At 49.0% G+C, this 72,089-nt stretch overlaps 1 protein-coding gene across 1 annotated transcript; it reads right to left on the bottom strand.

Annotated features, from left to right (window-relative positions):
* Positions 1-3,691: 3,691 nt before the first annotated feature.
* On the bottom strand, positions 3,692-41,204 carry LOC144175564 (uncharacterized). Its single transcript, XM_077704629.1, has 5 exons — positions 41,053-41,204; positions 40,857-40,982; positions 40,006-40,222; positions 12,270-12,351; positions 3,692-3,759 (listed from the first exon to the last, which is right to left on the bottom strand). Exons 1-5 carry the CDS (start codon positions 41,202-41,204, stop codon positions 3,692-3,694), a joined length of 645 nt encoding a protein of 214 aa, XP_077560755.1.
* Positions 41,205-72,089: the final 30,885 nt, after the last annotated feature.

Here is a 72,089-nt window from a genome sequence, read left to right on the forward strand (position 1 = left end):
ACATACATACATACATACATACATACATACATACATACATACATACATACATACATACATACATACATACATACATACATTTATACATACATACATACATACATACAGGGAGTAGTAGAACTTTGAAGATGGTAGAGAACACAAGAGAAGAAAAACTTCGAACAAGGTAAAAGCACGATTGTGGCCTACGTTTCAGCAAAGAGAACTTTTCTCTTTGCTGAAACGTAGGCCACAATCGTGCTTTTACCTTGTTCGAAGTTTTTCTTCTCTTACATACATACATACATACATACATACATACATACATACATACATACATACATACATACATACATACATACATACATACATACATACATACAAATGTACAGACAGGCATGAAAATTTTCGCATTTAAAAAGGGCCAGAAAGACTATCGTCTATGATTATGTGTCTAAAGAACGTTTCAGCATGCTTTAAACGAACGACTGAAAACAATCTTTGATGGATGAATCGTCGAAAACGGCTTCAGGCATTAGTGGCCGTCAAATTAGTGCGGCACTGAGAATTTCGTGGAGAGAATAGAATAGAGAAAAGTAAAGAAAAGGTTAGAAATGGTTGACAATATAGCTGTTTGCCATAACATTGGCAGCTACCACGCACAATAAACACCACAAACATTTATGAAACGCCGCGCTGCGTCCGGGTTTGAGTTTTGGTGGTATTGGTGAAGTGACAAGCCGCGCTTTCGAAGTGCTGAGCGTTCCTCGGTAATTCCGAACATCTAAGATCGCTGTGCTACAACTCAAGCAGACAAACGGAACTGGCTAGAACGATCTGGCGCTCGACGGCCTCACGCAGCAGGAACAACAATTCAGAACCACGGGCTCTGTACTACCCGCTTGCGGCAGGTTGTGCGTAAAAGGTGACAATAGGGGTGATACTGCGAATCCCGAACTCATGGTGATTAACTTGAGCAATGCATTTTAAGGTGAAAGATATAAGACTCTTACGGGGGCCATCGGAGCCCTGGTGAAGCTCCGGCCGATGGGCACCGTATCTGTCGGCCAGGCAGGGAGCTCCGTGACCTTCCTGATCGTCTGGGTAAATTTAGTGAAGAAGTTACTCCTGTTGCCTGCTTTTTATACGCCTTACGGTTCCAGAGGTTTCTCCATCCAGTCCCCCAAACAAGGGCCGTTCTGAAGTGACCTTTTAGCCAGTACCTGAGCTAGCATTTGAGAAATCCAACGATTTACTCGTTTTGTCATGACCGACACGACAGAATTGTGTAACCCTGTTACCTGAAGGTTAGTTTCTGCCGTCGCTAAATTTATCGAGAGTGTGGTGGACAAAAACTGTAACGCAAGAAAACTGAGCTCTGGTAAATTCTTTGGGGAAATCATTACCCAGGCACAATAAAACAGACACAATAATAGCAGACCTTGATGATTAATTTCAAAATCAGAGTAACTCAGAAGTATGAACACTTGTTAAGGCGTCATATCTGAGTTTAATCCCAAATAAAACTGACTCTTACTTGCTCCAGCGCGTAGGAGATGAAGAAGTTACTGATGTCAGAATGATTACAATGCGAAGACATTTTTAGATGCGACTGCATCTCATTCACTCGCCTTGTCAATGCAGCGTCGGCGTTTTTGCCGTCCGCCCCTCCCCCATTCTCCTCGCCGCGCGAGCTGCGCTCTCTGCCGCTCACCCCCTCTCCTCCCCGATGCCCCTCTCTCGTCCACACCCCTCCCCCTACACTACAAAAAAATAATAATTAGCGGCGCCCGGTTTCGATCCCGCGACCCTGTGGGCGGAACGCGAGGTACATGGTGCTCTTCCCACTGCGCCACAAAACCGAGACAGAATCAAATGCCACAAACTCGCCTTATATCCTTGATCCATTCAAACTACGTCAAATAGCTAATGATACAACGCATGATGGGGCAATGATTAACACTTGCAATAAAAGAAAAGAACCTCCCACTTACAGCAACAATGATGGAGTAAAGGTCGTTGCGATAGCGAAGCCCCAAGCATACCACTTTCAGTTCAGAATCAATCCAACGGAAACACCAAGTGAACCCCACGATACGTCGCATCTACACAGGGTTCCCCTCGCGGGGAAATGGGCGCAATTGTTTTTCGATGTGACCTCTCTGCCGAACAGGTCTGTACACTGAGAGGAGTTCTCCGGGTCTGTATCTAACTTTCTTGTGTCCCGCATTATACTGCCGCGCATTGCTTGCCTGCTGATATCGAATGCGGTAGCGTGCAAGTTGCCGGGCGCCTTTATACAAGCTCTGCGATTTCTTCAGCATGTGTATGGGCGGCTGAGCACTCCTCGAGCAAAAGTATGGAGTCCAACATAGTCAGGACGTTTCGAACATCAATCAAGCGAAAATGGGTGAACCGTGTGGCTTTCTGCTCAGTGGTATTGTAAGCGAAGGTTAAGTATGGAAATATCTAATCACAGTTCCACTGGTCAACATCAAAATACATGGACAGCATGTAGACAATGGCCAGAAGTCGCATCGTAGTTTAGTTTCCTTGCGAATGGTAGGCTGTTGTCCTCTTGTGGCTGGTGCATCGGAGGTTTAGAGCTTCTTGATTGAATTTCGCGATGAACTCGCCAACGCTGTCGGCGATAGGTACATTCAGCGACCGTGATGAAGTTAATTGTTGTCGATAAAGAACTTGGCGACTTCCGCAGCTTTTCTGCAAGGTTTCACAGTAAGCCGTTAGTAGTGCGTAACCACCACGATCCGTCTGTTGCCAGCGGATCATAAAGGAAAAGGCCACAGATGGTCTACACCGACCTGCTGAAATGGCATACTTGGAGGGTTAATCGGTTTTAGTAAAGGACCGGGCTTTCCGGGAGGCTTTTTTGCCACTGCCTGTTGCGTTATGTTTGCACGTTTGTTTCACTTAAACGGCAAGCGTCGGCTAGTTAAACAGAACTTGTTTGTGGGCGAAGGTACGGGCACAGCTACACGGCCGGAATATGATTCATCACGACAGACATGTAGAATTTCTTCATGCCGGGCTTTCGGTGAAATAAGCAGAAATCTTGTTTCAGTGGCAACAAACTTTTGTTATACAGGACGTTTTCGAACACACAAAATGAGGTACTGGTGCATCCTGTTGCAAATGAAGAATAGGGGAAAGCCTTCAGGGGCACGCGGAGCATTACCATCATTAGGATAAGTACTTCGAGAACATGGAATAAAGAAGCACGGGTCGCTCTGTCTAGCGCTCTCGGCCGTGACTCGCGGTAGCTTCCGCAACATCTTTTGTTCCGAAACCCGGAAAATCGCCCTTCGTAGCATCACCCGCATGGCTTCGTCTATCGACCGCCTTCGGAAGACTCGTGGCGTCGTCAGGAGCGGCATCACGCGAGTTCTCAAGCAACTTAATGACCTGCTGCAGCAGCCCTCTCCCGATGCGGCGACCCTTAGTTCCCACGTCGACTACAACGTGCAGCAAAACACTGAGCTCAAGGCACTCAACGATAAGATCGCCGAGGCAACAAATGATGACGCGCTGGAGCAAGAGCTCGAGGAAGCGGCAGAATACAACCACAACTTTTCGTAGGCCGTCTCTAGGGCACGGTTTTTTCTGAGAAATGCCCAGCTGAACGCTCCCGTAGCCAGCAAAAACAGGACAGCAGCTGCTTCAGCCCATGATCCAATGGATACGTCATCACGCATCACGCCTGCGTCACCGTATCGGACAGTCGCCCTTCCAAAACTTCAGATTCCAGCATTTTCGGGAATTCTGCACGAGAGGCAAGCATTTTTGGATCACTACAGCGTAACCATTGATGACAACGTCGAGCTGACAAAAATCGAGAAATTCAAGTAACTTCTGACGTATTTGATCGGTGACGCCAGGCGAGCCATCGAGGGTATCCGGCTCTCGGAAGCAAAGTACGACGTTGCGGTGAGCGCCCTCGTTCAAGGCTTTGGCCGTCCAGAGTTGCTCATTACGAGGATATCGATTAACTGCTGACATTCACACCGATACGTAGCTGGACGGATATTGACAGGGTCCGCGAGTTGTATGACAAGGTACATTTCCGCGTCAGTGCCCTGGAAGCCCTGTGAGTTCCGCAAGAGCAGTATGCTGTAGTTGTCAACCGTGTGCTCCTACGATGCCTGCCCGATGACGTAACCTTGATGTAGCGGCAGAGGGGTAAGGAATTGGGCCAAAGACCGACTACTGGATCCGCGGTGGAATCCGCGATGAGTCAAGGACAAGGTTGCCAGGAGAAGAAACTACTGTAATTCTTGAGGATCGAAATTGAGATTCGCGAGGAAGGAAAGCAAGGGCAGCTTCTATCAACCGGATCTCGTCGGTCCGTCCAGAACGGCGACTTGAACTCCCAAGGACACTCGGAGACACCTGTTTCCTCAGCGTTGGCATTCACCGCGGAGACCGAGTCCTCAGCCACACCGGCCTGTCCGTTATGTGACGGCCACGGTCACAAGGTGGTGGATTGTCGGGTCAACATGTCGTCGGCCGAGAAGAGGACACGGTTGCGCAACGCTGGCTGCTTTTTGCGATGCGGCAAACAAACATGTGGCTCGTCAGTGCAGAGCTTCCCGCAACCTGACATGCAGTACCTGCAACGGGCGTCACCTCACCGTGCTGTGCGACATGCTCTCGCCGGCTGACCACACCACGCCCAGATCACCGCCACGGGTACGAGCTGGACAAGGAGCACTGCCAACTGTGGTGACGGCTTAGAGCGGCCACTCCGGAGCAACGTCAGTACTACTGCCGACGGCTCAAGCCTGGGCAGAGAGAGCTCGACGACGTTTAGTGCGACTACTGCTGGATACCGGAAGCCAGCGGACGTTCGTTGGTGAGGATCTGTCTAAAGCCCTTAAATGCACTCTTCTCGACACAGAAGAGCTAACGTTGGTACCGTTCGACAGGACAAAGGCTCAGAAGATATTACGCTGCCGGCGAGTAGAGGGGACGCTATGTGGACAGGTTCGTGGAGATCGGGTCACTTTGGAAGCCTTGGAGATCCCTGAGATTTGCTCCGTGACCAGTCCGCAGCTAGACAGCGTGTCTACAACCATCCGGGCTGAAAGGCGGCAAGACATCGCTGACGCCTTCCAGCTTGGACATTGAAAGCAGAAAAGATCAGCATTCTTGTTGGATCGGACGCCTACTGGAAGGTGGCCACAAGCAAAATAGGCCGAATCAATGCAGATCTCAAAGCTGCAGAAACACCTCTAGGTTGGACTATTCAAGGAACACTGGGATCTACGGCTCGTAGGTTTACTAGCGCCATGGTCCTCTGGGGTTGCACACGACTGCATTTAGAATTTGGCCCACGCACTGTGTGGCGCTGGCGGAACTGCTGTTCCAGTTCATCGCTTGAACCCCAGTCGCCTAATGCCTACCCGAGCACTTGTAAGCGATTCAGCACCAAACAAAAAGTAGTTGAAGACGTGATAATGGAGAAAGGGGCGGAAGGAACGTATAGCTCCAGCGAGCAGACACCGAAGCAAGAACCTGCCCAGAAGATACACATTTATAAATCCACACATGGACGCAAGAAAAATCTATCCCCCGAAATGGCCCCGAACGAATATGCACCTGAGGATACGACGTCGAACTCGAGCGCGGTATCGAAAGCAGGCACCGTAAAGGCATGCACGAGACAGGTCAGTTCTGGAAGTCCAGCAAAGGGCAGACGAAGACAAACCGTACGCCCAACGCGTGTTCAGCCAATCGTAAAAGTGCGCATGTGGAGAAACGCGAGAAACGTAGTTTGAGCAGCGCCAGCGAAGAGACCAACAGGCACAGCGTAGAGCGCATCAGCCGTTTCTCAAAGCAAACCGAGGTCAACCAACAGCGCGCACAGCCATTTGTGTCTGCGAAGCCGAAACGTGAGGCTTCGGGAGGCTGCAGGAAACCTCATACGCTGGCCTGTAACCGGAAGGTTTACAAACTGTTGACTACATCCCCAAGCGAAGGAAGGCAGACGTCAAACACCGACTGTGGTGTTGGATGCCCTCGCGATCGTGATCCCGGGCGACAAGGCAATGTTATTTCAATGGGGAGTTGGCCAAGTGTCACTGCCACATGAGAAGTTTCATGTGCAATCTTCCTGTGTAAAAACTGCGCGTTTTTGAACTCGCCGACTGACATTCTTGTGCCCGAGGGAAGATGTTGCAAATGAAGAAAAGGGGAAAGCCGGCAGGGGCACGCGGCGCATTATAATTTTAGGATAAGAGTTTCGAGCACATGGAATAACGAAGCATAGGTCGCTCTGTCTAGGGCTCTGGGCCGTCACTCGCGGTAGCTTCCGCGGCACATCCTACAAGATAATCAATCACAAGGTAAAGCTCCTGATCATTTCCTCTATCTTGAACAGGGTCAGAAGGAGTTATGACTCCAAGAAAGCTGAGTCATTGCCTTTAAAGGAAGAAATGTAATCAATCGGTCGCGGAAGAGGAAGTCTGCGTCGCTGTGCTTACGGCCAGATTTTAAACGACACTATCATCAAACTCCTGTGCCCTGGGACTCCAGCGGGCGAGTTGTCCAGATGGGTCTTTTTGGTTGCCGACCAGCATAGAGAGTGATATTCAGTAGCCACTAGGAAATGTCGCCTATATAGACACAATCAAATTTGGTAGTTCAGTAGCCACCAGGAAATGTCGCCTATACGATATAGTGAAATGTTAATGGCGTCTCGCACAACATCCCTGCATTCTTCTGTGGGGGAGTAGTTGCTTCGGCGTGTGGCATTGCATGGCTGGTGTAACCTATGACCCGCTGCACACGATCTTATCACTTAAAAACGTTTACCCAATCTGCTGTTGCTCGCCCCCGTATGCGGTTCAGTGTCAGCGTCCTCGTCAAAATGGCCGAGTATATATGGTCTCTGCAAGCGACTTTTGAATTTGTGGAAGTCTGCAGCATCTTTTGGGCACCAATACAACTGTGCAGACTGCACAGTTGAACGCAAAGAATGCTTTCCGCCCTGGGCGAACAGAGTAGAACCGTGGCCTGAATATAATATGCAGAAAACTAAAGTAATGATCAATAACCTCGGGACAGCACAGCAGTTTGAGATAGGTGGCGAGGCAATGGAAGTGGTAAGCGAATATATATACTTAGGCCAAGTTGTGACCCCAGATCCCAACCATGAGGCAGAGATAATTAGAAGGATCAGAATGGGGTGGGGTGCATATGGCAGACATTCTGCGTTAATGAATAGCAGCCTTCCATTGTCGCTGAAGAAGAAAGTGTATGACAGCTGCATCTTACCGGTACTCACCTACGGGGCAGAAACTTGGAGGCTCACTAAGAGGGTTCAACTTAAATTGAGAACGACTCAGCGGGCAATGGAGCGGAAAATGATAGGTGTAACATTAAGGGACAAGAAGAGAACGGAGTGGGTCAGGGAGCAAACTGGTGTTAAAGACATATTAGTAGAAATTAAGAAGAAGAAATGGGCGTGGGCAGGGCATGTAATGCGAAGGCAAGATAACCGCTGGTCATTAAGGGTAACAGAGTGGATCCCTAGAGAAGGCAAGCGCTGCAGGGGGCGGCAGAAAGTTAGATGGGCAGATGAGGTCAAGAAGTTTGCGGGGATAAATTGGTCACAGTTGGCACAGGACCGAGGTAATTAGAGAATAATGGGAGAGGCATTTGCCCTGCAATGGGCGTAGATAGGCTGGTGATGATGATGATGATGATGACAACTGTACAACATCCTTTGTTGGGAGAGGTACCGGCTCCGCTACTTTGCAAACGTTTTCCACAACGCAACGATAGTATGCTCATAGGGCGAGAACGCAGCGTTCGGCGCTTTTATTGTACGGCGCTGGAAAAGGGGCGACCGCACCCAAGTTGTCGGTGCCGGGCTAACACCGTGAAAGCTGACCACTAAGGTCGGAAAATATTAGCTCTTCCTTCCCAATGTAGCATTTGCCAAGCTTCAATGACATTTGGGCGGAGCAGATATCTTCATGAAATGCACATTGACGCACTAGGTGTTCTTCAACAGTTTTTAAAAATACCACCCCGGCATTAAATTTTACAAGGCACGTCTGCCACTGTAGCCCAGGTAGAAGAGCGCCCATGATTCGTTAGAAGGATGCGAGGGCTGAGCAATCCAAACGGGATGATATTTTATACCCTAACAGAAACTACCAAAGCTGTTTATTGGCGGTCTGATTCATTCACCTCAATTTGCCAATAACCGCTGTGTAAATCAATAAATGGGAAAAATCAGCCAGCATGGCGAACCGATCCAACGACGTATAGATATGTGGCAATAGATAGACGTTTTTCCACTATGTTGACCTCCCGGTAGCCGGCGCCATAACGCAGAGTGCGGTGTTTATTCTCAGATAGACGACCGGAGAAGCCAATGGAATTGTCGCCGGCTAGATGACGAAGCCTCGGAGAATGCTTCCACTTGGCAATGAATAACATCTCGTTGTTCTTGGAAACTCTGCAAGGATGTTTGGTAGAGTGTAGCTCGTCCCTGTGGGTCATTATGCCAGGCATAAACGCATAACAGTAAAGCAGTCCCTGAACGAGTAGATTAGTCTGCGAAGCTGTTTCTGTTGTGACACCATACGCGACTGTTTATGTCAATTTTATAAACCCTCTCCAAATAATTCTGAGCGGACAAGACTTCTGGGCTGTGTGGCATGTTCTGGGCACTTACTGCTTCAAGGTATTCGACTGCTGGTCATGCTTGTGCTCATCTTCTGGTAAGCTGGTCTTCCGTGCTACAGTTAGTGACTATTTCTGTTCGTCGGTTACGGACGTTGACTAGGGTCCGGGCTGCGTAGACTTTTCGGTCGTGCAGCAGTGGAACGTTTTGTTCAGCAATACTCCCGCTGACCGGTGATCGCCCGCCCTCGACAGTAACGAACATGCTGGCTCGGGAAGGCAATGTAATGCCCTCTTTGCTAATCCGATAATACAATGCACAGGTCTGGATGGCTTCTCCTTCTTGTCTACTGGCCGAGGCCTCGCAGATGTACGCAAAATATTGCGCAAGTGTATCCCGCCACCAAATCCCCGCATTGAAATCCAAACGGTGTGTTAGATATTTTGAGCATTCTCGTAGCACACAAGCCAGAAACAGCCGGGGAAAGTTGAATCTGGGACTCGAATCAGGGTGGTGCACAGGGCGGTCCGTTCCAAAGGGTGTCAGTCGGCAGCACGGATTTCCGGCCCACATTACCGTGTAGTGAATTTACGGAACGTTGACAACACTGAACCCGTAGTCTCAGGACACGCAACGGCGATCAGTCCTCAGAAGCTTATGCCGCCGTTTGATGACAGGAGAGACGATCGCGACGCCGTTCTTGTCAGGTTCGAAAGAATCGCGCTTTTGCAGAATTGACCGAAAAGTGAATGGGTAGTAGCTCTGAGTGTGTGCCTCGTGGGTGAAGTGCTGGCAGTGATATAGAGAATAACCCTAGACAAACACAGGGCGAGCTTTACAAAAAAGTGAAGTTCGCCCTGCTTCAACGATTCAACTTCAGTTCGCAGGGGTACAATGAAACGTTCAGGCACGCGAAAGCCGAAGGCGGTGAAACCGGCGTACAATTCGTTTCCCGCCTTGCTGGCTATTGTGACAGGTGGCTAGAGACGTCCCACGTCGCGAAAACATTCGAACAACTACGGGACAACATGACTGTAGAAGAATTCATGAAGTGCTGCCGCACGCAACTAGCAGTCTTTATCAAGAAAAGAAACTGCAAGAAAACTAGAGGGGTGGCAGAAGCTTGCCGCCACTTCATGGATGCACAGGCCATCAAAAACTTGGGGAAGTCCTGAGACGAACCGATAGGGGTCCAGAGTACAAATCAGGCCCAAAAATAAAGACCCAAGGTTGCTCTATTTGCGCCAAACTAGGCCACCGCGTTAGTGACTGTCGCATGGCAGGCATGGTAGCTGCGGCAAGTGCAGAAAACCTTGAGAACTGTTGAGGCAAGGACGGTGACGCAAAACAGGCTTCGGCTGCAGCGTAGCAAAGCGCTGACGTCTACAGAAGAGGACCCCCAACCAGCTAGAAAAGAGCACGGTTGAAGAGCCAACCAAAACGAGCGATTCAAAAATCAAGTTCTTAGTTCAAAAACTACCTGCCGTGACTGGAAAAATGTATGGGAAGCCGATATCGGTGTTTCGTGATTCATATAGTAATACCATAATCCTGCGCCGTGATCTTGTGCTAGACTTGTTTGACGGCAGAACCTTCGAGTGTGGTATTCGTGGACAAAACTGCGCAGCAACTTCAAGAAGCGTTGTTCAAGGTCAACACGCCCTACTTTCTAGGGATGCTTCTGGCAAAATGCATGCAGGATACACTATGATTTACTACTGCGGACCATACCAGGAGGCAGACCGGCAAGCGACCCTGACTAACATGGCATCAACACGGTCATAAGGCCAAGACAACCCCAGAAAAATATCAACAACCAGCTCAAAGGCCAAGCAGCTCAAATACTGCGATGGAAGCTCAGAAGCTTGTGGCTGTCGCCTAAACCAATAAGGCTGCCTTCAGGTAGCTTTACCATAAGTGAGGTCACGCGAGACCAGCTCAGGAAAAAACAGGAGCAAGATGACAGCTTCAAAGACTGTTTTTGGGAAGCGAGAGACAACATTCACATCCACGTGTACCAACCACAACAAACACATCTTAGACAAAGGTTTGCTTTATCGGAAATATCACCTTTCGTCTGGGCGATGATTTATTCAGGTGGTGGTGCCCCAAAGTTGCGCAACGCGGTTCTACAGATATCACACAAAGGCATCATGGCCTGACACCAAGGCATCCGCACAACAACGGACAGGATCCTTGACAAATTTTACTAGCCGAGCATGCATGCCGACGTGAAGCGGTTCTTCAAGTCCTCTGACATCTGCCAAAGGACTGCACCGAAAGGAAGAGTAAGCGTCGCACCTATACAAAGCATGCCGCCAATCGACACTCCATTCCGATGAGTAGCAGTCGATGTAATTGACCCGATCAGACCCGCGTCCGAGAACGGAAACACATTCATCGTCACTATCATAGGCTTTACGACACGCTACTCCGAAGCCGTCGCGCTACCCAGCATTGACAGCGCTCACGTCGCAGAAGGGTTTCTCGAACTGTTTTCCAGAGTGGGACTTCCAAAAGAAATCGTCACACACCGAGGGACAAGCTTCACATAAGGGCTCATTCAAGAAGTCAACCCACTCTCGTCCATCAAGTCCCTCCATACGACGCCTTATCATACCATGAGAAATCGACAGGTAGAAAGGTACAAGGGTACTCTGAAGCCGATGCCTAGATGGATGCTCCAAGAAAAAACTCCCACCTCCCCTCGCGGAAACCCCTGTGTAGATGCGACGCATAGGCGGAGCAGCGAAGGGACCGCGTTTTATAGCGCGCATAACGTTGAGGGGACTGCGTAAGCCGGTCCCAGTCGATGACGACGTTGGCGTACTTGTAAAGCGGCGTGGACTGTAGGTGTTTCAGCAAAGCGTGGATGTTGCTTCGCCGGAGGACGGCACACCGGTTATATGCGCAGCGCGCCCGAAGGGGAGGAAACCGCGGCAGAGAGAGTACTGCACATGCGCCGGCCCCAGCGCGTCTGTCGCGGCTATGACGCAACGTGCGGCGGCTATGGCGCAACACAATCCAACACAATCCACTTTAATCCAATCCAAATCCAATCCAAGCCAAGCCAAGCCAATCAAATCCAATCCAATCCAAGCCAATCCAATCGAATCCAATCCAATGCCCCTCGCGAGAGAGTGTTCGCTATCGGAGAGGAGAGGGGGTGAGCGGCGGGGAGCGCAGCTGGCGCGGCGAGAAGAACGGGGGAGGGGCGGACAACGCCGTTGACGACGACGACGCCGGAGGGACAAGGCGAGTGAATCAGATGCTCTGCATGTAAAACCAAAATGCTGGGACCCTTACTTTACACTGTTGTTTTTTGCGTACTCAGAACTACCCCAAACCAGTCTCGCATTCTCGCCTTTCGAACTGATATATGGCCGACATGTACGGTGACATATGACAGTCCTGAAAAGCTAGGCACTGGTGAGGCCACGGAGGAAGATGTAAGGTCCACCTATACGTACCTCGTCGAGCTACGACACAGACTCGAAGAGACGTGCAAAGCTGCCCAAAAAGAGCTGCAAAGGGCGAAGATAACGCAAAAGATATACTTTGACTGGAAGGCCGTTTCACGACAATTTAAACCTGGAGATTGCGTCCTCCTCTTTTTATATATGGCTAACAAACTCACGTTGCACTGAAGGGGTCCATTCACGATAGTTGGCAAACTTGGCGATCTCGACTATGATGGTGACGTGGTTAAGAAGAACGCCCTGCTCCACGTACACATGCTCAAGAAATACGAAGAACAGCAGGCGAATTCGTGCGTAGCGGCCCTCAGCGCGATAGAAGGTTACATCTATGGCGAAGAAAAACCTTTCCGCCACCTCCAATACAAGCAAACTGTTTGTTCTTCCGACAGACATCTTGGAGCAGTAGTGCTACAGGAATACAACGGCCATCAGCACCCATTTTCTTACGCCAGCCGAAGGCTTTCCTCACGGGAAAGTCGTTCCTCAACGGTTGAGCGCGAATGCTTAGCGCTTGTGTGGGCCGTCCCAAAGTACAACATTTACATCTATGGAAAGAAATTCATGCTTCAAACGGACCACTAGCCCCTGCTGTACATTCAGACTGCCAAGCGCTTGAATAAACAAACGCGTGCATAGATGAAGCCTGTATTTGCAGGTGTATTATTTCATTCACCATCCACTACATCAAGGGATGCATGAATGTAGGGGCCGATTTTATGAGGCGATTCTAGGCTACGCATTTTGTTCTCGCACCACTTTTGCGTTTTTTAATGTGCTCCGTCATTTTTTTTCCGCGCAATGTTGTGAAAGTGCACGTGTTTTCACACGGGAACTTTCTTGTGCGGGGGTGATGTCATGAAGTGCCCCGAGCGCGGGAAAAACAAGAAGAAATTGCAGTGAAAAGACGCAGCAAGCGCGCGAGTGGCCGATTGAAGAGAAAGAAGAAGCGAAGATCGAAATGAAGAAGAAGAAGAACACGAAACAGAAGAGACGACGGGCACGCTGACATGTCTGTCTGCGTGGTCGCTTGCTTCTAAGCTGCTTGGTTTTTCGCTTTCCTGGTTCAGGTGATCGGCCAACCTTCAGGCGGATTAGTGGTTGTTTCCCGCCATTCTTTTGGTCTTTTCTTTTCCTCCAGGTCGCTGGTTTCCGCGCCTGGATGTCTTTTGAGTCTCCTAGCCGGGGGAGTTCCCCCTGGGCGGCCTCGATTCGTCCGCAGGACATGCAATTGGAAGCCCTAAAGCGCAGTGGGGTGGGAAGCATCCCCGTGGCCTTGGTGCCAGTAAGTGGCGGATTCGTCCGGCTGAAAAACCCGCGGGCTGTACAGGCGGCACTTCGAGCGGCTACTGAGAAGTTCGAGCACATTACGGAGGTTCGCCTGTTTGGCAAAGGTGGCGTCTAGTGCCGATCGTCAGACGAGACCTGTGTCACTGACCTCTTGAAATGTACAATGTTTACCTCTGTTCAGGTGAGTGCATTTATCCCCCCTCACCTTGCTTGCGTGAAGGGCATCGTTCGAGGTGTTGATGTCCAGATGACACCTCAGGAGGTACTAGAGCAGGAGGCCCCTCAGTTTTCCGTTGCAGCCGTGTTGTACAGAAAAACAGGGTGCCAACAGAATCTGTCATTGCTACATTTGTTGGGACGCAATGTCCATCGGAGATTAAAGTATGGCCACTCATTTACCGTGTGGATCCTCTCTCTCCCCGGCGTCTTCAGTGCCACAACTGTTGGCGTTTTGGCCACACATCCAAGGCATGCAAATCGTCTCCCCGGTGTCGCGCATGCGGTGAGAGCCATTCTGTCGAGCTATGTACTGCCCAAGATGCCAAATGTTGTTTGTGTGGAGCGGCACACCCAGCTGACTATTCTAATTGCCCTGCGAGAGCTCAAGAAGTCTAAGATGTCGAGGTCATGGGCAAGCGCCGCTGCTCGCGCGGGGATGCTGTTATAATTGTCAAAGAAAGGACACATGGTTATGCTGGAGTTACGGCCAAACACTCTCCATCACTCGCTGATGCAGCCGTAGTGAATACCATTGTTGCAGCGGTTGAACAAGCCGTTGCCAAGCTCCAACAGTCTTCCCTCGCTGACCCAGCTTTTGCTTCCGTTGTAGCAGCGGCTGTTGAGAAGGGTGTCTCTTCAGTAATCACCCAGTTAACTTCCACCATAATCGAGTGCGTGTCTCGCACAGTGGTGACTCAGCTGGCGCCACATTTGCAGCCCGCTCCCCTTTTGTGTACCTCCTCTCCCCAAGTGATCCAGCAAGTTTCCACCGCCCCTGAAGGTCCGCTGCCCTCAGCAGCTAATCTTGCCTCGGATTCTGCTAAAGTCTCGTCTACTCTCACTACTTCGGTGCGTGGATCGGAACATCCTACTTACGCTTCGTCTGTTCGCACGAACTTCGTCTGTTCGTGGTCCTACGGCCGACAACGAGTATTTGACTCCCCTTTCGCCCTCTTCAGACTCGGACATGGAGCTTCAGGCTTGGCCTATGGAGACTGTTCTTCAGTCTAGTAAACGTTCCGGATCACCTAGTACCGAAACCCTGGAAGTGCAGCCAAAAGCAAAATCCAAGAAAGGTAAATCTGTTTCAAAGCCCAAGAATCAGATATTACAAGTTGCAGTTGCTGCAGCCGGTCTCTATGAATCATAGGAGTTCTAAATCCTGAGCATCACGTACAGCGCAGGCAAGCACGGGTACAATTCCTGCAAGGGAAGTACTCTGACCACCCGCATGTGCGCTTCACGGACGCGGCCCACTACGCGTCCCATCCAGCCACAGCAGTTAGTGTCATTGACGGCTCGGGCGATATCGTTCGCACTGCGACCGTAAAAACCACAAACATTGTTGAAGCCGAAGAAACGGCCATCGCACTGGCGATGACGTCTCCAACTTCGAATAGCCCACTTCATATAATTACAGACTGCCAGCAGGCATGCAGAAACTACGGCAACGGTCGGATCTCAATATGCGCTCTCCGACTTCTAAAAAAGCACAAGGACACCCTAAACCCAACTGTACTAATATGGACGCCAGGTCACGCAGGGCTTGACGGAAATGAGCGAGCACACGCTACAGCCCGAGCATGCACCCTCCGGGCACCGCACCAGTCGCTCCGTGACCCAGAGCCTGTCCAGCAGCAGTACCGTACACTTCTGCAACACCACCGCCTTGCCAGATGTGCCTACCCACCACCGCACCAGAAGCTCACCCGAGAGGAGGCTGTAGCCTGGCGGCAACTACAGACAAACACATACCCCCACCTTAGCTTCCTGCACATCATACACCCCACAATGTATCCACCAACATGCCCACACTGCAGCGAACATCCAACACTGTACCACACCACGTGGGCTTGCCAAAACACACCAGCAGCCCCCATTATTCGCACACCCACCTTCGAGCAGTGGGAGGCCGCGCTGTGCAGTTCGGACCCTGAGGACCAGCGACAGTTGGTGGACCGGGCACGCAGAACCGCAGCCGCCGCAGGGGCCCTGGACTGAGGGCTTCTCCCGCTTTCAAGCGCTAACCTCTTTCGCTTGAATAAATGTTTCTCCACCACCACCACCAAAAGTCATTCAGTGAAATTGTCGCTCTGTTTCGGCAGGCTTTGCGGATTTACTTTGTGCTCCAAATTTTCCCCAGACGTAATTTTGCTACAGGAAACCTGGCTTAGTAGCAACCAAAAATTTGGACTTTATAATTACCGCACTTTTCGACTAGACAGGCCAACCCGAGGTGGCAGTCTGTTAAGTTTGATATCTACAAAGTTTGCCCACACCGCGAATGTGTCCTTCCAACTTCAACGCCTAGACTATGAAATTTTAGTGCTGGAATTAAAGCTACCTGGTTGCTTCCCCTTCTCATTGGCCAACGTGTACTTTCCTAGTGGCGTCGTTGATTCCGAACCACTTGATTTGGCTCCTCCCATTATCTTCGCAGGCGACTTTAATTCCCACCACGTTACTTGGGGCTTCCGGACGGATTCTTGCGGTAATCGCTTGTTGTATTGGATTACAGATAACAACTTAACATGCATAAATTCGGATTCTCCAACCTACCATAAGGGACAAACGCAATCTGTTTTGGATTAAACTATATCTTCTCGAGGTGTTTCAGTGCCTTCTTGGTCGACCGTTGATGGCGGGTCGAGTAGTGACCACATCCCAATAGTTTTTGACATTGCGTGTCCCTTCCGTTTCGTTAACCGCCAGAGCCGTTCTTTTGTTAACTATAAAAGGTTTCAAACCTCTCTGAAGGAGTCCCTGTCCTCTCTGGTCACACAAAATGAAGCTGAATGTGCGAGAGGCCTTTGTTCCGCCCTTTCCTCTTCAGCTCAGTCGTCATTATTTGAAGTGATATCGAAGAAGTCAGTATTGCCGAGTCCCTGGTGGGACGAAGAATGTTCGCGCAGCTTTAGACGCAGACAGGCGGCCTGGAAGAAACTTTGCCATAACCTATCCCCGCTTAACTGGTGCAACTACAAATATTTTTCAGCGGTATTCAAACACGCTGTTTCTAATGCTAAACAGACTTATGACACAGATCCATCTCTGTGTCTCTCCAAGCCTAACAATACGCGTGCGCTTTTTCGCTTTCTTCGATCGCGGAAAGCAGTACCCTCTCCAGATAATACAGACTCTGTGGTGCTATCTTCAGGTGAACTCTTAGAGTCCCTAGAGTCGATAGCTGATGGGCTTCAAGCTCGTTTTTCGTCTTCCTGAGCGATGTCATTTACTCCGCCAGACGTGGTAGACGACTTCATAGAGGTAACGCTATCAGAGCTCGCTGACGTCATGACTAAATTGACTGCTGCAGCTCCTGGCCCAGATGGCATTACAACTGAAATGCTGAAGTTATTATTATTATTTTTTTTCAGTTCATTTATTCACCATTCTTAACAAAGAACAACACGAATGCTAGGGCAAGGACAAAAAGCGCCGCCATGCAGCAGCTTGACAAAGGTCCTTGCCCCTGAATTTGGCAAGGTGCAGCGACAAGCATGATCGAACAAAAACACAAACACAAGCTTACATTGAACTTAATGAAAGAACAAGCGTACAACCAACATATATACATTACACCTTGATACAAAGGTTCACAATGTTTCATAATAAAACAGACAGGAGACAACAACATACAATATTTTATACCTTTAATATCATTTCCAACAATCAAAATATATAGCCGAAACAGTCTTATCATAGATCAAGATATGTGAGCATAATATTATTATTATGCTCACACGTTATATTATTATTATGCTTGACGAGGCTCCCAATCATTTACTTAACATGATCAAGTATTCTATTCGACATGCATGGATCCCGATGTCTGGCGTCTCGCCAAAATACTTCCGGTACTTAAGAATGCTGGTCAGGGCCTCTTGATTGAAAACGTCAGGCCTATTGCGTTGACATCTAATGTGGTTAAAATAATCGAGCGGATTTTGCAGCAGCGCATAATGCAATTGGTGTCCAGTTCTAGAATCTTTAGCCAAGTTGGTTTCCGCCCTGGGTGTTCGATTTGGAGTCCGCATATGGACCTTGAAAGCCGGATTAAACTAGCCCGTCGCACTAACCAGTTTTCGGCCCTAGTAACCCTAGATGTAGGAAAAGCTTTTGATAGCGTCGAATACCCTGTGTTGTTGTCCCGGTTACAAGTCCTAAACTTCCCAAGATATATCATAGCTTGGATTTGTGAATTTCTGAGAGACAGGCAGTCCAGTTGTGTAAAATTTAATGTTACCTCCTCACAGCGGCCACAGTCTAGGGGCGTACCGCAAGGGGCGGTCCTTTCCCCTGTTCTTTTTAACATCCTTGTAAGCGCTATTCCGGTGGTTTCTGGTGTTTCTACATATGTATATGCCGGTGATATTGCGTTTTTTGCATCAGCACCTGACATTCAATCTCTTTACAAATTATTGCAGTCTTATCTGAACATTATTGCCTCCTGGTTGGACAGTATTTGTCTCTATGAATGTGAACAAATGTTCCTTATTAGTTTTTCCAATCTCAGGTCCTGTTAACATTACTCTCAGTTACCGACAGTGCATAATTCCTCAGGTTCCTTCTTTACAGTACCTCGGGATTATTTACACCAGTGAACTTGACTGGACCCCACATATAGCCCTAATTGAGGCCAAAGGTGCACGTGCTGTTGGGATGTTGAGAAGTCTCAGTCATAGAAAGAAGGGCATGCGCAGAGAGACCCTTCTTATGATATACAGAATGTACGTTCGCCCCATTGTGGAGTTTGGGTGCGTGTTATTCTCTGGGTGCGCCGCGTATAAGCTTCATCGTCTGGTTATTCTGGAGCGCCAGGCTCTTCGCTGCTGTTTAGGGTTGCCTAAGAATGCAGCAAATGCAGTAGTTTACTTGGAAGCGCGCGTTCCTCCTCTGCTTAATAGGTTCCGGATTCTGACTGTTGAAACTTTTCTGAGAGCTTACAGCTCTGAGGTGAACAGGGCGCAGTTTATCTTTATTGCAGAACCAAGTGCGTTTATGGTGCACCAATGGCCCAGGTCCTTATGTCCACAAAGCACTTTGATACAGAGCTTCCTTTCTCCATTGGGTGTAGCAATAAATCAGATTATTCCATATACTGACAGGAGTTCACCTCTTTCTATCAATTTCTGGAACATTTTCCCCAAAAATGCTAAACTTTTACCAGCACGGCTACTCAATCGTCTTCTCGAAGATTATTTGGCCTCTATGCAGCCAGGTGCTATAATTTATACAGATGCCTCTCAACGAGAAGAAAAATCCGATTTCGGAATATTTTCCTTTTCCCTTCACTGGACCTTTTCGGTTCGTCTGCGTGATTTTATCCCCATATTCATTGCGGAATTCCTGGCAATAGTCCTGGCGCTACGAAAGCTGGATGTTTCAAATACATCTCCAATGATAATTTCTGATTCTTTTTCTGTATGCCTAGCCCTTTCTCCCCCTATAGACACTCCCCTTCTGCGGACGTTTCGGTCACTCCTGCCACCTCACTTCACTGAAATTTACCTTCTTTGGGTTCCTGGTCATGCAGGAATAACATTCAACGAGACTGCCGACACTCTAGCAAGGGTAGCACTTTCTGGGCCTGTAGTTGACGTCGTAGAGCCGACACCTTTAATAACAGCAGCTAGGTACCGTAGGATGCTGAAACTCCAAGCACAGGAAGAATCGGTTTTACTATCATTCAGGGATTTTAATCATCTTAAATTCTCATGGAAACCTGAATGGTGCCCTTCACGCAACTTAAAGGTGGTTATTACAGCCTTACTTTGTCGAGTACCCACGTTAAGTAGGTATTTGCACAGGTCTCGTCTGGCGCCAACAGTTCTGTGCAGCTATTGCAACGAAGACGGGTCTGTCGATCACTACCTTTTGACATGCCGACGTTTTTCCCGACTGAGACGTCAGTCCCTGGAGGTGCCGCTTGACAGTTTGGGGATATCCCTAACAGTGCCGGCTATTCTATCGTTCGGGGCATCCGAAACGGGGTTCTGCCGCCGGGATATATGCTCTGTCCTCCTGCGCTACATTGAAAATTCAAAACGATTCTCTTTATGATTGCGATTGGTAACCCTCGCTTTGATTTTTCAGGATTTTTTTTCCTTTTTTCTCAAAAAGTTTTCCAACCGGTCTATATTATCTTTCCTAAACGTCTCGTGATTAGATAAGAATTCCATTCATTTTAACCATCCTCTGTTGATTGGCCGATCCCCTGATTGGGTATGTGCCATACCTAAAGGCGCAACAACAACAACAACAACAAATGGGTCTCCAGACAAGGTAGGCGAGAAAGAAGAGGAAAAAGGGACGGGGTTTCGAGGAATATCGAGAAGCGATCGAGGGCAATCAGCGGATCCTCTACGACGACGTAGCCTGGCAGACCAGCGGCAGTCGACTGGACTGCGGGTACGCCGATCTTGCGAAGACCCTGCTCTCCAGCGGCAGTCGCCCGGACTGCGGGAGCGCTACCCCAAGCACTGCTCGTGTTCCGGCCGACCAGCGTCTTCAGGTGAATCAACGGTAACGTCGTCATGGCGCCGTGACTGTGCTCAGATGCCGGGGCCGCGCCACGTCCACCACAACCGCAAGTGGTAGTCACCTCCGACGGGACCTTCTACTCGCAGCCGCCGCCAGAACTGTGGGGCTTCCTTGTGAAATTCACCGCGGGTTGGACATGGACCCTTCTTACTGCAGGAGGGCATGCTTGCTACGCCTTAGTTCGCGACTCCCTCCTTCCTTTTGCGTCTTTTGTTTTTTTGTAAATACTACCGATTTTGCAATAAGGTCACCTTCCTCATGACTTGTGAGCAGCTCCAACTACGCCATAACATCACAATATAAATACATAACAAAGTCACAATTGTCAGGCTACGAGCGAACAAACAAAACATGACTAAGAAAAAAAGCTTGGGCAAAATTTTATTTTTGTGTGAACATTTTTGGCTAACCAAACTTAAACGTAAGACAGCAATACGCAGGAGACTGAAGCTATTTTTTTACCTGAGGTGCAGTTAAGGCATCGTACGCAGACTGTACGGTGAGAATAGAGATAAGCACCCAACGTCTTGAGTGCTCTTGGGTGCAATTGTCTAGCCCGAGAGGCCATCGTTTTGAAACGACGTGGTGGCGCTATGCAAATGCGTGTGTTCACGGGTTGGGGCGCTGATTTGAGGGCACGTGAGCACAGCAGTGCCACAGATCGGCTTGCGGCCTTGTTACACGGCTCCCTCAGGGGTTTTTACTCTCTCTCCGTCCCTCAAAGCGGTGCCTCAACCCGTGAACACATGCAGTTGCATAGCGCCACCACATCGTTTCAACACGGTGACCCTTTCTTGCAAAATAGGCCCCCTCGTCTTAGAGCGCACCCGTTTGTAGCCGTGCTGTTTTGTCGCTGCGCTCTTTTGTCGTATGCTGTTGTGGCGCCTCGCCGTTTTTACGCTGTCCTTTGTCGCTCTGCTCGTTTCCTAGCGTGATCTTTTGAAGCCATGCTGTTTGTTCGCTGTGTTCGTTTGTCGTATCCTGTTGTGGCACCATGCCCTTTTTACGCTGTCCGTCTTTGTCGCTCTGCTCGTTCGTAGCGTGCTCTTTTGAAGCCACGTTGTTTTGACGCTGTGCTCTTTTGTCATATCTTGTTGTGGCGCCTTGCCCTTTTTACGCTGTCCTTCTTTGTCGCTCTGCTCGTTCGTAGCGTGATCTTTTGAAGCCATGGTGTTTTGTCGCTGTGCTCTTTTGTCGTATCCTGTTGTGGCACCTCGCCCTGTTTACGCTGTCCTCCTTTGTCGCTCTCCTCGTTAGTAGCGTGATCTTTTGAAGTCGTGCTGTTTTGTCGCTGCGATGTTTTGTGCTATGCTGTTGTGGCGCCTCGCCTTTTTTACGCTGTCCTTCTTTGTCGCTCTGATCGTTCATAGCGTGTTCTTTTAAAGCTATGCTGCTTTGTCGCTGCGCTCTTTTGTGGCATGCTGTTGTGGCGCCTCACCTTTTTTACGCTGTCATTCTTTGTCACTCTGCTCGTTCGTAGTCTGCTGTGTTCGAGCCGAGGCTCTGATGTCGCTCCAGATCACGCTTACTCTCTGCAAATCACAGGTCTTCCACTGTTAAGAGGTAGTAAAAAGAGGTTAGCTTGCTCTACCCGCTCCGTTTCTCACCAGGTGAATGCTAACTGCGCCATAGGAAGGCTATCCTTGGTCTGCTTAGTCGAAGAGAAGGTAGCCCTTTAAGAACGACAACATGAGCGAGCCCGTGAACGCGCCCGTGCTTGCATACCTGCGTTTCAGCAATTAGAAATCCAATTTAAACGGCCACGGCAGCTCGCTCAAGGGTTCGGCAAGCAGGCCTTGGGCACTTGGTTTGACAGGGATTGCAAATGCTATTGCTTTACTGCTCCTCAGAAATGGACTACCTTCGCGCGCACCCCTGTTTCCGCTGGCGAATGGTTTTTATTTTTTATGTTCTTCGCTCTAGGGCAGAATTATTCTGGCAGTGATATTCTTACTGTAGTGATGCTTTATTTGACAAAACAAAAGTTTTTTTTCTCAAAAAACATGTTTTGAATTCATAGAAGGTCCATAATTGGTTCTATATATTTTTGCTCATTGCGAAACGCAGTAAAGTCAAAAGGAAATAGCGCCAGCCCACTCTAGATTACTTGCATGATGCAAGTCCCTTAAAGGAGCCATGAAGAGAAAACACAAGTTTGGTTCATTCGAAAGATTGCCTCGTTAGAACCATAACGACACCACTTATAACGCAAACTTCGCTCAAATAAGCTACATAATTAGGAAAAAAGGAAATGACCATGCGACCCACCAGCTTATTTTCCGCAACAGAACCTTTGATGTCACTTGGAAATGCTCTGCGATTGGCGGAGGCCGGCAAAAGCAAACGCATGTTAGGCAGGGCTTACAGCTTGCATAGCGAGCTAAATGCCCGTGAAACATACTGCACATTCTTTTTATGACAAAGAACGGTGGAGTAAACGGTTGAAGGTCCGAACGAACTCGCAAGCGTGTGCGCCAATGCGTACGAAACTAGGCGCGGGCCGAGCTCGACATCTCGCCGTCGCGCAGACGAATTTTCGGGTTCGAGGCTCTTCGGGGCCAACGAACCGTTCCAGCACGCACAGCCGCGACCTTGCTTCGTATCGTAATCCCTTCACAGGAGGTTGGCCGTCATATCGCCAACCAGCAAAGGTAAAAATAGAAACGAGGGGAGTAAGGAACAGCAAGAAGCGACGAGATAGTGCCAGTCGTCGCGTAAGTTTCGAATGGCGTTGGCTTGCTGCTGTCGTTACGAGCTCGTTTCCTGTTTACAACCACTGAAAACTTCAGTTTGTTCAGTTACGGCAGGGACCCTTACGTTAGCTCACTCCTGGGACATGCTGGCGCTCGTCGCCGACTTCGTCAAATCGCTCTGACCTTGGGGAAAAAATGCTGTAAACACCGCGCATCGACGCTCATTCTGGTCGAAGCAGAGAGCTCGCGCGAACGGCTTTCCATACACGACACCGGCCAACTGGCATAAGTGATACTGCTACTGAAATTGAACTATTATTAACCGTAATCAAAATACGGCACATACGTACCAGTCTATATTCGTCCGTCGCGACGGGGCTGACGAGGCAGCGGTGCCGACGGCTGGGCGTTCGTCTGTTGTGGTTATCGCGGAATGGTCGCTTTCCCGTCCACCGCGTATCCCACAACTCTTGCCGCTCGTGCACTTAGAAGCATTGAGCGTTTTTGTGGTGTGAGGTTGTTAAATGCAAGCCCGAGCTCCTCGGCGAGAGTTTTGTTCTCCGGATCAGGCGATTCCATGACTAGGGCTGCGGGTGCACTAGGTTTTACTAGTATTTTTAAAATGGCCGCCGTCTCGATCGACTCCCGCGTGTGGGTGCTATATGGAGTCGACATACTAAGTATCTGTTTCATGGACCGGCTGTATGACGCCATTGTACACGTCACGGAATGTTCAATTTTAGCGGGAGATTTAAAATTTTGGCTTAAATTGCCTTATTTCTCAGTGAATAAAGCATCATTTGCTTCCGGGAAAGCGCTTGGGGTACTATGAAACACCTAATCTTTCGAATAAAACAAACTTTTGTTTTCTCTTCATGGCTCCTTTAAAATAAACTATCACAGTCAAATAAAGCAAATCTATTTTTATTGCAACAGAAAGGATGGAGAAGCTGGAAAAGGTCACAGTGAGAAGTAGCTTGATGACGTGGTTGCGCCTGTATTAACAGCAGTGAAAAATACACCAAGGAATACATGCTATCAACGCGTCTTCAGGTACGCCGAAAAACCAACATAGCAGTATTGTACACAGACATAGTCTTACATTTACATAAAAGGCACCAAGGAACACCACGGAGAGACACTAGTACCTATTATGAAATATTCTTTACTGACGCAAAAAAAGATCGTTGTATATAGGTGTAGTCGCGCAGTTACATTCTGGTTCATTGTTTTAAACTATAATACGATATTGCACGCTCTGCATTATACACTAATTACCCAATTCTGCCAGTTTGATTAATAACATTGGCGTGTCTACTAAGAATGAGAAAGCGTTATTTTCAAAATAGAAGCTTTTTAACCAAAGTTATCCGCAAAAAAATGTAGACAGGCATTAAAAACCGGAGAGCACAACACCAAAAAAAATTATACCACTAACTTAAAGTTAAAAATAACCATGTTCTGTCCACTTAGCGCATTTAGCAATCTTGGTATGATACAGAGGAAGGCGTGAGAAAAAATAGCTAAAAGATCTAAGGCAATTGATCAACTAAAATGCATCATTCGTGGTTTCTTATTCTTTATTAAACTGCATTTTTTGAATACTCATTGCCAGTTCACTTCTATTGAAAGTAACTGGTGTCGGGTTCTATCTTTTTGCAGTGCTTCTTTCGTGGACCAGGACTTGGTGACGGCTGCACGGATGGCTGTAAATGCATGAGGTTGCCCCATGATATTGGGTATGAGTTAGATGTTGGGTCTTGCTGGAAGATTACGTACACACAAAACTTGGGTGGAGGTGCCTCCTACACCCGCACTGAACTAAAAAAGTAATACTAGGAAAGACATCATGTCCAATAAAGTTGCTATTCTAAATGTGGGGTCAGTTGAGCTTCTTTGGCGTTCTTAAGGGTCTATTCACTGGCGTAGCGCGCAGGCCAGCAACCATGTGCGTGCGCCGCCAATCCGGTACCTGCACGTCGCCGTTGCCGACGCGGCATCGTATGCACAGGCCATACGCATAGCAGGCAGTCGCGACTCCTCCATGCCTGCCGTGCTGCCAGAGATGCTGTTTGTGTATTAAAGCACAGCTTTACTAATATTGTCGAGCGGTTTCACCGTCACGGTAAGTTTGACCTTTATTCCACCTCAGCAGCGCCGTACCTCTGGAAACGGATTGTGTGTCTCGCCGCTGCGACCTCCGCCAACAGCCGCGTTCGCCGCAGCCGCTGCCGGCTTGGCGCTTGCAATCTCAGCCGCTGGTTCTCGCCTGACCACGTGATTCGACGCATGCATGCGACCGTGGCCATGAGTCAGAACGGGGCCAGGTCGTCTTTTCTGGGCGTTGCGCGGGGGCTGGAGTCTTTGAGCCGCCGTAGAGAAGCGACGTCTCACCACCCCGCGGGTATCTCCCGGTGAGCCCTTGGCTCGGAAAGCACCCGAAGCGCGGCCACAAATGTTGGTAAAGGCTTCCTTCGGAAAAATAGTGTAATAATTAAAGGTAAACCAAAGTTTAACCACCTCAAACCAACGTCCAAATAGGCTAGGCTAATCTTTCGCTTTGCGTATCCAGGGTAACTTGAGCTAAGCCGCAGCGATCGTTTTTCTTGTACAAGTCCTGTTCGAATGGACTCATAATGTAGGGTGCGCCGCGTTAACTTTGGTTACGGGAAGAGAGTGGCTGTTCCATTCAACAGTGTGACAACATTTTCTTGCATTTCAACCCCAACTTTTTTACGAGCCAGTACAAGCTGGTCGAGTTGCTCATGGCTCAAAAACTGCGAATGAGCGCGCGCTGTAGGGGCGGTGTTGTGCGGCAGCGTTCCTGCGGGCAGCAGCAAAAAGCACTTTCCATGTTCCACCAAGCTTAAAACCATTACATTGGCGTCAGGTACTGTATCGTGCAGCGTCCTACAACCTATTTGTCGCAAGACACAAGGGAAATAGCCGGCCCAGGTCAACTGCTTGCCACCTGCTTATTTTGGTGTCGGCATGAATTTCTTAGGGATAGGCGAGCGCTTTCTCTTTTGTCCGCTCGGCCACTTGCCGATAGATGTCTCTAGTGTGCTTTTATACTGAACTACTATGCCATAAGAATGGTGCGGGCATAGCTCGGGAAAAGTGGATGTCCCTCACTCCCACTCACTCATAAAATATATTTATCATTACGCACTCACTCCACTCACGCTCCCCACTCCACCCACTCCACTCGCACTCAATCCCGGCCCTTCACCTTCACTGCCGGTCACGCTCCCCGCTCGTTCCCACCATTCGCACTCACTCGCGCTCACGCTCACCACTCCGTTCTCAACACTCGCACTCACTCGCGCTTACGCTCGCCACTCGTCCTCACCACTCGCACTCACTCGCACTCACGCTCACCAGTCGTCATCATCGCTCGCACTCACTCGCGCTCACGCTCACAACTTGTCACCACTCACATTCACCCGCACTCACGCTCCCCACTCGGTGTCACCACTCGCAGTCACTGACGCTCACGCTGACCACTCACAGTCGCCACTTACACTCCCTAGCACTCGCACTCATCACTTGCATGGCCACTCTAACTCGCAATCACCACTCGCTTCCTCCACTCACCCGCACTCGCAACTTCCATCCCCCAATCACACTCACTGACAACCACCACTAATTCACATTCCAACTCACTTTGCTTCTTTACAGCATGGGAGTTTTAACTTCGCTTTGTTTGTAAACCACGTGAATCATTCCATGTTGTGGAGACCTTCAATGCGGCCCTACTAATACCGACACCACAATGATACCGTTACGTAAAGCCAGAAAGAAATTGGGTCTTTTAAATGAGAAGGTTCAGATTGGCTATAAGGGATACCCCAAAACAGTCGTTTACTTGGAACAACTTGATACAACCGACAAAAAAGTCTGTGTATTACGAGAATTAAAAAGCGAAGTTTTCTCCCGTGCAACCTCAGTCAAAGTCACAGTTTAAAATTCAAACTCATTCAACAGTGTCGGAATAGCGCAATTGGATAGACGTCGGCTTGAAATCACGGGAAACTCAGATTCAATTCCGACCGTAGGAAACGCTTGTTCTTCAGGTGCTTGATGTGCCTTCGCTTGATGTGCCTTCATTTTGGGAAACCCGCTGTGTAAAGTTCGCTTTTCTGCAGTGCTTTTTAGTCAGACGCCGACGCCATCGGTTGAGGAATAGAAACCTACAGATAAAAATGTCGAAGATTGCAATAAGTCACTCAAGGCTTGAACCACAGCGAGGATTGATGATTTTGATTTAAGCACTTTCTTGCTATGTAAGCACCACCACGTGTTGCTGTAGGTATGAAATCATTTATTTACATGTTGCACAGTCGCTTTTCACAGTAGTAGTAGTAGTAGTTATTGTCATATCCATGTATATCGTTGTCATCTTCATGCATTACTGGCGGGCCCGTGCAGTTTTGTCCGAAGGTGGCCACCGATATCCTGAACTGGGCATGCGTCGCGCGAGTTGTCTCCTGGTACCTCTTGGTACCAGAAGACACACCTGAAATGTTACGTGGGTATTTTTGTGTGCGCCACGCTCAAGCTTCAACGACGCCATACTGAAAGTGGTTGGCATGCTGCGGGAGTAACTATGCGGGAGTAAATATGACGCACTTTTTTGATGATGCCGCACACCACACAACTTACGGCCAGCAACAACAGCTTCACAGTTAAAAGCACACTTGAAAAAAAAAATTGGCTCCAATTTACCCTGTGAAGGTGGTTGGAAAGAAAAGCTGTGAACGACACCCACAACAATTGCCAATGCGACGTCACTTGGATTCACACACGAGGCTCTAGAAAGAGTAAAAGCAGAGATTCTACCAGCCGTTACCTGGGATTCGCGATGGCGCAGGTCCGACCGCAGCACGTCGGCCACGGCCGGGCTAGAGCGCCGGACACCGTTGTAGCTCGGCCGTGCGTCGGAAGAAAGAAATCGGAAAGAAACCTGTATAGAAGGGTGAGACAGCGGAACCTAGCCATCCTTGTGTGCTAGCTCGGGGCTACACCACTGCGCGACACAAGCGGAGAAACCACAAATATACGGCCTGTGAGCTTACTGATTCCCATTTATACAGATTTAAACTACACAGTTTCATAACTTTGAGAATTGCGAGAAAGCTGACGGAACTTTTATAATCGATATTTATCAGAATCAGTTGCTCCATTCGTGTTTTGTACTACCTGTTAAAACACAACCAATTTGGTATTCAGCAATTTTGAAAACGCAGTCCCATTCATTACAATCAGTGCGCAAAAGGTGGCGTTTCTCTAGCGGCCAGATGTCTCAGAGGTGGCATTTCTCTAGCGGCCATTTTGTTTTCCTGCCCTGCAAACCAATCCTTAAAGTATCCTTGCCGTACGACCATATACAATTCCTTCGGGTCCGGGTTACCCAGGAGGTGCTGCCGAACAAGCTAATCAACTCATGCGAAGTAAGCGCGCAATGGACGTAAAGCTGCGCCAAAGCAGGTCCAACACCGTTGCTAAAGCACACGGCAAAGGCGACGGAAGGATCTCGCCGACGCACCGCCGGGGTGAACACAGGGAACGCTGGGTAATAGCGCCCTATTCCCGCGCCATCTACACTCTTCTCCGTGTGTGAAAAGCGCCGTCCGCCTTCCCAGCCGCGTTGGGAGTTTCTTGTCCCGCATGCCACGAAAGAACCGTTGGCTGGTAGAGTTTGAAAGCTTTGCTTTAAAATGTTTCCACTGTTCCATGATGGCGGGCTTACTGCGTACGCGAGCCGTTTGGAGCAAGGGCGAGTCTGGCAGTGAGCTATAAAAGGGATTTTTATTTTCTATAGACGGCTTGAAAAGGGAGAGGATGTGGTCGCAAAGAAAGCCGAAGGGGAAGATTTGTCTAGCATTTACAGTATGAGCGAGCTCTTACAGGGGGGATTAAAAGAAATACCAACAACGGAGCACACAGCCTCCGCCGCATGCCGCACCGTCTGGCTGCACTGTCAGTAAACTGCGCGCATGCGTTGTTTTTTCAGAGCGTTTGAGAGTGTGGCCTACTGTTATAGGAAATGCTTGATAAAGAAACAACGCCAGCCAGTTATTTTAAAGCGTCTTGCTATGCTCTGTCGCCACTGAGCATCCTGTTATCTACTCATTTGGGAGCCAAGCGCGCAGGAGGCTAATTGCAGCTAGCATGATGCTCTTCAACGATCATCCTGCTCAGTGGCGACGCAGCGTGAAAAGCCGCCTCAAAATAAACGACCGGCGTCGCCTCTCGATCAAGCATTTCCAAATAATGTAGGCCACACTCTCAAATGCTCTCTAAGGAGTTCGCATGCGCGCAGTTTACTGTCTTTGCAGCCAGACGGTGCAGCATGCGTCGGAGGCTGTGCGCTCCGTTGTTCGCATTTCTTTTAATCCCCCCTGTACGTGAACTATTCTGCTTCCCTACAGCCGCAAACAGGCGCCAGCGGGGCGGTGTCGCCACCGCGAGCTCGGAGAGGCGGCGATGCGGCCACGGCGGCGAATCGCAGTTTCGTTAACGTGGGCTCTCTTGCTTCGGCTAGCTTCCCGAACTAATGCCGCCAATGCTTTCTGAAGTTCGTTCTGTCTCTCTGTGTATGGAGGGATCTGGCGCACAGCTCGTCGTGTATGCCCTCATTCCCACAACTATTTTTCACCCCATCACGTCACCGTACCGTCACCGTATTCCGTTATGGGCCGAAAATGGTGGGATGGTGATGGGAAGCTGAGCTCTACGTTTCCGTTCGGTCAACGCGACGGGACAGCTCCCCGCGGTAAATCAGCCCATCAGAAAACTTAAATTTTTACGGCTGAATTTAGCGGAAAGTGAGCAGGCGGTTTGTTAACTAAAACTCTCAGCCATTCCGGCAGCCAGTCGAATCCATGCACATTGAACGCGAAAATGAGTCTCGTCGTCTGCAGCGGAGGAAACATGGCCAAGTTTAACGCCGAGGCGCTTGTTGAATTGGTAAGGCCGCACCGATTTTTGTACGACAACCGGCAACCGGACTTCAAGGACACGGAAATGAAAGAGAACAGGTGGCATTTGATCGGCGCAGCATTGGGATTAACATGGGAGCGATACGCACGGCGCTGCGTTGGACCATGTATCACAGCAAATCTTGTTTTCAGGGGAGGATGCAGCCAAGGAATTCGGCAACATGAAGGACAGGCGGCGGCGGCTAAAAAACACGCAGGAAGCCGCACAAACATCGCGGAGAGGGAGAGAAGAGGTCTCCAAAATTACCTGGCGCTACCTTGAAATCATTAATGGCATCTGATGGCCAAGGAGCGCAAGGGAACGTATGTGAATAGTGCGTGTTACCAAAGCGTTTCAGACAGCTCAGTGCGGGCAATTATTTAGTGATTACAATCTTTTCAGCCTTAAAAGATTCAGTATGCTACAGCTACTTTGATACCTTTAACGGCCGCCTAAAGGGCAACGCACGGGCGTTTTCGCCTCCATCTGAAAAGCAGTCACCGCGGCCGATGTCGAACCCACGCGCTTGGGCTCAGAAGCATAAAGGAATCTTGAGTGGCAAGTGTTTCTAAAATAATAGTTTGTTTCGTTTTGCTTCCGTTTTCGCAGGGTTATGGTTTGTCGCAAAATCGTACGACGGTGCACAATGTGTGACGGTTTATATAGTAATGCGTAATACCTTTCTTGTTCCCAACAGCGTCGTTTTCTATTTGCTTGTCGAGTATGTGGAGCCTGACCACACGCAAGTGACATTCTTACATTAATACAGAGATTCGTTTGCATGCTGAAACAGAGTGAATTTAATAAATGAATTTACTAGGTGAAGTGAATTAACTTTGCAGGAACGAGCCTCTGGCTTTAGTTGAAGGGGTGTGTTAGATCGAGCCTAGATCGAGGGGTTGCATCGAGTGGTTACGAAGACTGGCCGGAGAGGTTTCTTTTTTAAATGCGAATGCATTTCTTAGCCGCAGGTTGTCTTGCGTCGTTGAGCGGCGTGCGCCTAGCAACAGCTGTGGCGCGAGCCTAGCAACCGGAGCAGGTGCGGAGTAGCGGAGGGCAAGGGGAGAGGAGGAGCGCGCTCGGCGTGTGAGGGCGCTCGCATCGCGGAGCTCGGGCGGAGTAGCGGAGAGTGAGTGGAGAGGAGGAGCGCGCTCGGCGTGTGAGGGCGCTCGCATCGCGGAGCTCGGGGCGGAGAGAGAGCTCGCGCGCGGGCTGGCGCGGGTCTCTCTCTCCTCTCCGCGTACCCCTCTCCGCTCGCTGCCCATATAAATGCAGGGAGCGTGCGCCTCTCTCCGTGACTGCTTGCCGACTGGCGCCTTGATAGCGATGGAAGTCGGTGAAGTTGAATCCCTCGCGGCAACGATACCGCAAAGAAGAATTCGGTGCACCCAATGCATTCGCATTTCCGCACGATCCCCATAGGGGAGGTGGGGGGATTTTTTCTTTATTTGTTTTGACTGTGGGCGCCGGAGGTTGAAGCAACCTTTCGAGTGCCGTTTTTTTTTTTTTTTTTTGTTCTTCTCTCGTGGTCGGGGGCCGCGGACCCCGCTCAACGCATCGGCAGCGGAAAAGAACCGTTTGCCGCTAATTCTCCGAAGCAGGAGAGGGGCGAGGCGGTGTGGTGCATTGCTCGCACCGGGCGCGTCGGGTGTCAAGTTCGGGAGCGGACCGGAAGCGGCCATCCGTAAATCGCTGGGCAAACTCGACGCATAGACGCGAAATGTCAAAGTGGCGGCGGCCACTTTCTTTAAACAAATCATGACACTGTGCCGGTCTGTTTTGAAATGGAGAATTCGGGGAATGACCGGAAGCAGCTCCAGGTGGCCGCTGGGAAGCGGGGATGAAGCAATGGCGGTGATCCGCGTAAACAAACTGCGCCCACACGACACAGATGTGCATTGAAACGACGGTTCGGGATTTATTGTTTTCGGTCCCTGTGAGGGTGCTCCTAAATCAGTGCAACAACGCGTCAGACTTGGGTAGTTTGTTGGTTTTTAGTGTCGCGGCTTCCGGTGCGAATCTTTTCTGAGTATTGACGTCTAGTTTGCGTGGGAACGGGAAAGGGGTTTTGGACAAGGGGTGGGCCAATTTCCTAATTATGAGCTCTGCCTGTGGGTGGCTGTGCGGCCTATAAACAGCCAGAACTGTTAATTATGTGCCCTCCTATCTTTCTTTGCTTCCGCCTTCCTTGGAGGCGTGGTTTTTGTAATAAAACCAAGGTGTTCGGTGTACAGAGGGAGGAGAGAGCCCCGCGTGATGTGGGCTCGTCCCGAGCTCGTCTCTAGCTCGGACCTGCGATGTCAGTTGTAAGTTCCTTGTAAATAGTGTAATGAAGTGCAAATATCGTGGAGCAGACCGTCGTCAGCCATGTGCCTTCGATCAACGAGCCATCTACAACATCTTCAACATCGACCGATCCCATCCATGCTCGTAACGTCAACTGGTGCCGTGACCAGGATGGATCGAGAGGCTTCCGGCGGACGACAGAGAGGCTACTCCAGGGCTGGGGCGACATTCCAGTGAGAGGCCCCAGGGAGCAGAAGCTCCGAGCTGCAGCGGCGAGAACCGGGGTGACCTCTCCGTGAGAGACTTTGAGGGAGCAGAAGCTCCAGGCTGCAGCGACGAGGACGACGCCCAGGACTGGATAGGGCTGTACTCTGTGAGACAGCACCCGGGTCGAGCGACGGCAGGCATTCGAGCGCTGGAGTGAACCAGTCGTCGGCTAGGCGACGACTACGACCGCCGGCAGAAGAATCGGGCTTTCGACCAGAGGGAGGTGCGTCGACGACGCAGCGTCAGTACGGACGGCGGCGTTACCACAGGTGGGCCCTGATTTGTTTTCTCCGGGTTCACCATGGCCACTACGCTAAGGAAAGGTCGGGGCTCCGATCAGAGCCGTATGGCTATGGTTTGGGAGATTGAAGAGCTTCGAGCTAAGCTGGCTCTTCGCAATGCCCAGAACGCGCCACAAAAGGTGAGGCTAGCGGGTAGTCGGGGCATTGGCGGTCTTTCCGATTGGTCAGCGGATGAGCTGAGTGCTGAACTGGTGGTCGGAAGGGCCGAAATCGCTTTTGAAAAAGCGAAGTTTCGTCGGAACGGTCAGTTCACAGATGATATCCGCGAGCCTACCGGGATATTGACCGTGTTCGCTCCATCGTGGGCGTTTCGAGCGCCTCAGAGTAAGGAGTGTGAGGCCGGAGCGACACCCGTAGAAGTTCGCGAGCTTAAGGAGCCGGAGAAGGTAGGTGATGCAGGTGAGGATGCTCCGGCGGTTGAGAATCCATCTAGCGCTCCCACTACTGTGGTGGTGAGCAATGAGCGGCTTTCAGTTGAGGAGGAAGCCAGTGCAGTTGTCCATAAACTGCATAGCGTGCCCGTTGTGACGGAAGAGGTCGTAACCTCTCGAAAGATGGTGGCCTTAACATCTATCGTCACTCCAGTGGGCGTGCACACTGAGCCGCTCTCCGTTGGTGATGCAGTACAGTCGGGTTTTGTGCATAGCGCTACTCCATGCACAAGCATAGAGCAAACGGCTGACCGCGAAGAAGCGGTAGGAGAGGGACTGCAACTAGAATTGACGCTGGGCTTGGGTGTGGGGGACGGCGCACGGGTCCCTAGTAGAATGGAAGTGAGCCTCGACTCACACCAGGGCAAAGCGCCAAGGGCTAGGAAAGCCTTAGAGAGTGTGGTCAGTGCCAACCAGGCGGAGGCGGTGCATATTGAATGCAGTGGGACTCGTCGGCTAATTGTCAGCCGGGGTTGCGAAAATGCGGAAAGCCCGCTTGCAGCACTGCAACTTGCCCGTAGGTCAGCAGTGACACGGCAGTGAAAGCGTAAGGCGGGGCAAGGTGTCGAGTCGCAGATGCGGCCTGGGCGTGCAGGTTTCCGCAGGGTGGGCTGTTCATGTTCGCCCTGGAGCAAAGGAAACTGCGAGCCACAGCATGCATTGTTTAGCGTCAGCTGGAGGTGCATGTCGTTGGATCAAGTGCCGTGCGATGGTCGCTGTATTCCGCCGTGGAAGAAGCGTGCACGGTAGCTGAAACGTGCGGTAAAACCCTCTGACGGCCACCAACGCTTTGCACACGTTAACTTGTGAATAACCTTTTTTTTTGTTCTGGTATGCTATAGCCACTTAAGGTGAATGGTTAGTGTCAGTGTGGCTTGTATTTGCGTCACTTTTCTCGTTGTGTCAAGCCTTCATCTTACATTTCGGTGGTTGTTTTCGGAGTTTCGTTTGTAGCATTATATCCGTATTTGAGTGAAAGGGAACGTGTGTAGTGAACTGAGATGAGGCAGTTGATGCCAGTTTTTTAACATGGGTGTTTGGAGTATCTAGCCTTTGTTATGCGCGCTGTAGCTGAGCTCTCGCGTGTTCGGTTATGGGTTCCGATACACAGTTGGGTAGCGCTCAAGGGCCGGTAAAGCACTTGCGTTCTATGAAAGGGTCGAGTGACTCCCATTGTGCTGGCGTGTGGTCATGGCGGGCCACGGAATGTACAATTGGGGCCCTACCCCGTGCGTATTTGGTGGTGTGAATGCCTTACAATTTCAACTCTCGCATTGCACCGAAGGGAACCCCCAGCCGGGTTGAACACTTATGGGTTCCTGTTGTGCGTGTTGGGAGTCGTGCGCGAGAACGCGAAGATACGGTAAACTTTTTTTTAGCTGTTTTGTAGCTTATACAGAGGTAGCCGAATTTTGTGCCTGTGGGTTTGTCGTGTGTCTGTTTCTCTCTTTAAAGTACGAGAATGATTTTTCATGTGTTTGTAGTGGTATTGTCGTTTGTATTACTACTTCGTTTTTTGTTTTTTAAAGTTCGCACTTAGGTGCTGGGTATAAAGCAAGATTGCTGTTGCACTTCGACGTTCTGAATGTTTTCGCTTTTTGCGGGGCTAGTGAGCTAGTGAGGAGCGTGTTGGTGTTTTTATTTAGTAGGAGTGTCTGTAGGGGAAGATTGAAGTTTGCATTCTGTGTGCTGTATCACCTACGGATACTGTTATCTTGAAAGGGATGCATGAAGCGTATGTTATCTACAGTGATTTGTGCTTTGTTTTGAGTTTTTTCGCAGTTTCCGAATTTGTGGTTTACTATAAGTTCCTCTGGGGAAGTTTATGTTGTAGGTACAACTAGTGTGCATACAACATTCTTGGTGGGGACGTGTTAAGACCGGGGAGTTGCATCGAGTGGTTACGAAGACTGGCCGGAGAGGTTTCTTTTTATTTGTTTGCTTTGACGGTGAGCGCCGGAGGTTGAATCAACCTTTCGAGTGCCGTTTTTTTTTTTTTGTTCTTCTCTCGTGGTCGGGGGCCGCGACCCCGCTCAACGCGTCGGCAGCGGAAAGGAACCGTTTGCCGCTAATTCTCAGAAGCAGGAGAGGGGCGAGGCGGTGTGATGCATTGCTCGCACCGGGCGCGTCGGGTGTCAAGTTCGGGAGCGGACCGGAAGCGGCCGGTCGTAAATGGCTGGGCAAACTCGACGCAAAGACGCGAAATGTCAAAGTGGCGGCGGCCACTTTCTTTAAACAAATCACGACACTGTGCCGGTTGTTTTGAAATGGGGAATTCGGGGAATGACCGAAAGCAGCTGCAGGTGGCCCCTGGGAAGCGGGGATGAAGCAATGGCGGCGATCCGCGTAAACAAACTGCGCCCACACGACACAGATGTGCATTGAAACGACGGTTCGGGATTTATTGTTTTCGGTCCCTGTGAGGGTGCTCCTAAATCAGTGCAACAACGCGTCAGACTTGGGTAGTTTGTTGGTTTTTAGTGTCGCGGCTTCCGGTGCGAATCCTTTCTGAGTATTGACGTCTAGTTTGCGTGGGAACGGGAAAGGGGTTTTGGACAAGGGGTGGGCCAATTGCCTAATTATGAGCTCCGCCTGTGGGTGGCTGTGCGGCCTATAAACGGCGAGAACTGTGAATTATGTGCCCTTCTATCTTTCTTTGCTTCAGCCTTCCTTGGAGGCGTGGTTTTTGTAATAAAACCAAGGTGTTCGGTGTACAGAGGGAATAGAGAGCCCCGCGTGATGCGGGCTCGTCCCGAGCTCGTCTCTAGCTCGGACCTGCGATGTCAGTTGCAAGTTCCTCGTAAATAGTGTAATAAAGTGTAAATATCGTGGAGCACACCGTCGTCAGCCATGTGCCTTTGATCAACGAGCCATCTACAACATCTTCAACATGAACCGATCCCATCCATCCACGTAATTTCAACTGGGTAGCTGGCTGTTCCTACTGGTAATACAAAAGTCTATGTGTTGTTTATGTCAACCCTGCCTCACTGTGTTAGACTGCATCAGTAGCATTCCTACTAGCATTCATAAAAATAACAAAGAAAAACCAACCTTGAGAAAATTAGCTATACACATAGTGTGGCAACAAAATAGAGCTGCCACAGTTGTGTTTCAGTCTCCGGGTGTAGAATGTTTGTTTTCAGTAGCGTAATTGTACCTGTCCAAGTAGTGTAGTTAGGGTGTAAAATAAATATAGTGAGAGACGTCGGCCAGGAGTCGTGGTGAAGCGTTTATTGCAAGGCAACGGTGCAACCGGCTTTGGTGTAAGACCAGCCAAGATGGAGCCCGAAACGAACGTGCTCGTCGGCGAGATGATGATGGTAATAGGAGTGTTCCAGGCTGGTTCAGGTTGTAATGAGATTAACCAGTGCAGGACACGATATCCGATAGGACTGAGTAACTGTGCTCACACTATTTCCTCTCCCCCTGGGCGGCGAGGCGGCCACCTGGCCGAAAGTCAAGGGGATGGAGAACGGTAGACGAACGGCTTCATACGTGACACGTGCACAATCTCCACGCCGCGGCACCGGCGGTCGGTGACAGCACAAGTAGGAGCTACTAAATAGTTCACTGGAGAGGTACGCTGAAGAACTTTGTAGGGGCCAATAAAGCGGGGCATAAACTTTTCGCACAGTCCTGGCGCACGGAGAGGCGTCGAAAGCAGCACTTCATCTCCCGTTTGAAAGGAGACATCTCGGTGAGCTGCGTCATAACGAGATTTTCGGTCGTTCTGGCAGGACGCAGTGCTCAATCGGACGAGGTTCCGACAATGCGCTAGCCGGGAAACAAAATGATCCGGTGAATTGTCTGTAGTAGATAACAGGCAGGAAAAGAAAGGGGAGTCCAGAAGAGAAGGGGGGTGGCGGCCATAAACAAGATAAAACGGTGAAACTCCGGTGGTACTTTAAACGGCGGTATTGTAGGCGTAGGTTACGAAGGGAAGGATAACGTCCCAATTCTTGTGGTCGGGGTTTATGTAGCAGGAAATCATATCGGAGAGGGTGCGGTGGAATCGTTCTGTCAATTCATTCGTCTGAGGGTGATAGCTTGAAGTTGTTTTATGGGCAGTACCGGCCGATCGAAGGACTTCCGCAAGGACTGCCGAAAGGAATGTTATGCTACGATCACTTAAAAGAATGTGAGGAGGTCCATGGCGGAAGAAAGATAGCTCGGAGGAAAAAATCTGCCACCTCGGAAGCGCAACCCGTACGGAGAGGGGCAGTTTCCGCATACCTGGTCAAATGGTCTACAGCGGTCACGATCCACCGATGACCAGTCGGCGTCAGAGGAAGAGGTCCATACAAGTCGATGCCAACAATGTCAAATGGAGCAGGAGGGCAAAGATGAGGTTGTAGCATCCCTGCAGAGGCCGAGGTTGGGCGTTTACGGAACTGGCACGAAGGGCATGACGCAACATATTTAGCGACGCTGGCCGAAAGTCGCGGCCAAAAGAACCGGCTTTTGATTCGGTCTAACGTCTTGTGGAAAGCAATATGTGCAGCTGTCGGGTCGTCATAGAAAACTTCTAAGATCTGGTTCCGAAGGCAGCGAGGGATGACTGGAACCCATCTGTCGCCGGTGGGATGATTGTTGAGACGGTAAAGAGCTCCACCATTCAGAAGATAAAATTTGTTTAGTCTTCGGCGGGAACGTCCGTTGGCTGGTAATTCTGAACCCTCCAGTTGGTCAATGAGTGGTCGGCAGAACGTGTCGTCGCGTTGTAAAGATACAAGGTTAGAAGAGAGAGCTTGTCCAGTGATGTACAGAAGTGCCATTGGCAATGCTGTTGCGGAATCGAAAGAGGCTAAAGTATCTGGTGGGGATGACTGTGGACAACGGGACAGAGCGTCAGCATCCTTGTGGGTTCTGCCGGACTTGTGACAGAGAAGTCGTACTCCTGCAAACGCAGAATCCAGCGGCCAAGACGTCCCGATACATTTTTAAGCGACGATAACCAACAAAGGGCGTGATGGTCCGTTAGAACCGAGAAATGCCGCCCGTACAAGTAGGGTCAAAGTTTTTGCACAGCCCAGACAACGGCAAGGCACTCTTTTTCTGTTATTGTATAGTTCTTTTCAGCAGGGCACAAAGTGCGGCTCGCGTAGGGGAGAACACGTTCCGAGGAGGCATCGGTACGTTGGAGAAGAACAGCACCAAGAGTGTGCCCACTGCCGTCGGTATGAAGAACGGTAGGGGCGGCCTCGTCAAAATGGCATAATACAGGTCCAGAGGTGAGTGCTTCTCTTAGGGTTTTGAAAGCTGTTTCACAGCCTTCAGTCCAGAGAAATGAGGTCCCGGATGAGAGCAGCTTGTTAAGTGTAGAAGCTATTATGAAACATAGCACATTTACGAAACCAGGGCAGTGCACAGGTGTTTTATTAGCTATAAAATGAAAGCAACCTTGGTTACACAAACAAATTCGTACATACTGATGTACTTGTAATGCACCAGCACACATAAAAAACACGTGTAAAATGAACAAGGGAATCACAGCACCAATTAGGAACAGAAACCACAAAAATATGGATATTGCGCTACATCCAAACACCAACTTTTTGTAACCATATGCTGCACGAAAAGGGGAAGAAAAGGTATGAAGGGTGAAGTGTGGAAGACAAAGTGAAAGTTTTTCCACCAATGTGAAATAAAAGACACAAGGAACCAACCAACCAACCAACCAAAAGCACACTGTGACTTTCGTGCCTGCCCAGATGCAGGCGCTGCAGTGCCCTATTTAGTTTGTGCGTTCTGAAACAGCTGCTCGCCTCCTGCTTGAGGCGCCGTTGCAGGATTTGGGCAGTGCGTGACGTCACAAATGTCAAATGCGTAAAAAGGCACATTTCTCCTGCTTGCCACAGAGCACAAAAGGCACCCAACAAATGTGTGCGTAGTTCCACAACAATATGAAAGAATCGATAGAGGATGGCGACAAACCGCGTTACCTTGCTAAAAAAAAATAAACGGATCTTGCAAACTGTTAAATACTGCCACTATTTGCTGCACCTGGGCTTACTTCGGTGGATGTAATCCATTTGCCAGTCAACTTGTCCAGGACCCATAAAATACTCTTTTAGGCGATTGCGGACAACTTCAGCAATGCGACTTGGCCTGTTTGACCCCACGTATGTTGCCTCCGAAAACACGGGAACAGCTTCCCCCTTTTTCCGCCACTCCCCATCTATGACATCTCCGTTCCACGCTTCACTGTCTACAAATCGTGGATGACAATATCTCTCTTTTTCCTCGTCAAGCGTAATTAAAAAAGTTGTGCAGAGCTACTGCTGCAAGGACATATCTATTCACATTTTCTTCTGTTGCCTTAAACCGCCGCCTCAGTATCTGCCACGGCTTGTCAAAATGCCAAAAGCATTTTCTATTACCCGCCTCCCACGGGACAACCTATAATTGTAAACCCGTTCCTGGTCACCTCTTAGGGCTCGTCTCGGATACGGACGCATGAAGTAAGGCTTTAAGGGAAAAGCCTCGTCCCCAAGGATGACGTAAGGTGCAACGTGACCCCCAGGAGGCGGGAGGGTCCAGGTACTCCAAGCCGGTTTGATTCCAGGGCATGATGGAGTGCACTTCGGCCGAAAATCCCTCCGTCGCTCTCACCCCCACACCAACCAATGTCTACAGAAAGAAACTTGTAGGCCGAATCGCACATGGCTAGAAGGAGTTTGCTGAAGCTCCCTTTCTAATTGAAACTTTCGGAACCAGAGTTGCTGGGAGCCTCGATTGTAGCATGTTTCCCGTCTATGCTCCCTGAAAAAAAAAACACTCTGTTAGTATTCACAACCTTAATGTCTGAAGTACTGTAAAAACCAGATGTAAAAAAAACTTCAGCAAACAGCAAGTGGATGCACTTTTTTGGGTGTATACAAAAAGAGGCGAGCATTTTTCAGTATTATTCCATCGTTGAAGAAAACCTCTTGCAACAGATTTCCATTCACATTCTGTGCGGGGGCATTTGACGTATTCATCTTTCAGGTTGTTCCAGATCGCCAGTGATGTCTCGGATATTATTTTGCTCAAAGGCGACATCCAAACTTGTAAAGCATACGACAGGCTGCGCAGGCTGTCACCGCTAGCAAGAAATCTGCAAAAAAACGTATCCGTAGCTGTGAAATACAGCAAAGGAAGTAGATGAACACAATATTAGCTCAAGTATAAGGCAAGCATATTATGCTTCCTTTGATTGAGGCGCACAGCCACACTTCCCATTACTTCAGGTTGACTGCGGAAAGGCTGTGAATCTAAATAAAAATATTTTGCCGAATTAATTTGGACGTGATTCAACACTGTGAATAAATACATTGACTGAGGTCGATCATTTTATAAATTCATTGCTGTTGGGCAATGCCTTTTAAATAAGCCTGGAAGTATGGTGAAATAGGGCCAGTGTGAAATGTCGTTTTTAAAAATCACCTTTCTCAAAACTTTTTTGATACCGTCCTATGAAGCAACCACAATGTCGCGCGTAACTAACCGTCCTTTCCAGATAAGCGAAATGGGACGAACCACGCATGGGCTAATGCAAGGATCCATTCTCCAGTAAACGAACCGGGCCGACTCGCATGGCAGCAGCGAAAGAGGTCTCGAACACGCATTCTTTATATCGACGTAGGCTTTCGTTCTCGCGGCTGGGCCGCACCACCACTATCCCTTGTCTGCTGTTATTTTGTTTCAGTTCAGGTTCGTGTGCACGTGCGCGCACGAACATTTCAGCTTACCTGAGCATGATTTCCAGCCGCGTAGTCGCCGCGATGCTCTCCCTCGAGTTTGTGTTTCGTTTCGGTACTGCGTGCCCTACCAACGACAACAGTTGGCCGAAGGTTGCAGCACTCATCCTCATGGAGCTGAAACAAGTATAATATTTCAGTATTGCATATCTAGGTTCACCTTGCACCTCCGAAACACAATACTTACTCAAAAAAGTATTCCGTGTCAGATCGTGTCAGCAGTGGGATTAGAGTTGCCGAGTGGCCGGACTTACGATGGCGGCACATCTTTCGCATCCACATGCTCCTCGACCGAGCCTTCCTTTTACGCAAAGACTTGCGCTTTCTCAACACGAACATCAGCAGAAGCGTGCTCAGAAAAACAGAAGACGTAGCATGGTTGTTATGGCTTGCCATCGCTCCTGTAGCCTGTAGCAGACGGCCCGCGATCAGATTCGCAATTTGCATGGTTGCCAACTACCAAAGCTGAGTACGCCCGAACGCGGCATGTGGTAACGAATACAAAATTAAGGAAATAATTCAGCATTCAACAAAAGTGTTATTTTTTTATTTGAGCAATCTATTCACATTAAACAATACATATCACGGCATTTTTTATTCCTTTTTACATTAACCACGCGCGTTTCGGGGCATAACTGATCACTACGCAGACAACCCTGTACTATAACGGAAAGCTCCGGTGTAAATCCAGTCTGAACACTTCTCCGTTTCGGTAACGTCGCTTCTTGTTGACATGACGGTGCCGTGACGGAGAAGGTGACGGCTGTGTGAATAAGGGCTATGACTGCGTGCTGCGGTGTCCTGCAGACCTCAGTCGACCGTCGACGGAGTCTCGGGACACGGCCATCGATAGAAACAAGGTCTCCATCGAGCGGCCGTGCTCGGGAAAAGGCGTCCGTGTCTTTAGACAGAATGACAGTATTGCTAAGGGGTTGGGAAGGGAGAGGGGGCGGGGACATACGGCGCGCCACCCCGTATGCGAACACAAGCGCTGTTTCCAATGTGCGTCCGTGTCGCCGACGGCGAGATAAGGAAAACACGAAAAGTAAATCATGAGGAGATAGCTGGCGCCAGCGTGTGGGCGCCGCCGAGGTACAAAAAAATCAAAGTGTAAGAGGAGGTAAGAGTGAGTACGACGGATACCAATGGCATAGAACCGCGGTTATCCGATGTACAGAGCCAAACTTCAGACATAATTGCAATTGCTCATAGATATACCCTGGTTGTAACCAGATCAGCCATGTTATTAATACTGCTTTATTGTTAAATTTGAGGCTGTAACTTAGGAATGTTTGAACGTGTGCTTGTTTGTTCTAGTGCAGATTTGTTTGACAGTGCATATTTTGTTAGTCAGTGGCTAGACAACGCGAGAAACCTATTGTCTCTGTGGCAGTGAGTTAGTAGCCCGGCCTGCAAAAATGTCTTTAACCAACGGGCCGCACACTGCATGAAACATATTTCAGGGTAAATAATAGCATAAAGGCGGTTAGTCGGTTAACGAACCACAAGTTTACAATTGCAATATACTAATACCATTTCCCAAGCTTAGAAAGATTGCATACTTGAGTTTTAAACCACGAGTCTACAATTGGGGTACAAGTAGTATCGTAGTAGAGGCTCCGTATTAATTTTAAAGCGCAGCTTTGGAATTCTCACGAATGGCTTCTGTAACGCGAAAACGCCCTGCAGGAAAGCCAAAATTATCTGATGATGGTGATGATGATGATGATGATCGTGGGTGAATTGAAAGAACGAAACGCTTCTCGTGGCCGGAATCGCGTTACTCGCGTCACTCGCGTTATGAGTCACTCGCGTTATGAAGCCAGCGCCTATCCGATTGCTCGATTTTTTCGTGGTATAAGCGGTTTGGAAAACTCAGACGACAATCAAAGAATCCGTCGCAAAATTGCTTCGTGTTCAACCATCGTCGTAGTTACACGGAGGGTTGTAAGATTTCTTATTTACACTCCGGCATCCTTCGCGTGCACCAAAACATCGACTTTGGGCCTGCACCTGAAAAGCGGCCCCGCGGCCGTGAATCCATCGAGCGTCCTTTGCCTCGGCAGCCCATCGGCTTAGCGACTGAGACACAGCGGCAGGTTCGGTTAGTATAAGAGGATAAAATTACGGAATACCTAGCAGCAATACTCAGTAATGACTTCTTTATAACATGACCAAGGCACGATATCAATATTTTTTTTTACTGTTGCTGTGCACGCATTCACTACGCTCATCAGCTCGGTACGCGTGTTTGTGGAAGTCAGTCCGCAATTAGTTCACTGGCGCGCTGTCACCGTTTCATTTTTACGAATACCAAACGAACAGTGTATTCTTTGGTGAGGACACTATGGCCAGAAGATACAAGAAACTGTCTTTTATGAAAACCTCAACGAAGCACTGTGATCGATTTCGTTGTGTGCACTGGGGGCTGGTTAGATTTGGGATACACGGAAAAGGCAAGTGACAACAGCACGCAGACTCGTAAGGAACAGTTATTCACAAGCCTGTTCACGGAGGCCTGGCTGTAATTCGAATTCCCTATATCGGGGCATCTTCGTGTTAACGCGCCCATTCAAGTTACATTACCCAGCATCACAGCGACGGCACAGGCTCAAAAACGTAGCATTTCTGAAGTCACTTTCGTCATGCTACTAACACAATGGGAAAAAATGTATTTTTCCCTTCATTAGCACCAGTGATGCCTTTGCGAGAATAACCGATTGCAAAAATTGATGCCATAAGTAACGCGATTTCTCATGCGACTTCGATAGCCAAGCAGAACCGGCACCAGTATGATTATATCATGGCGCATTCCGAAAAGCAGGTGCACGGGGCGGAGAGGGCGGGATGCCACCCTTTCACCTGACAGCGTGCCCGCTCGGGAATAGGTCTTCACTGTGGAGGTTTTATAGGCTAGGGTCTGACCAAAAGTGCGTGCATCAATGAAAGACGCGTTGACGGCAACGCAAACTTTCTGGTGAATGCCCTGTATGTAGTTATTAATCCAGTGTGCGCTTCGTGAAAACAAAACGGCATATTAAAATTTGTTGGCATGCGAGGACGAATTTAACACCACGCCAAATTTGTTTCGCGTTTGATGTTTAGGGACCTCACAGTGAAATTGTAAGTACAGTGGAATTTCGGTCTGCTGTCAATACACAGGATTCTACAGTTCCACGAGAAGAAAATGAATAGCCCTCATCATGTCTGTCTGCTAGAATAACTCTTATCCTGTGTGCGTGCGTGCGTGTGTGTGCGCTTGCGCACGTGCGTGCGCGTGTGTGTGTGCATTCGCGCGTGTGTGTGTGCGCGCGCGCGCGTGTGTGTGTGTGTGTGTGTGTGTGTGTGTGTGTGTGTGTGTGTGTGTGTGTGTGTGTGTGTGTGTGTGTGTGTGTGTGTGTGTGTGTGTGTGTGTGTGTGTGTGTGTGTGTGTGTGTGTGTGTGTGTGAGAGAGTGCGTTTGTGAGTACTCTTTGGACTGCGCCCCGGTCAACGGAGCTGCATACAGCGCCACTGGCCAGCGACCTTTCGAGAGGGGAATGACACTCATTTTTGTTACGGTTTCATATGTTTTTTTAAGCTTCAGTGAGGTGGATAGGTATTGTTCTTTGAGCCATGTTTACCTGCACTGAGCGATTGCAAGCAACGTGTTGTTAGTTGTACGCATTTTTATTATACCCTACACAAACAAAGATGTGTACATAATATACAGATTTGTATATAGACGGTTTATTGTATGTGCAGTCTTTAAGGTGGCGTAATGTCCTCAAACACAATGAAACTGCGAGTTTGAACAGCCACCCTTACAACTACACATGAACAGGTAAGGTATCTTAAGCGCAATTTCGAACAGCCGTTCTAGTTTCCAAACCTGGGGAATTACAATAGAGCCGCTTTATGTGCGTAAAATGGTGGAATGGTCGGTTAGGAAAATTAAGCCAACCGCGGTTTTTTTTAGTTCAGAAAATATGCATCTCTGAACGTTAAAAAGGATGAAGTTGTATCAACAACAAGAAATAATTTCATTCACATGTTTTTAAACTGGAAGTACGGATGCTGCTCATTCGTGCAGCGACGGCTTCCAGAAGAACAGCCTGGTACCTTTACGAATTGAGCAAGAGCACTCCCTGTACTTGGAATGTTACACTGAAATTTTCCTCACGAGACGCGAAGCGTCGCTGTCCCTCATTTTTGACGACCGAGGTTAATTCGATGTTTGCGGTGTATATATCCCACTTTAAAGGAATTATTGTACAGTGTAACGTCGTTATGTAACGTCGAACTGGCGCCGAAAAACATCGCCGAGAGATAACGTTATCGTATCCGCCGACTCAATGTGACCTTGGAGAACACTCTGTCCACGCTTGCCAGTCATGAGGAACATTCAGAGGCAAATTAAGAGATCCATGTGTGGTGCAAAAGCCTCTTCTCCAACGAAGGGAGAGATGGGGCAACAGAAGAAGAGCGTCATTCCCGAAGGAGTCTAAAAAACTCGGCCCAGTCTCCAATCAGAACCAGGCATACACTTAGCCGAACAAAGAATAAGCTAGGTTGGGCACCAGCTTCGATATTTTTCTCAGCTTTCGCGCCACTAGTGCGAGGCTGTCCCAATTTTTTAAATGCAGAGCATTTCAGTAACTCACGATGTCACCCGCGTTGGCGTCCGTATTCCGCATTGCTCCCCCTACGCTATATAAAAAAAAATAATACTTACCGGAGCCAGGTTTCGAACCAACGACTCTGCGGGCGGAACGCAAGGTACACGGTACTCTACCCACTGCACCACAAAGCCGACACAGAATGGAAAGTTACGAACACGCCTTATATCCCTGACTCATTCAACCGTCGGCCACAGGTGTGCCCTCTCCCCCGCGTCCTCCTCGCCTTCTCTCCGCTCGCAACGCCCTGTCTCGCCGCGTTCGGTTCGGGCGCACAACAGGTGGGGACGTGCGCAACACCCTCTCTCGCCGCGTTGGGTTCGCGCTGATCAACAGTCGGTTCGCGCGCAAGAACAGGTGGGGGCGCTCGCATCGCGCTCTCTCGCCGCGGTCGGTTCGTGCTTAAACCCCAATGTCGTTCGCGCGTGCTCCGGTCGCTAACATCTGTGGCGTGATCGTGACGTCAACATCACGCGTTCATGTGGTGGCGCGATTTTGGCGCTATAACACTCTCTCGCGAGGGGCATTGGATTGGATTCGATTGGATTGGCTTGGATTGGCTTGGCTTGGCTTGGCTTGGTTTGGATTTGGATTGAATTGGGTTGGATTGGATTAAAGTGGATTGTGTTGGATTGTGTTGCGTCATAGCCGCTCCACGTTGCGTCATAGCCGCGGCAGGGGGTTCACGGCACGTTTCACGTTTCACCAGCGACTTCATCGACAATGTCTACGCTGGAAGACAACAATTACAACAACAACCAATACGTAATCCATACGACTTGCAGGCGCGCCCCCCGCGGAAATGCTCTGCATTTGATCGTGCCCCTCACGAGGGGGATGTTTTTTTTGTGCCGGTCGTGTCCTTTGATTGGCGGGCTATTTTAAATTTATAGAACGCCATCTTGAATAGAATAGGATTTGTTCTTTGCGCCTCGAAGGGTTGGAAACCAATAAATAGCTGCTGAGACATATTCATCGGTTTCAATTCTTGTAATATATGCACGTATACTTTTGTTATGATTCTGCATTAGGCTGTTGAGTGGTTTCTTGCATGTGACCCCCTTACGTAAAATATGCTTTGACGAGGACATTTAGTGACACTGTAAATAAAGAAATAGGTAAATAAACGTAGCGGGATTTTAGGGAAATAAGTTTGCGTTCCGCATTACTTTTTGTGTGCATATATTTGTGTGTTTGCTCAAGTTTTGTATGCGTTTTTAACTCTTGCCTCTGTAATTCCCTTCGTTCAAGTAATGTAGCCGTCAAAAATAAAGATTTTATTTACATTCAGAGAGGGCTAAGACAGCCTTAATTTATCTCGCTGGTTTAGCAGCTGATATGGGTTGTGTCGATATTTGGTCAACGTAAGATGCATCAGGTCCTATCCGTCAAGTCCTATCTGGCGTGGCCTTCAATAGGCCATGATTTTTTATTTTTCTGTACTGTGCCGACGTTGGAGTGCTTTCTGATTTTTACAAGTACTAATGCGTCGATTTTTTTATGAGCGGTATTCATCGTTCTCGCTGTCAGCAGTAAAAATATTTTCGGGCATGAAATACCAGTTTCAGCTCAAATTTGCCTTTCTCATGAATGGGGTCTCACTTTTTCCTAAGTATGCATTCGGTAATACAGCACGTCTTGATATGTCTCTTCCAACGCGGTAATCGTCAATGGACTCTTTTACGAAATGAACAAATTCTCGCAAATTTGCCTTAAGGCATCCAGCATAACGTTTTAATAATTGCGTATGCTAGTTCGCTCAGATTCTACACAACAAACGAAACGATGGAAACTTTGACAGCGGTGGCAAACATAAAAGAAATAGTCTATCTCAAAAGAAGTACTTAAAAAAGCTTTTGCCATTTGACAAAAAAATACTGGCTTGCGTGCGTAAATATCCCTATGGTGAAGTGGGCTACCAGCGCCACTAAATTTTTGCAATCCATTCGTTCCAGACAGACCTCCAAACAGTTTATTTCAAGCGTAATCCCAGGTGAAAATGGCGCAGAGCGAAGGTGTGCAGGAAAACACCGCCACGAAAGCATAGAAAATGGCAAGCAAAATGGAAGAAGGCTACTGCAAGGCATGCCCTTGAGCGCTTGGCAGAGACCAGGCGAGAAAGAGAGGCGGCGCCGTGCGGTCGCGCCAGCACGGGTTTCCTGACTTCAGCGCCGGCATGATCGTGGAGACGAGATTCCTGGCACCAGCCTTCCTACCCGTCATCCCGCGTAAAGGGCGCCAGCCTGTCGCAGAGCAAAGCCCCAGCTTTAGTCTAAACTGGACCGTCGATGCCGCACTGGGCGCCGAGACGCGTTCATGGAGAAAGCTGATACAAACTAACGAGGAGAATGGGAGCCATCGGACACACACGCGCACACGTACGCGCACGCACGCACACACACGCAAGCACACAAACACACACGCACGCACACAAGCACACGCACGGAACGCAAACGAATCCACACGCACGCACGCACACAAACCCAAATATGCGCGCACACACACGAACGCGCACGAACACGCGCCCGCACGCACACACATACGAACCCGCATGCACATACGCATGCACTGACGCACACGCTCGCGCACGCACACACGTGAACACGCACGCACACGCACGCACGCATGCACGCACGAACGCACTAATTCACTCGCTCACTTACCCACTCACTCACCAATTACGCTACCCGATTGCACAGAGAGCGTACACTTCGTCAGCCACACAGTGTACACAGTGCCTCTCCGCAAATCCGTACGCCATCGGTATGGGCACGACGATCTACATACGGCGCACAAAATATGAGAAACGCTAGACTTGGAAGCCTTTTCCAGTGAATTAGCGCTGTAAGCTTAACGGGGACTACAATGTTCGAGCTAGCCACAACGCGAAATACGAGAATAAAACAGCAGAAGCAATTTCGCCTTCATAACCAGCTGGTTGGCGAGCGTGAACGAACAGAATGAAAAAAAAAAGCAAAATGCGGGAACCCAGGTTCCAATTTAATGTTGGGCAGGCAAATTCACAAGCGTAATGATAAATGACCGCCGATGACAACAGAAGAGCGCGAACAGCGCGTGTTTTACCTTTCGCGATCTGAATATAGAAAATATATATTTCACGAACTGCACGCAACAGTAACCAAACTCCGCGATTCGGTAAGGCGATGAGGAGTGAAACATAACGTACGATTCTAGAGAATCTGCATGAAAGTATGCGCAGACTTCAGCCGGAGACAGGGAACTATTCGAAGGGGTGCAGTCGGCCAGTCATAATGACAAATACTATGTGTGGTCCTTGTGAGGGCGAGCTACTTCGTTTCCTGAACGCTGCGAAAGGTACGCACATCGGTGTATATGAATCAATGCAACGTTCACGCAAAATAACGAAACGTAAACATTTTTGGTGAAGTTTGCAATAAAACAGCAGCGATGAAGTTTTCAAATGTGTTAAAAAGGGATAGCAGCAAATCACATGCCTCAAGGCAAGCACTGTAACTGCAGTAGAAGGATGTCTGACGCCAGGTCCGCGTGAAAGCGAAGTATCGTAACAGAGCGCCGCCGTAACAAATAATGACACACACCTGTATACGTTTACTTCTTGGGCTACTTTACTATGGGCTAAGTTTTCCAGAACACGCAATCCGCCCATCCGAACAGTTTCGCCGTCCTGATAGACGAATCCGTGAATATCTGCGACACCTTTTCAAACAAGTACCGGTAGTCAAACAAGTACCGGTACAGCGATAGCTGTAGCAATCCGGCCAATTGTGTACACTAAGTAGTACGGCGCATCCTAATGCTTCCATAGCAGCGCTTAGCTGTATTAAAGTTCATTAGCTTTGTTGCGACGACGTTACCGACACCAATTCCAACACAAAGCGCGGCGATCGAGAAACATCCTTCGGCGACAGTACGCCCAACAGCCCCTCAATGTGTCATGACAGCGGTAAGAGTATCATTGCGTTATGGCGCCAGACGCCCATCCAAATCGTATTCGTAAATCAGCACATTCCCGGAGAGTTGCTGCAACGGTGTCCCATTACGAGGAGAGTGGCGACATATTTCCGAAGCTAAAGGCAATCGCTCCATAACTAGTGGCTGTGCGTACGATTGGATATTTCCAGGAGGCGTTACAACATCAAGCGGTTCCTCCGACGAATGCCAACAGCGAGTGATACTCACCGCGGTAACCCCCACACATCGTGCAAAAAGTACGAGTACACTCGCCACTCATGAGGAGGGAGTGGGGCTCGCTACGACTGGAAGTCGCACTCGCGAGTCGTAAGTGAGGCTCACCGCGAGTGGCGCTCACCCTAGTGAGTGCTGAGCGTGGCTTGCCGGGAGTGGAACTCGCACTCGCATCTGGTGAGCGGGGCTCTCCCACTCGGACTCGCACTCACCATGCCGAAACTATGGTGAGGCTCACTCACCATTCACTCGTGAGGGGTGAGTGGGGGGTGTGTGAGTGCACTCATGAGTGAGCCTGCCGACCTATGGGTGCCGGCGCACCCGTGTCGATATCTGTGATTGCAACTGCGCTGCGGCGAAGGCATTTCCGGAGTCACGCCGCTTTCGTTCGCAACCTCGGCTCCATATTTTCCGGTGGTGATGCAGAGTTATCAAGGGAAATTGTAGCATCACCACGCAATGCAACGCGATTACTTACCTATATCTGTAAACGCCTTGCCGGAAAATCGGGTTGTAACTGCGCAGGCGACAAAACTAGGGGCATGTTTTTTCTGCGAGATGGCGCATACGCAGGTGCGGTGGGCACTGCGATGGCGATTTTAAATGTCGCCAAGAAAAGAAATAACTCACTAAACCTGCATGTGAATACCATCTATTGGTCGTCCACTTGTTTTGTTAGACGCCCACAATGGTTTCCACGTCGAATCACCGCGCACAAAGAAGCAAATGAGAGACCGCAAGGCAGGAGTGGACTGCATATCAATTATTTTAAAGTGCCTATGTTTAGTCATAATTTTAGTTTAAAATGTTTTAGTCAAGACGAAAAGAAAGAAATTAGCCCACGTTTTGAAAAAAAGGAAAACAGAACAGAATAAGAGCAATGCGTTGGGTTAGCTCTAAATTACTTCCTCAAATTTTGTGCTGTATTTATGAGTGACGATATGTCATGGTAGATTATTCCATCCGACTATGGTATATGGAATGAAAGACCGGGAAATGGAAGACGAGCGGCAATGCACGCTTTAACTTCAATTAATAGGATCGAGTGCAACCAAAATTGATTCGCATTTGGGAACATTCATATTTTTATCACTGCGTCGACAATACGTTAGCTGTTTTGAAAGGAAACTAACAGTGCCCATGTAAAGCCACCCACAACGATGATTGCATTCTCAACCATAGTCGGGAAAGCCACACATATAGCGATCATCACGCTTAAGCCATGTTTCAGAGAAGAAAATATGGAGAAATGATAATCCAAAGCCCTAAGAGGTGTGGGAATCTTGTTTGAGTTTTTTAAGGCTACGAGCATTGAAACTACTCGCACTGATACCATTCGCGTTACTTAACATTTTGTTGCGAGTACCCTAGAGGAATATGGCGACTCCTCGGCCGGATGAATAAGGCGACTCTTCGAGCCGTGTCCAGGCTCAGTCACTCCCGAAGCGGAGTCACAGCAGTAGCCATGGGAGTAGCCAAGAAACGGCCCATGCGGATTTTATTGTTATGGAGCATGCTCCAAGATTGTGCAGGGAACATCAAATACCGCATTGAGTTGACGTAGGAAGCACTTACACGCAAATTTGATTTATGCGCATTGCGGGCACCTCCATGAAATTGGGTTCTGCGATGCGTGCCGTCATGCGGCCGAGGGCACAACTGCCACAACGCCCAGGCTGTTGTTTTAGGCATCGCCGTCTATCTGAAGATGCGATGCCTAGGTACGGAACCTCTGTCGCCGATGATTCCACCGCAATGTGAGTAGTACCATGTCAAGATGTTTAAAGCGACACTATACGGTTCCAGACGTAAGTGCAGCACGAAGCCACACGACGCCCCAAAGATAGATCTGCGAAAGTGATCCGTGTCTATCGCTGTATAAATCACACCCAATTACTTTAGAGGCCAATGAAATTTTTCGTTCTGAGGTTATTTCCTTTGTTTTCTGTTTTTTGCCGCGTGCATTAAGAGCTGCATATTGTTATAAAATCTGTATTTCTGGACGGCACTTCTATCGGCTGCTTTCTTAGCCACAAATTAATAGAGGAACTGTGGCAGATTCGTCTGCATGCGGCAAAGTGTGTTCATTTCCCTCTTATCATGACCCCAAAAAGGCACGTTAATAGTGGCGTGTACTCTTACAGCAGTGTCTGTCTCCTTTATTGCCTTCAAACGTCTTACTTGGTCGTTTTTCTAGTGCCGCTAAGTCGTCGTTTTTCCACAGATACATCAGAATCCTGTAAGCCCTACGCTGGTTACTCTTGAAGCTCGCCGTTTCTGCGTACGTAGAAACCGGCTGCAGCAGTTGGTACTGGCCTTCTTTAAAAGGGCAGCATAATTACAACCACCGCTTCTCTTGGAATGCATGCGGAGGTGAAGTCATGAATTGCAGTTATAGAAAAAACTACCATTTGAAATTCAGCACCAATCTCGCAGCATGTTATCAAGCGCCCATTAATCATATACCGTACAATTTAGGAGCAGCGACCTTTTGGAAACGAAAATAAGGACGTTCTAATATACCATACCCACCCTTCTAGCTTCCCGAAACCTATTCTCCTCTCCTTGGCGAGCAACTCCGTATATCTGTAATTGCGTCTGCGTTTACTAAGGGACAAGGTTATTGAGCTTGAGTACACGGTGCATGTAGTTCTCCAGGTTTCCTTTAGCATTGTTGTCCTCTTGTGCGGAAGGAACGAATGTATATTTTATCATTAAGAAATTAAGGAAGCTTGCACAAGCGCGAAAGACTTGAAGGTAGCGAAGCTGTACGGAAACTTCACGGCCATCATGAATGTTTAAGTCCACGATTGCAGCCGAAGTTCTTCGCTTCGCTGCCACAACGAGCTTTACTCCAGCATTGTTTCTATAAGTGTAAGCACGTTTTTCATTATTGGGGGCGGGAGTGATAATCATTCCACGTCACCTTGGAGGAGTGTACGCAATGAGGTGTCTTCCTCGTTCTGAACAAATGTTGCCAGGATAATGGAGAACGGTCTAGTGGCTTTTTTGGCCAATCCTGGCCAATCTCCCTAACTGTCTATGCTTTGCTTGACGAACGTGCGCCGGGGACTCTGGGCGGTCGCCGCGAGGCACACATACACGAGTGCTCGATATTTCCTCGGTTTTTTACCCACCGGGCGGTCGCCGCAATCCTGGCCAATCTCTGTAGCTGGGTATGCGTTAGGCATTATCTTGGGTTTGATTACTGCCGGGTGGACTCCGCGAGGCCCGCGCTCACGTGCGCGCGCTCGGAAAGATCACGACTTGCTAAACAGCTTCGCTGTAAAAAAGAGGGGAAGCATATTCTCACTTTATTGGCTCATTTTATTGCCTTCCGTAGCCAAACTAAATGTGTTTTGACGGTTTTATTTGTTACTGCAGTGCCATTATACGTACATCCCGCTACTTACAATGCATATAAAAGCCTATACCCATGCCAGCAAACCCATGCACATCAGTTCATCTGCTTTCTTAAAAAGCTTCTGCAAGCAACGTGCGTCAGGTCTTGAGGCTAATTTCGCCAAACAAGCACTATCACAACAACATATCACCCTGACTGTTTGGCCCCTAAACATATAATAAATATTTGCGGTTGCTATTTCAAAATGTAGTATGCAGAATATTTGAAAAGTAAATATCTGTCCATTATTATATTTAGAAAAACCTTAAGTGAAATCGCGCAGGTATAGCTCCTCAGCAAGGCCTGAATATAACACACACACGGTTTGCACATATCTGTTGTACTACATTTCGGTTTGTTCCAACATGCCCACGAATATAAATGATAAAATTTGAATTGTTTGCAGTGAGAATCCCTCAGGCATGATAGTTCGTAATCGGTTATAACAGATATCAAACGTTTTGCCCTAGGTTACGTAGAGATTGATGGGAACAATGGGTTTCAGTAATGTTCCGAAACCTTCGTACACTATAAGATGTTTATGTTTGCGTTTTGAGTGGCTCTTCAATTCAGTGATGAAGCTCCTTGCAGGATGAGGGCGACCCCGTCACTTGTTCCAGAGTATCAATGCCGGAAGTCGTCGTTCGCTGAATTTTATGTCAGTGCGTTGTATGCCTTAGCTGGTTGCGTCTGACTGTGCGCAAACGTAGCTGCGCCATTGCACCTAACTGTGTGTTGAAATTGGGTTTAGAGACGGCGGAAACAGATTAGAAGTTCTGATATTGAAGCAAGTCAAACATGCACGTGAACTTGTGTTGTCTTGTTTTCTTAAGTATATTACGTAGTGGCTGATGAAAACTTTGCTCTAGCGTATACTATCGCTACTTTTTCTAATGAACTCTTGCCGTTAGGGTGAACACTTAAGTTGTAAAATATCTCCCTCAACGAAAGTTAACACTCATACGGTGTCTGTTACATTCATAAGAGGTGTGTTTCTTCTCTTTCCGCTAGTGCGTTGAACGACAGGACTGAAAAGATGTTTTTTTAGGTAAGCTTACGAGTCACAATGTGGGACAAGACGCTGATCGCGATTTCCTTTGGGACTAGAAGTCACTGCGCTCGCGGCACCATAGAGTGATACAATGCTTGGGCAGGTGATTGGACTGCAGTTGAATGTGCTGAACGCAAAAGTCGAGCAATACCTCGGTATTCCTTACGCAGAGCCCCCTCTTGGTACGCGGAGATTCCGTGCTTGAATACCTGCGACACTCTGGAACGGCACACATGACGCCACATCGCTTCGCTCAGCCTGCCCGCTGCCTGGCTTCTCCGGGCCGTAATAAACTACGTAGGACTGCTTACACCTCAATATTCGACACTCCACCGAAGAGAAAACGAGACTGTCTAACGTTTCCCTGTCAGGAGAGTATTGGTTTGGGCGAGTTGGTACATCTGGCGTATTGAAGCGCAGCAAAGACGAGGACAGGAACACAGACGACGACACACAGAGTGCTAACTTCCAACTTTAATGACACAAAAAACCCAACCACCACATATATAGTGCTCATTATCAGCCAACATGCCTCATTTGAACCAACCAGGATGTAGTCAATATCACAACAACACAAATAAAACTGCGGAGAAGTTTACATTGTCAAAAGACGATAAAAGTATACAACGCAAGTACACCGATAAAAACCGATAAAAAAAACGAAAGAACTTTACAAATGGGAAGTTGCTAAAGGAAGTTTTCCTGTAGTTGTGTGGATACCTGGCGGAGGCTTTATTTAAGCATTCCAGTTCGTGTAACACAAATACAATGCTTCTATATCATGCCCAACGACCATCCTAGCTGTGCCGATGAACTAACAGCTCGGTGTACTCGGATTCCCAGATGCCAGTTCGGTCAAACCATCTGGACACTAGGGTCTGATGGATCAGTTGTTAGCTCTCAAGTGGGTTCAAAAGATGCTGAGCATTTTGGCGGAGATCCGTTTAGAGTGACCCTAATCTGTCAAAGTGCGGGTACGATAAGTGTCCATGACTTTCACCACTGAGTCAAGATCTATTCCAGAATGCTATTTCGCTAAGTGGTATGTTTACATCATAAACTTCTTTGATTTCGCACAGCAGAGCCTGCAGAAGGGTGACCGTGTGTCGATGATTGTGAACTGATCATGTGAAGACCGGAATTTGCGAACACACGCGACGGCGATATCAGCTGTCTACGGAAACAATCAGCCGATGATATAATATCAGCTACTGCTCAGGCATTGGCGCCAAAATTTGTGCCTTTCTTTCGTACCTACCACAATTATTTGCTGCCTAAAGGCCCAAGGACGGCCACAGAACGCGGTTTATTTCAACAGGTCAGCGAAGTATTGGTTCTCACGTCAGACGAGGATTGCCGGGCCTTCACTCGTTCAACAAGAGGTAGTTTGGTGCTTTATTACCTCTAAGCTGATTACGCCGCGAGCATTAGGCAGGTACCGGAGCACGTATAGAACAACACAATAGAGAGATACCACCATCGACACTAGAGCGCTACATGAACAATGTTTATTATAAGCATCACCAAAACCGCGTTGGTCAGGCTGAACCTGCATTACCGTTCGGATCGTATGTTTAACTGCCCTGTACATTTTCTCGCTAGGTATCTTGCTGCACGAGGCGACAAGGTGTTTAGTTATGCGTTCGACCACAAGTACCATTCGCCGGAGTTGTAAAGGGGGTCGGTACGCCGCATACAGGCGAACTGTTGCTCTTGTTTGGGCATCTTCTGGTCAAAACATCGCTTCTGGGGGGATGATCACCATAGCATCATCGAGGCGTTCATACGAATTTTGTCATCCTTTACTTTGACCGGATTAGTCGATCGACCTACTGCTCTTTGTACTAACGCGGTTAGTTTGTTCGAAGGTGCTCCTTTGTCTTACTTAGAGACACAAAAATATGCAGCGATTTTGTTGTGGACGGCATAAAAATTCTACTTGGATATTTAGAGAGAGATGGTTTCCCTGGTAAGTAGAAAGTGCGCGTACACTGAGTCGCCACTGTGATACCCGATGTCATGTGTCAGGGCACCTCCCAAAAGGGGGTGCATAAAAACCCCCCAAAATGAGGAAAAAGAACAAAGGAACGGCCATTTGAAGTGCGCGCCAGGAGCGCGCCAATCAGCAAGCGCCAGCGCCGGCTCACCGAGGAATCATGGGCAAAGGTGGCAGCGCACTGGTCGGCCAATCAGGGAAGGCCGCGCATGGGACAAGTGGCGAGATGGCCATATAAGGACATAGAAGAGGCGAAGAGCCAATGGGAGTGCGCCACAAGAGAGCCCAGAGGGTATAAAAGCGGGGCGCACAAAGATAAGGGGGAAGCAAGAAACTGAAGAAACCAGGAGGCGGCCGGAGCACGTGAGCTTCACGGAACGAGCCAGGGGACGCGGCCAGGCCATCGACCACGCCATCCGAGCCTGGGCGGGAGCGGGCCGACTTCGCATCGGCACCGTCATCCTAGGTGCACAACGAACCTGCGTCTTCGTGGCCCCAGCAGCATCTGTCGGGCACCAGCGGCCGGCGTCCACGCTCCGTCGACGTTCGTCTCGACGGCCCCGAAAGGCTACGTTCGGGCCGAGCATACCTGGAACCTCCAGCGGCAGCGGCTACCAGGGGGTAGCCACCGAGGAAGCACGCCGCCGAAGGGATGACCGCGCGCGTCGAACGCCGGCATCAAGGACCTCCAGCGAGAGAGGCTACCAGGGGGTAGCCACACAGGAAAGAAGTCAGGACGCGCGGAGCCCACGCCGTCCAACGAGTGACCGCGCGCATCGGACGCCGGCACCCACGAAGAGAGACGACGGCTACCACCGAGTCGCGGCCACGCAACGGGTGCGACACGTCAGCGCCGACGACCGGGGTAGGCCAGTCCAATAGGGACGCAGTCATAGGACAAAACTAGGGAGTTGTGGTTTAGTTAGATCACCTAGAGGGTGATAGAATCAGTTGATTCGGACGAATGGTGTAGAACGTTATTTTAGAGACTTTCGGATTTAGAGTTGAATTGTATGTTGGGGTTGTTAGTTAGAGGTGTGAGTGTGTATCGTTTGTGTGTAGTTGAACTATTGAGTGCTTGTGCGTTAGGGTTTTTGTGTGTGCATTAAATGTGTGTTGTCAAACACGTCAACGGCTTCCCTGTGTCCATTGCTCCGAGCTGGTAAAGACGACCCCACCATCCGTTCACGTGACAAACAATTTGCGATCCTGCCTGGATAGATTTATCCTCACCAAGGATATTTCCAACGGGCCCAGTCACGTGTCTTACCAGCTGCGAGAATGGATTTGGGAAGGTTGTTGACGTTGGTTCAAACGCGAGGTTTGAACAAGAAGCAGTTTTTCGAAATGTATGATGAAGAGAACCGCAAAGTGCACAAGAGATTGGATGCAGAGATAGAAGAATTGCGCAAGAAGATAGAACTGGAAAAATCGAGGCAGCGCCTCATGGAAAATAGTTTATATCAACAAGGAGAGAGCATTGAACCTGCCGCACGTGACAGTAAAGGCACGCGCCTAGCGCACGGCGATGATGCTGAAAGCAAAATAATAGAAAAAGGAAAGGGACTCTCGCGACAGAGCGCCCTGGAGGAGACGCAAAGAGAGCGGTGAACGCGCCGCACGTGAGACCGAAGGCACCCTGAACGCCGACCGAGATCAGGCACGTGAGACAGATAGAACGCAGGTCGCAGATCACGATGAGGCTGCAAATAAAAGGGAACGCAAAGACAACCATTGTTTTAAATGCAGAGCATTTCAGTAACTCACGATGTCACCCGCGTTGACGTCCGTAGTCGTAGTCCGCACCCCTCCCCCTACACTATATAAAAAAAATACTATCCGGCGCCTGGTTTCGATCCCTCGACCTGCGGGCGGAACGCAATGTACATGGTGCTCTACCCACTGCGCCACAAAGCGGACACAGAATGGGAGGCTACGAACGCGCCTTATATCCTTGACTCATTCAAACTGCGTCAAGAAGCTGCTGATACAACGCATTCAATACCACCAACTCCCCAAACACTAAACGTTAACGCAATACCACCACCCCCTATGCGACGCATTTACTCGAGTCCCCCTCGCGGGGAGATGCGCCCAATTTACGATGGCAGTGCAACGCCGGCACGTGCGGGGAGAAAAGCACAAAGAGAACAGAACTCCCGCTGGCGCAGTTTCAGGCAGGGGGCGCGCGAGCACTGCGAAGGCGGGAAATTTGAATTGCATGGAGTGGTAGCAGTAAGCGGATAAAGGCGGTATACAGGCCATTAGGCGAATCACTGGTCTGCATTTCCGACAGCTTTCACATTGAGTGGAACGGCTTCTAATTTTTTTCTTCTTGCGATTTCGTCGTATGACACGTCCTCTTACTTAAAAATTTTTAAGTTTAAAAATGTGTTTTTACAGTCATACCAGGCACAATTCACCAAAACGTCGGAAAGCTGTCGGCGCAACAGTCGTAACATAGCACACCAACATTTATTGAAGCTGTCAAGGAAACATAGTTCTACATAAGCTTGAGACGGCACGGTGGCTTCGCCACGACTAAATACATCAACTCATTGCCTACATTTACAAAGGGCATGCGATAACTGGGGAAACACGGATACGAAACAATAGAAAATTGAGGTTGGCACAGAGTTTGTCCCGTTTTCTACAGTGACTACGGTGCCACTCCCTGCCTGTTTCGTACACCTGTCTGGCATGGTGGTTATTGGGTTCCCCCTTCACCTTACCAGCTGTGAAGTTATGTCTGCAGTCACGGGGAGTGTGTGAACTCGGTGCGGCCGAAACGTTCTTCCCACCAGTCAAATCTTTGCATGAACAGCTGAGTTTTATCTTGGATCTCTTCCCCCCCCGAAATGTTTTTTTCCTTGGTTCCCCTGTATCGCAACTTAGGCGACCAAAGTTTCGCCTTCGGAGCTTATGCGGCCCGTTTTTTCTGCTCCACACATGAACACTCTGGATTAAAACGTTCTGTTCCACTTACAGGACTTATGTTGCACTTCCAATTCTGTTCGTTCTGTTCCACTTACAGGAATTACTGCACTAATATTACATATATCACATTCAACATGAATCCCGCGCTTCCGGGAGAACACAACACAAGTACTTTTTCCAGGGTTCAGTTTAAAACCGTTTGTGTCGGCCCAGCCAGCAAGTTTGTTCACTCCAAGCTGGACACGGCGTTCACGAATTCAGAAATTACAAACCGCAAAAGATATTTGAACGTCATCTACATATATAGAACAGAAAATGGTGACAATGCCTTCCGGAGAGAGTTCATCTTAACAATAAATAGTTTACAGCTGAACGCACGGCCTTGAGGCATGCCATTTTCCACCACATATGCATTGGAAACTGCACTGCAGACCCTCACCCGAAAGGTGCTTTCCGACATGTGGCTAGCGAGGCTGTTTAAGATGTTGCCAGAAATGCCAAATGACTTGAGGTGACTCAAGAAGCTTGCCGTCAGGCCGTGTCATAGGCCTTTTCCATATCCAAGAATACTGTAATGCAAGATTGCGTATGGATGAAGGCAATTTTTACATACGATTCCAATAAAACCACTTGATCGTTGGTGGATCTCCCGATCCTAAATGCAGCCTGGCAGTGCTCGAGAAGACCATTGTACTCTTAGAGGTACATGAGTCTCCTATTGATCATCTCCTCGAGCAGCTTACAAACACAGCTTGTCAGGGCGTTGGGACGATAACTTAAGGGAGAGGAAGGGTCCTTCCCCTCCTTCAGAGAAGCCACTACGATGGCCTACCTCCAAGACCATGGAAAGCGCCCCGAAAGAAATATTCTCTTGTAGCGGTGAAGGAGTCTTTCAAGTGTGTCTGCGTGTAAGTATTGTATCATAGTGTATGTATTGTTGTCTGCGCCTAGAGCTGAAGGTTTACAAGTACTGAATGGGATCTACAGCTCATGAAGTGAGAAGAGAGTGTTGTAAGAGGAAGTCGACTTATTATTATCTCGCAACGACTTCTTCTAACAGGATGTTTTGTGTTTTATGAAATGTTGGTGTAGCGTGCTGAAACGGACAATGTTCTAAATGTTGTGCGATTGTGTTAGCCTGGTCTTCCCGTGCGTCACCTGCTGTCTAACCAAGGCACGCTGTGTGTTCGCTGTCCTGTGAGTTTTCGGATACGTGTCCAGACTAAGTGAGAGTCGGTGTATGAGTTAATGTATGTGAGGAAGGTACGCGAACTGTCCCTCTTTCATCACGGCGCACGCGTTTCCCAAGTGCTTTTGCCTATTTGGAACATACGAGGTTGTTGGGCGTGGGGTAATAGCGTAGGATACCCCGCAACTTGTTCTGGGCTTCTCGTGCTCGCCTGCAGTCCTCATTCCACCCGGTTCTTCTTGGGTCGCGCGGGGCACCGGAGGCCTGTGGAATGGACTTGTGGGCGGCGTCGATGTGCGCCGTGAGCAGTTGAGTCGCCTCTTTTACGTGTTGGTGTTTTAAATGCGAAGCATCTCATGCTCGGGGATGTGTGTCCCTTCCTCCCTTGCCGTTGTTGTCCGCTGTCCGCACACCCACTGCGCATGCCTGGCCAGGAACCGCTGATGATGATTGTGGCTGGATGGCCCCAGAGATTGGCCAACCATACACTCCATCACGAGATAGCTTCGCTTTCAACCACCGTCGTTCCCGTGGCATAATCCTGAGTAGTTTGCCAGGCATTCCTCCTCTCCTCTCCGAAGCTCCTCTCCTCTCCGGAATTGCGCAACGAATGGCAACACCTGCGGCCCCAAGCGCGACGCGAAGCAGCTTAGGGTTAGAGACGCGATGGTAGCCGATGCATACTCCGCTGGAACCGGGCGCCATTGTAGCTCCGCGGTATAAATGACGCGCGCGCACGCTCCGCTCCTTTCATTCTCCTCCTGCAACGCCGCGATCGAACTGAAAACTAATGGGAACTTGAGTAGACCCCATGGCTGCTTCGCATACTACTCAGGGTTCCCATAAAAAAAGATGGTGAATTTTTTGGATGTATAGTGTATTTTAGATGTTTCTGTGAATTTACTACACTTATCTCATATCTAACTGAACTTTTTATAAGAAACGGAAGTGTTTGTGCATTTGCCTATGTATGTCAATTTAGTGGGGGAGTGGTCACTACTATATGGGTTTGTGTCAACGTGCCACTCAAGAAATGGGGAAAGAACTTTCCCGCAATAGTCAATCTCGATGTGAATAACTATTTTGTCCTATGTTATATAATGTATCTTGGTTATTAAAAAAGCAAGCTCCTGGAGATGTTAGGAATTTTTCAATGAGCCGACATCGGGCATCTATGCGGGAAGAGCCCCAGAGTGAGTTATGTGCACTGATGTCACCTGAAACTATCTACGGTTCAGGTAGTTGGTCTAACAGGGCCTCAAAATCAGTGCTTGATAGTTGGTAATCCGGAGGGATGCAGAGGCAGCATACCGTTATTAACCTATAAAAAAATTGTTCGAATCGCGACAGCTCCCAGCATGGTGTTAAGGTGGATGGTGTGAAACACGAAGGATTTTCTGGCCGCTATGGCCACACCACCTGAAGAATAAGTGCAACTGTGCCTGTCTTTCCAAAATACCACGCATTTAATCAAGCCGTAATTATGTTTACTACTTAGGTGTGTTTCCTAAAGACACGTGAGACTTGGCTGATGTGAATGAAGTAACCGTACACATAATCTAGATTGTTGATAAGGCCTCTAGAGTTCCAATGAATGATGCTTTCTGTTCCAATTATTTGCATTTAGCAGTAACTGGAGTGTGTGTGTGTGTGTATGTGTGTGTGTGTGCGTGTGTGTGTGTGTGTGTGTGTGTGTGTGTGTGTGTGTGTGTGTGTGTGTGTGTGTGTGTGTGTGTGTGTGTGTGTGTGTGTTGCTGTGTTGTCTTTAGGGGTTTTTATACGGGGATTGGGTTTGTGGGGCCTGTCTATTGGCTTGGGCGCAAGAGGCCGCTCCTTGTGCTGCGTTGCACGCAGGAACGGCGCAACATCCATGTCCTCGCCAGATGTCAGGGGCGTTGCCCGACAGACTGGGCTCCCTGGACTTGGCACCCTTTCGGATGCCCTTCGCTTGAGCCGCCACTGCCGACGGCGTCAGGAGTGCCACAGGTAGCACGGGCGGTGCGGTAGGGGTGGGAGCCGATGCGCGGCCCCAGGTGCCAATCCCCTCGGCACCCTCCAAAGTACTGGTGTACGGGAAGGCATGGGCGCGAGCGGCATCGTTCCGACGGAGGCAATTGGCACCACAACCGCTCCTGCCTCAGTAAGTGGTGTGGTGGCGCGTTGGGCTGGCTGAGGCAACCCAGCGGGCGGCGCGTGCGGGATCAGGCCAGACTCGCTGAACTGAGTCGCTGTGGAAACCATACGCCCCTACCCCCCCCCCCCGCGGGGGGAGTGGCGTCATTGTACCTACCTAGGGGGAAAAGGCGTACGTCTTTCGCACCTCTGGGACAATGATGTTCTCCGTGACCTTGATGTCGATCATCTTTTTTCAAGCTGAAATCTTTCGTGCTTTCGGGAGTATGCAGCGAGTGGTCTCTGGCAGTTTGCACAGATGAGATTTTGTGTGGCACAGTTGTCCGAGGGATGATCATGTTGTGCACAATTTCCGTATTTCAGTCGACCACGGCAGGCGTTAATGCCATGCCCAAACCGCTTGCATTCAAAACACTGGCGTGGGTTGGGGATGAATAGCCTTGCAGGGCAATGAATGAAGCCTGCATTTACTGATTAAGGAACTGAGGAACGGTCGAAAGTCAATATGGTGATGATGATGGTTGGAGTTTTTTGCCGCAAGCCCAGTTGGGGCGACTATCGCCAAACAAAAGTATATAATAGAAAACACTGGCTACTAAAATGTGTAATCCAGAATAACAGTAACATCAATAAAAACCAATGGTGATGGCTGGTGTATAGGGCAAGTTTTGATTAAGCGTGATAGGAAATGGGGTTTAAAAAGTTAACATCAGAGAAATATTTAAAAACACGTTGCAGAGAAACCATGACATTGTCACCCAAAAACAAGGAAGGGTGTACGGAATGTGTGGTCTGTAGAGTTCCTTGAAGTGTCTGTGTCTTGCTGTGTCGAGTGCCTTGCATGTGATTAGGATGTCGACTACAGATAGGCCCTCCCCATACCTGCTACACATGGGTCTTGGAGAGCTAATGAGCAGGTGTGAGTGTGATACATGTGTATGGCATACCTGCAACCAGCTAAGGTGATTTCGATGTGTCTGTTGTGTGAGTCAGTAGTGTATGATCCGAAGTGTGGTTTTATTACGTGTAACTTCTTATCTGTCTGTTCACTCCAGTGTGGTTGCCCTGTGTAGCGAAGTTTGTGTGTGCTGTGTGGCTTCATGTCTGTGTACGGCACTGTAGCTATGTCCACTGTATTCAGGAATGTAGCAGCAGCGGCCATTTGATCTGCGGTTTCAATTCCCGACTATTCCACAGTGGCCAGGAACCCAACATATTGCTATTTCAAGGCTTGGGGCTTACGCCGACATAAGGGCGATAAAAACAAGATTGATTACATAATTTTTCAGCATTTTCTGGACAGAAGTGCACCTACAACGCCAAGAGAATCCGTGTACACTATGGACTTTAAAATTTGATGTTGTACATCATCAGCATCATCATCATCATCACCAGCCTATCTCCGCCCACCGCAGGGCAAAGGCCTCTCCCATTATTCTCCAATTAACTCGGTCCTGTGCCAACTGTGACCAATTTATCTCCGCAACCGTCTTGATCTCATCTGCCCATCTAACTTTCTGCCGCCCCCTGCAACGCTTGCCTTCTCTAGGGATCCACTCTGTTACGCTTAATGACCAGCGGTTATCTTGCCTTCGCATTACATGCACTGCCCACGTCCATTTCTTTTTCTTAATCTCTACTAATATGTCTTTAACACCAGTTTGCTCCCTGACCCACTCCGCTCTCTTCTTGTCCCTTAATGCTACACCTATCATTTTCCGCTCCATTGCCCGCTGAGTCGTTCTCAATTTAAGTTGAACCCTCTTAGTGAGCCTCCAAGTTTCTGCCCCGTAGGTGAGTACCGGTAAGATGCAGCTGTCATACACTTTCTTCTTCAGCGACAATGGTAGGCTGCTATTCATTATCTGAGAATGTCTGCCATATGCACCCCACCCCATTCTGATCCTTCTAATTATCTCTGCCTCATGATTGGGATCTGGGGTCACAACTTGGCCTAAGTAGATATATTCGCTTACCACTTCCACTGCCTTGCCACCTATCTCAAACTGCTGTGCTGTCTCGAGGTTATTGATCATTACTTTAGTTTTCTGCATATTAATTTTCAGGCCCACGTTTCTACTCTGTTCGCCCAGTGCGGAAAGCATGCTTTGCAATTCGTCCCCCGAGTTACTTAGCAAGGGAACGTCATCAGCAAATCTGAGGTTACTGAGGTATTCTCCATTAACCCTTACTCCCACTTGTTCCCAATCCAACGTTCTGAATACTTCTTGTAAGCATGCTGTGAATAGCATTGGAGAGATTGTGTCTCCTTGTCTAACACCCTTCCTTATAGGTATTTTACTGCTCTCCCTATGGAGGATGACGGTAGCTGTAGACCCATTGTAGATATCCTCTAGTATTCTTACATAATGCTCATCGACCCCCTGGTTCCGTAATGCCTGAATGACTGCTAGGGTTTCGACCGAGTCAAATGCTTCCTCATAATCTATGAAGGCTATATGTAGGGGTTCAGTATACTCAGCGCACTTCTCTATCACCTGATTGATCGTGTGAATATGGTACATTGTTGAATAACCTTTACGGAACCCTGCTTGTTCTTTAGGTTGACTGAAATCTAAGGTTGCAGAGATTCGGTTAGCGATTACCTTGGTAAATACCTTGTAGACGACTGACAGTAAGCTGATCGGCCTGTAATTTTTCAAGTCCTTCTTGTCGCCTTTCTTATGGATTAGGATGATGTTCGCGTTCTTCCAAGATTCCGGTACCATTGCGGTCATTAGGCATTGCGTATACAGGTTTGCCAGTTTTTCAAGTACAATTTCTCCGCCATGCTTCAAGAGGTCTGCTGTTATCTGATCCTCACCAGGTGCTTTGCCCCCTTTCATTTCTTTCAAAGCCTTCCTTACTTCTTCGGTCGTTACTGGTGGGATGTCTATCTCCTCTGAACTACTGTCTCGTTCGGCATTATCCTGTATGTCCCGGCTACTGTACAGATCTCTATAGAACTCCTCGGCCACTGTGACTATTTTATCCCTATTTGTGATGACATTGCCTTGCTTACCCTTAAGTGCATACATCTGATTTTTCCCCACGCCAAGACGTCTCTTCACTGCTTTCAGGCTACCTCCGTTCTTTACAGCGTATTCGATCCTCTACATATTATACTTCCGTATGTCATCTGTCTTACGCTTATTGATTAACTTCGAGAGCTCGGCTAGTTCTATTCTGTCAGCTGCGGTGGAGATTCTCATGGTTTGCCGTTTCCTGATTAGATCTTTCGTCTCCTGTGAAAGTTTACCAGTATCCTGTCTAGCCGTAGTGCCCCCGACTTCTACTGCACACTCCGTGATAATGCGGGTAAGGTTGTCGCTGGTTTCCTGTGTCGTAAGCTCGGCTTCCTCGTTAAGGGTGGAATATCGGTTCTGCAGCGCGATCCTGAATTCTTCTACTTTACGTCTTACTGTTAGCTCATTTATCGGCTTCTTTCGTACTAGCTTGTTGCGGTCCCTCCTCAGATCTAGCCTAATTCGAGATCTTACCATACGGTGGTCTCTACACCTTACCCTTTCGAGCACTTCCACATCCTGCACGACGCCAGGGTTATCGCATAATATGAAGTCTATTTCATTTTTGTGCTCCCCATTCGGGCTCCTCCAGGTCCACTTCCGACTCTCCCGTTTACAGAAGAAGGTATTCATTATGCGTAGGTTATTCCGTTCTGCAAACTCAACTAGTAGGTCCCCCGTGCTATTTCTACAGCCCAGACCATAGTTCCCAACTGCCTTGTCTCCAGCCTGATTCTTGCCTACGTTAGCATTGAAGTCCCCCATAACTACGGTATACTGTGTTTTTACTTTGGCCATTGCCGATTCTACATCTTCATAGAAGCGTTCCACTGCTTGGTCGTCGTGGCTGGTTGTGGGTGCGTAGCCCTGCACCACCTTTAGCTTGTACCTCTTATTGAGCCTAATTACAAGCCCTGCTGCCCTTTCGTTAATGCTATAGTATTCCTCTATGTTGCCAGCTATGCTTTTATTGACTAGAAATCCCACTCCCAGTTCTCTTCTGTCCTCTAGACCACGGTAACATAGGACGTGTCCATTTCTCAGCACCGTAAAGGCTTCGCCTGCCCTCCTAACCTCGCTAAGCCCTATTACATCCCATTTAATGCCCTCTAATTCCTCGAACAACACCTCGAGACTTGCTTCGCTAGATAAGGTTCGCGCGTTGAACGTTGCCAGGTTCAGATTCCATTGGCGGCCTGTCCGCCAATGGAATTGAGATACTAGCAGCGATGGCGTAGAGGTAGAGCACCCGCCTCGCGTGCAGAAGGACCGTGGTTCGAATCCCGGTGCCGGACAATTCCCACCGGATTAAAAAAAAAAAGTCCGCGTATTGATGGAATTGCACAAAGGGGCTTGGGATGCGGCCTGACCCCGGCGACCATTACCGGTAATGCACTCCCTCACCACAGCAGGATTGGCCACCCTGGTGTAGTAACGGCCACAACCTCCCATGAATACGCCAATTAACCCTCGGCCCTCAGTCCCCAGCGGCTGCGAAGCAACTGACCACGGCGGCGGTCAGACCTGTGGCGCAGCAGAGGGTGCTAAGAATCCCTTAATCCGGACAGGCCGCCAGTGTTGTACAGTGTGATGTAAAACAACAAGCAAAATCCCGTGTGCTTCAGCTGTAAAAATGCTATTGTGGGAGTTCATTTTTTCCCCACGTTAAAGTTCGGTCCAAGCGCAGCAAAAGACAGCATCAGCTGTCTTTGATGCGTCGCAGTAAAACTCAGCACACTGGTGCTTCTCCTGCAGGAAGAGGAAATGCTGCATAATAGCTCCCCTTGGTGCCCTGTTTTTGTCGAATTGCACCAAGGACAGTTCACAAGAAACAGCCCTGAGTTGCCATGGTGCAATATAATCAATGATGGGTGTCTTGTGGATGTGTGACAATGACACTGCTAGCTCAGCAGCTTCTCTCACTCTGAGAGGGAACGGCATGGGAATAGGTGGACGGTTTAAAAAGAGCCGCTGTGAGGATGAATCAAGAATGGTCGAGTTAAAGGATGACTTGTCATAGATATTATTTTAGTGACATACAACAAGTCAGTGTATATCCTTGGTGATACAGGGACCATTTGTGACACACTGCATAGAGGCATTCAACAGGGCTGGTGCAAAAGGCGCAACAAGCAAGGCGATGCCCCAAATGCAGAACCGGGTCAAGAATTTTAAGTGCATTTTCGTTGCCGACGCATACACGAAGCTTCCGTTGTCCAAGCGAGACCCTACCAGTACAGTATAAAGACACAGGAGGAGCTCCTTCTCTGCGCCGTACGATAGGTGTGAGAAAAATTTCGGGATATTTATAGTTTTCAGGCTTTTTTGCTTAAGCATTTTCACATGCGGAAAAAAACTTAGTTTGTTGTCACAAATTAGGGCTAAAAACTTGTGCTCCTTTTTAACAGGAATCGACACACCATTTATAGTATTGTTAGAGTCCCCATGGATTCCGCGCACAGGGGTGAACACAACGCAAGTACTTTTTTGAGGGTTCAACTTAAAACTGTTTGTGTCCGCCCAGCCAGCAAGTTTGTTCCCGCCGAGGTGGACTTGACGTTCACAGATTGACATATTACATGATTTAAAAGAGTTCATCATCTACATAAACTGAACAAGAAATGTTTTGTGGCAATGCCTTACGGAGCGAGTTCATCTTCCCTATGGAGTGTGTTCAGCTCAAAACACCGCCTTGAGGTCCGCCATTTTCCTGAACATGTAAATTAGAAAGTGCACTACCAATTCTGACAAGTAAAGGTCGTTCAGACATGTAGCTAGAAAGGGTGTTAAGCTTATTGCCCGGAACACCGAATGATTTCAAATCACTCAAGATGCCGTATCGCCATGCCGTGTCGTAAGCCTTTTCCATATCAAAGCAGATTGTAATGCAGAACTGTTTGTGAATGAAGGCATCTTTTATGTAGGACTCCAACGCAACAAGTTGATCGTTGGTGGATCACCCCGCCCTGAAGCCTACCTGGCAGCTCTCGAGAAGACCACTGTGCTCTAGGAAGTACACAAGCGTCCGGTTAATCATCTGCTCGAAAAGCTTGCTTAATCAGCTAGTAAGGGCAATGGGTCGATAGCTAGCGGGAGAGGAAGGGACTTTCCCCTCTTTCAGGAAAGCTACAACTGTAGCCTCCTTCCAAGAATTCGGAAGCTTCCCCGAAAGCCAGACTTTGTTGTAAAAATAAAGCAGTGCTTCATGTGTGTCTTGTATGGGCGTGGAGCTGAGGGTCTAATGTGCTCAGAGCAGACCTCAGCTCATGTAGTGAAAAGAGGGAGTTGTAAGAAGTCTGATTTGTTGTCGCGTAGGTACTTCATTTCACAGAGGCTTTATGCTTCAGGAAAGTGTTCGTGTAGTGTGCTGAAATAGACACGTGTTGGAAGTGTTCTGCGAGAGTGTTAGCCAGGTCTTCCAGTGTGTCCCCTGATGCACTGACCAGGGGCAGTCTGTGTGTCTGTTGTCTTTTGAGTTTGCATATACGTGTCCATACCTTGCGTGCGGCTGTGTATGAGTCTATGGATGTTATGAATGAGCACCAACTGTCTGTTTTTGCTTCAAAGCGCACACGTTTTCCAAACGCCTTTGCCCATTTAAACAAGAGTGTGTTACCAAAGGTGGGATGCTAACGTAGGATACCCCACGACTCGTTCGGGGCCTCTCGCGCGCGCCTACAGTCTTCATTCCACCACGGCCTCCCCTGGTTGCGTGGGGCACGAGAGGCGTGGGGAATGGACTTTTCGGCGGCGTCGAAGATGTGCGCCGTGAGTAGTTGGGAAGCTCCTTCAATGTGTGGGTGTGTTATGTTTGTGTAGTGTAGTTTCGATGTCTCTGTAAATGTATTCCAGCTAGCTGTTGCTTCATTGAACCTGTTCTGGGAAGATTGACTGCATAGGCCTTTATCTATATATGTTAGGGAGGTACGGAAGTAGTCACTGCCATATGGGCCAGTGCCCACACCCCACTCGAGAGGAGGAAAGAGAACTGCGGAGCCAATAGCCGAGTCAAGATATGAATTTGTGTTGTCTCCTATATTAACGTATGTGGGCTTATTTTTGTTGAAGAGGCATGCTCCTATAATGTAAAGAATTTCTCTATCAGGCGACCTCGGGCATCCGTGCGAGAAGAGCCCCAAAGGGAGTTGGTGCATTAAGGTCGCCTGTCAGGATCTATGGTTCGGGCACCTGGTCGACCAGTGCCTCGAAGTCAGAGCTCGGAAGTGCAAGATCGGGAGGAATGTATATGTCCTTGCAATATTATTGAATACGTTGATAACGGTGCACGGTTATCAACCTATTAAATATTATTATGCGAATTGCTACAGCCTCAAGGACAGTGTTCAAAGTGGCAAGGTGACATGCTAAGGACTTCCGGGCGATTATAGCCACACCGCCAGAAGAGAGTGTGCAGGCATCCCGGTCCTTTCTGAATACTGTGTAGCTATTTAAGAAATTTGTGTGATTGGAATTCAAATGTGTTTCCTGTAAACACATTACACTTGGCTACTAAGCATGCAGTATTTAGTATACATCGTTAGTATACATCGTCACGATTTTTAAGAAATCCTCTGCAGTTCTATGGGATTATGTTTTCTCTTTCCAGCTTGCACGGGAAATCGCCCCTATGGAAAGGGGCGGCTGCAAAAACGCAGGAACTTGAAATTTTTTTTCGTTCGGAGCTACTGGAGTGTGTTGTTGATGTACTATCATCTTTCGGGGCTTGGACTATCGGAGAAGCCTTTTCGGCCTATCCAGAGGTTTAGATGCAGGGACCCGCTCCTTCAGCTGCAACGCAAACAGGAACTGTCCCATGTCCATATCATCCTCGGATGTCGTAGGGGTACCCGATGGACCAGACTTGGTTCCCATTTGGGCGCCTTTTGTTTTCTGACCCGCTACCGCCGAAGCTGTGGGTGGCACGGGCGGTGAGGGAAGGGTTGGAGACCATGCGGGACCCCCGGTATTCATCTCCTCCGCATGCTCCAGTTGAAGCAGGGCGGGTGAGGAACCAGTGGGTGGAGGGACATCGGCCCCAACAGTGGCTGTTGCCACCACAGCCGCTGCTGGCTCCGCGAGTGGTGGGGAGGCGGGTTGGGCTGCCCAGGGGTCAGGGGTCGGGGGGGGGCGGGACCAAGTCTGACTCGCGGTACTGGGTCCCCGCCGAAACCAGATGCCGCTCCGCCCCCGGCGAGCTGCGTCGGCGTACCTCCCCAGGGGGAAAGAGGCGAACCTAGTTCGCGCCTCTGGGAAGGTGATGTTCTCATTGACTTTCAAGGCAATTATCTCTTTCTATTGTTTCAACTTTTCAGATCTCCTTGAATAGGCAGCGTGCGGTCTCTGGCAGTTTGCACAGGTGAAGTGCTCGGATTCACAATTATCAGTTGAGTGATCTTGTGCTGTACATTTTGCGCACGTCAGTTTACCACGACAATAGGTTGTGCTGTGCCCAAACCACTGACACTTCAAGCAGCGCGTGGGTTCGGCACATAGGGTCGGACCGGATATATCATATTGGACCGGATATATCATATTGGACCGGTCGGACCGGATATATTGACCGACTCAGGAAATATTGAGCGGTCAATAGTCAAGATTGTGTGTTTCGTTGGTATTATCTGGTCGTTTCGGCGTATGGTTATTCGCCTCACTGCCGTTACGCCCTGATCAGGAAGGCCCTCCAGCAGATCGGCTTCGGTTTCACTTATAAGATCCTGATCAGGGATCATGCCTAGGCAGCTATTAAGGCTGCGATGGGGCGTGATATTCATGTCAACAATTATCATGCGCGTTTGTGCGAGCAGGTTAGCGGACTGATGTTTGTTGTCTACATCAATCAGGAGTTCTCCCGTTTTAGGTTTCTTGGCCTTGTACAACTTGCCGACAAGGCTTTCAAGATAATTGGTGATTAGAAGCACGGAGTGGGACGTGATTGGCTTTATTTTATCAAGAGATTCCAAGACCAAAAAGAGCAAAAAATTATCGGGCTTTGGTAGCGATATCGAAGGCAAAGGGGGAAAAGAAACTTGTGTGCAGCCCCTTTTCAGGGACCGATCAGGTTTTGGGGGGGTTTAGAAAATACCATACAGCATATAGTATATAAGCAGGGGGCGGTGGTACTTCCTTCGCTCGGGTTACCCTGGTACCAAGAGAGGTCTCGGAGCTACCTGCCTGGTAAGCAGACAGGAAGCCCATCCCCTGGCGCTTGACCTGGGCTCCGACGGCCACCGTTCGTGGTTTCTCACCCTCCACCTATAAACACATCGCCACGGTTGATATACAGCTTACGTTTGGGACGTCGGTGTCCACGGTGTCGACAATACCAATATAGCGGCCTCTTCGCCGTCAAAGCATGCGCCCACTATCATCAGCATGGGCCGCTGTGCCAGCGTCAGCAGCGCGTGGCCACGACACGCCCGACCAGCCATGCGCCAGAGAACACCCAGGCCACTGCGTTGCTCGGCCGCGTACCGCGGGCGCTCCCCGACTCGCGGGGATTCTGCTGCCACCGACATCGCAAGCGCTGCCCACGAAGACCGCCTTCTACGAGGGCGAAATGCCCATTTAACCGTTTGCTGTGACTACGCCGGCACCCATTGTGCCTGCGATGGACCCGTTATCGGTTCTGCCCTAGCCGTCGCCTA

This window comes from Haemaphysalis longicornis, unplaced genomic scaffold (assembly GCF_048455015.1).
Source record: "Haemaphysalis longicornis isolate Haplotype H1 unplaced genomic scaffold, Haemaphysalis longicornis Haplotype H1 scaffold_3, whole genome shotgun sequence".
NCBI lineage: Eukaryota > Metazoa > Arthropoda > Arachnida > Ixodida > Ixodidae > Haemaphysalis > Haemaphysalis longicornis.

What these genes read in the sequence shown, in the direction of transcription:
- LOC144175564 (XM_077704629.1), bottom strand. Translation starts at nt 41,204, where the DNA reads ATGTTCGTGTTGAGAAAGCGCAAGTCTTTGCGTAAAAGGAAGGCTCGG. An exon ending in CGGCTGGAAATCATGCTCAG is followed by an intron (nt 40,223 to 40,856) that starts GTAAGCTGAAAT and finishes GTTTTTTTGCAG; the next exon opens with ATTTCTTGCTAGCGGTGACA. An exon ending in ATGGACCCCTTCAGTGCAAC is followed by an intron (nt 3,760 to 12,269) that starts GTGAGTTTGTTA and finishes CCTCTCGTGCAG; the next exon opens with AATTCCCGAAAATGCTGGAA.